Raw genomic sequence first — 72,089 nt, forward strand, 5'->3', positions numbered from 1 at the left:
AATTTGTGATACATTTGATTTTTTCATGTATTCCAAAAATGATCTCAAAAGCAATCAGAAATATTTCCTGTTCTTCTCCAAGGAACTGGAAAGTGTCAAAAACTACTCTTAAAAGGAGTAAAATGGTGCACAAGAATGATGAAGTTTGTGGCAAAATGTTAAAAACAAATTACTGACCAAATATATAGGAGTTTATGTGTTATTTATGCAACTTTTCTGTGAATGTGCTGTCGCTTCAAAAGAAAAAAAATAGAGAAAAGGCTTACTTGGAATACAAGTTCATTAAGAGCCATTGTAAATATCCTAAAGGCTAAGTTCATTGGGTATTTAGCAAAGCCAACACTTAGAAAGCATCTGGAGCCCATGAAAGAGTATGATTAATTTGTAAGTGGAGGCTCGGCCTCGCTCAGTGGCGCCATGAGAGGAAAAGTTTGCAGGAGCGCTGCGGGGCCTCGCGCGACCTGACGCCCGCTCCCTCTGCGGCGCCTGGTCATGCCCAGGCCAGAGCGCCCGGCGGCGTCCTGGCCCCGAGCCTCCTCCTCCGACCCCAAGGGTCGCCTGGGGGAAACACCTTGGGGTTCCTCAGGCGGGTGGAGGAGCAAGGGTCCCAGGAAGACCCACGGTTAGTGCGGAGGGTCGGGGCGCGTGGCGGGGCGCTCCGGAGGGCAGGCCCCGCGTGGCCCTGGCCCCCGCCCCCCGCGCCCTCACCCCCCCCCCCCCGCGCCCTCACCCCCCCTCCGCGCGGCCCTCGCCCCTCCCCCGCCCCCCCCGCCCCCCCCGCGCGGCCCTCGGCCCCCCCCCCGCGGCCCTCGCCCCCCCCCCGCTCCCCCCGCCCCTCCCCCGCGGCCCCCGCCCCCCCCCCCCCCCGCGGGCGCCCCGCTACCCCCATTGCGCAGGCCCGGCCGCCCCAGCGCGCATGCCCTGGGCTCGGGAGCGCTGCTGGCCCCCAGCCGCCCCTGTGATCCTGTTGGCTGCTGTCAGGTCCCAGCCGCCACTGGCTGCACCGCTTGGACCTCTTGCGGCCGGGCGGTGAGTTTCCTGCGTGAGCAGCGGCGGGGGCGTTCTCCCGCGCAGGGGCGGGCGACGTTCCGCGCCCCCACTTTGCTGCGACCTTTGCGGGCTCGCCGGCGGGTGCGGGCGGTAAGCGTCTGCGCGGGGCGGAGGGACGCCGTGCTGCGGGAGGGAGAGCTCCGTGTCAATTTTTTTCTGGCACCAACCGCGGCCGGAGTCTGTGGCGCGTGGGCGGTGAGCGCGGGGACCCCAGCGTGGCAGAGCCATGGATGGACCGGATCGGGGCCTTGGACTCTGCAAAAAGCTGCGGTCACAGTCGCAGCGAGACCGGGAGATGCGCTCCCGGGTCCGTCTGGGGGTTGGCTCGTCGGGCGGTGGGGCCGGCTGGACTCCGGCGCCCTCGCTGGCTTTGTCGTCGGGCTCCTAGGAGGAAGACAATGGGAAGCCCCTGTCCTCCGCCTGGTCCTGCCCAGACCCCCGCGGAGGAAGCGGAGCGAGTCCACCTTGGCCAAAGAGGACATCATCAATGGGTTTGCCAGGACCAGCTTTGTCCCTTTTGAAGGGCTGGAGGTAAGCGCCCCCTCCCCCACGTCTGCCTTTACGCACAAAAATTGGAAAAAAATGGTTTCTGTGTTCCTTCCAGAAACAGCACTGTTACTTGCACTTGGCTTCTGCTCCTAACTTTGCTACTCTGTATGTATTTAACCCTAAGCAAACTTCATAATCTTTTGTACCTCATTTTATTTTATTTTTTTTAAAGAGAGAGTGAGAGAGGGGGACAGAGAGAGAGAGAGAATTTTAACATTTATTTATTTTTTTCTTAGTTCTTGGCGGACACAACATCTTTGTTGGTATGTGGTGCTGCTGAGGATCGAACCCCGGGCCGCACGCATGCTAGGCGAGCGCGCTACCGCTTGAGCCACATCCCCAGCCCCTGTACCTCATTTTAAAGGTGTTGAATGTATAGATTGCTACTACACCTTCCAGCAGTGGAAGTATGTGATTTTACAGATGACTGAATGCTCTGAATAAGATTAAGAAAGCTTTTTTTTTTTTTTTTTTACAGTGTCTACAGGTCAATCCAAAGTGCTGTAAGTGTCCTCAGCTCTTAGGTTGTTTGGTATCATTGAAAACTATAGTATGGAGTTGTTTTTTAAAATAGGCTCAAATTTTCACTTGTCTTAGTGTTTCACTTTGACTTGTAGTGATACCTACTTAGAACTTTAGGGAAGATGGGTTAACTAGTGCAGAGGATGACAAGATGTCTGGAAAAATCATTATTTGAAATACTCTCCAGATAAATAAATAAATATTCTCCCAGTATTAGGGATTGAACTTAAGGGTGCTCTTCACTGAGCTACATCCCCAGCCCTTGTAAGAATTGCTTTATTTTGAGGCATGGTCTTGCTACATTGCCCAAGTTGGCCTTGAATTTGTGATCCTCCTGCCTCAGCCTCCTCCATAGCTAGGATTGCAGGCATGTGCCACCATGCTTGGCACTCTGGTTATATTATTTATTGTGCTGCCATATGAATTTTCCACCTGTTCTTCTAACTAAACTTAATTGTGTGTATGTTTATATATTTATCTATTAGGGGATTCTATCTTAAAATGAAATAGCGGCATAAAAAGGAAAAACCACAAGTATTACAGAAAGTCTTTAAATAGATATTGGTTTTAGTTTTACCATGTATAACCTGTGTATCTTTGTGCAATTTATTCAAATCTCTGATCACCTGGCTCCTTGGATGTGAATTCGAGTGATAACATTGCTTATATTTCTTTATATCTATAGAGTAAATTCTGGCATTACTCAAATAAGAAGGGCTTAGAATTATAACTGTTGATAACTCCTTCAAAAAGATGTTCCAAGAAGTAAAATGGGCCTATGAAAAATTCTTTAAACATAAAGTCCTATCCACCTGTTCATCATTATTAATTGTTACTATTGTTAGGCTTTTCATGTAGAATGCATGCTACTTAATTAATATTTGGATTATCAGATATGAGTTTTAATTTGTGGAATATAGTTTTTCTTTAATGCTATCAAGACATATTGCATTAATATTTATTGGTACTATCTTTCCCTTCCTAGAGAAGTCCCTACATTATCATGATTTATTTAATTTATTGAACATTTATTTTAAATAAACATTTAAGAATGTATATTTGCTATGCTCTGCTTTAGCTATATCAAATTTTGACACACAGTGCTTTGTTTTCAATGTCATTGAAATTACATTGTGATTTGCTATAAAACCCTTGTTTTTTGTAAAAGAATGCTTTTGAAATTTATTCCTGTCCTAATTTTTTTTAATTTGCAATTGGTTTGTTGACAAAACCAGGTCATTTGTTTTATAGTTTGTCTTACTCAAAATTTTGGTAATGTATCCTTGTCACATGTTTCTTTGTCCCCTCTATTTCCTGAAATTTGACTATTAAATCTAGAGCCTTAATCAGGTTTTAGTGACACATCTCTGGCAAGAATATAGTAGCCAGGCATGGTGTAACTTGCCTGTAGTTTCAGCTATGCTGGACGCTGAGGTACGAGGATTGGTTGAGCCCAGGAGTCAGCCTGTACAACACAGGGAGACTCTGCCTCCAAAAAAATAGAGAAAAAAGAAAGAAAACTTCATAGGTATTATTTTTGTGTTACCATTAACTGACAGTAACATGTTATCATCTTTTCTAATGTTAGCCATCAACAATTATTGTCTGCATCTTAAACAGTAATTGATAAAGGACAAGAGTGTATGTAAACATTACTTTTAACTGTTTGTTGAGATATTTCTATAAAACAAACGCACTCATATCAGCAATTTGATTCCCCAGATCAAATTCAGTCAGAAGAGGTCATATGAAAATGGGATAATTTCTTTCTCTTTACTGGATGTTTTTTTTTTTAAATAATGGACTTGTTCTCTAGCATGAACATGATGAAGCGTTCTTTTCTTAGTATCATTATGAAAGCACAGAATGAAACTTATGTGATTGTTTCAATTATGGAATCATGACACCAAATTTGTTCAGATTTTTGCATTAGAAACCATCCTGAGTCCTTCTAACATAAACTCCAATATATTTTCATAGTTTTCTTAATTGTTTCAAGATCATCTTGTGCATTTTTATTACTATTATTATTATCAATATATATTATAAAAGTATTGGGTTTTACTCTGACATTTCCATATATACATGTATCATATTTTGATCATGTCTACCCTCCATTCTACTTTCTCTTGCTCTTTGCCCACCCCCCAGTATCCTTCCCCCTTCCCAATAATTTTTTTTCTACTTCAATTCATCTCCTTCCCACTTTTTACCCTTTGAAAAAACACTAAGGAATGGTCTATTTGGATTTTTTTTTTTTGTGGTGGTGGTGGGGAGGGGGGAACTAGGGATTGAAGCCAGGGGTACTTAGCCATTGACATCCCCTATTTATTTTTACTTTGAGACAGGGTCTCACTCAGTTGATAGGGCCTTGCTTAGTTGCTGAGGCTGGCCTTGAACTTTTGGTGCTCCTACTTCAGCCTCCCAAACTGCTGGGATTACAGGTATGCACCACTATGCCCAGCTCTAGTTGGATTTTATGGTAAATCTATTTTTAGTTTTTTGAAGAATCTGTAAACGGTTTTCCATACCAGCTATACTAATTTACATTTTCATCAACAGTTTATACAGATTCATATTTTTTCCACATTTCAACTAGCATTTGTTATTTTATTTTTTGCTTTTGCTTTGGTTTGTTTATTTATATGACAAGAGCCATTCTGAATAGGGTGACAGGAATCTCCATGTAGTTTTTTGTGATTTATTAAGGCTAAAGATATTATTTTTACATATATTTGTTGTCTTGTATTTGTATTCTTTTGAGAAATGTCTGTTCAGATCATTGGTCCAGTTACTGATTGGAATATTTGTTCTTTCTGAAGATTAATTCTCTGTCAGATGAATAGCTGGCAAAGATTTTTCCCCATTCTATAGATTTTCTCTTCACTCTCTTGGTGGTTTCCTTTGCTGTGCAGCAGAGTTTTGATTTATTGTAATCCTATTTGTCAATTGTTGCTTTTGTTTCCTGAGATATCAAAGTACTATTCAGGAAATCATTGCATGTTCCAGTATTTTGAAGTGTTTCCTATATGTTTTCTTCCAGTAGTTTCAAAGTCTTAAATTAAGATTTTGATCCATTTTGAGTTGATTTTTCTTCAGGGTGATTGAAATCTAGTTTCAGTCATCTGCATGTGGATATCCAGTTGTCTTAGTACCATTTGTTGAAAAGGCTTTTCTCCAGTATATGACTTTTGGAACTTTATTGAGATCAGCTGTCTGAAGATACATGGGTTTATTTCTGGGTCCTCAATTCATTTATATATATATATATATATATATATATATATATATATATATATATATAGAGAGAGAGAGAGAGAGAGAGAGAGAGAGAGATTGTAATGAAAATTGTATTATCTGTAAATAGGGAGATATATCTTATTTATGTTTATATTCTTTTTTTAATATTTATTTTTTTAGTTGTAGTTTTACATAATACCTTTATTTTAATGTGGTAGTGAGGATCAAACCCAGGGCCTCACATTTGTGCTAGGCAAGTACTTTGCTGCTAAGCCATAACTCCAGCCCCTTTATATTCTTTTTTTTTGTATCCATGGATATCTGTTTTTATGTCTATACCAGGTTTTTTTTAATTAAATAGCTCTGTAGTATACTTTATTTATTTGCTTGTTTAGTCATTTGTTTATTTAATTTTAGCATTACAATTCTTAATACACCTTTATACCATAATTTATCATATTTTTGATTGTATATAAGGTATGTTGACACCAAATTCACATCTCATATTTTGTATACTGATGAGGGTCTCTATAGTATATTTTAAAATAAAGGATTACAATGCCTACATCCTTAGTCCTTTTGCTCAGAATGATTTTGATTATTTGTGGTCTTTGTTCATTCCAGATGAATTTTAGGATTTTTTTTCTATTTCTGTGAAGAACTGTGAAAGATGTCATTGGTATTTTGATTGTGATTGCATTGAATCCATAGATCACTTTCAGTACTATGGCTGTCTTAACAATATTAATTCTTCCAATCCATGAACATGGAGGATCTTTACATCTTCTACTCTCTAATCTCTTTCTTCACTACTTTCCAATTTTCACTGTAGTAATCTTTCGACTCCTTGTTCAAGAAACACTGATTTCTTTCTCAGTCCATTCATTACTGATATATAGAAAAGCTATTGATTTTTGTATATTGATATTGTATCCCTACTACTTTGCTGAATTTATTTATCAGTTTTGAGTCCTTTGGTGGAATCTTCAGGATTTTCTCAGAATATAATTGTATTATCTGCAAATAGAGATAATTCAACTTCCTCCTCTCATATTTATGTCACTTTAAATATTTTTCTTACCTAATTGCTCTGGCTAAAATTTCAAGCAATGTACTGAATGAAAAGGTTGAGAATAGATACTCTATTTCCTGATTTTAGAGGAAATGCTTTCAGTTTTTCCCCATTCAGAATGATGATGGATATAGTTTTATCATATATAGCTTTTATCATAATAAGGTATCTTCTTTCTATATCTAATTATTCAGAACTTAATCATGAAGGACTGTTGAATTTTACCAAGGACTTTTTCTGCATCTATTGAGATGATCATGTGATGTTTATTCTTGATTCTATTTATGTGCTGTATGCTGTATTACATTTATTGATTCATATATATTGAGCCATCATTGCATCCTAGGAATGAAACCAACTTGATCATGATATATGCTCTTTTTAATGGGCTGTTGAATTCCATTTGAAAGTATTTTATTGAGGATATATATTATCTATGTTCATCAGGGACATTGGTCTATAGTTTTTTGTTGTTGTTGTTGTATCCTCATCAAGTTTTGGTAACTGGGTGATATATTGCAGAATGAGTTTGAAAGGGTTTCTTTCCATTTTAATTCATGGAATAGTTTGAGGAGCATTGGTGGTCGTTCTTTAAAAATCTGGTAAAAATTCATCAATGAATCTGTCTGGTTCTTAAACTTTTTTGTTGGGAAACTATTTATTACTGCTTCAATCTCATTGCTTATTATTGATCTATTTAGATTTTTTAATGTCCTATTGGTTCGATTATGGTAGGTCATCTGGGCCCAGAAATTTGTTAATTTTTTCTAGAATTTCCAGTGTATTGGTATATAGTTTTACTCAATATTGCTAATGATCCTATGAATTTCAGTGATATGTGTCATATTATCCTTTTTTCATCTCTTTATTTGTTTGGTTTTTTTTTTTTGGTTTTTTAGTAGCTAAGTATTTCTCAATTTTGTTTATCTTTTCAAAGAACCACCTTTTAGTTTAATTGATCCTTTCTATTCTTGTATAAAATAAGTGGTTTTTATTTTGAAATTGCATATAGACACTGTCTTTTTCTTATAAGACTGCAAGTGCTCCTGCAACCCCTCTAATAAATAAGCACCACCCAACTTTTTTGAGGTCCAATGCTATTTCCAAACCACATGTTTCAAACATCCTGCCATCGGATGCACCCAAGAGGAGGTGTGCTCCACTGCCTCCAATGGCAGCATCTCAGAGTGCCCCTCAGGATCTTACAAACATACAGGAGAGGCCAGCTTCTTGTGTGCTGAAATCCACAAGTGTGGAGGAGACTGATAAGGTGGGTAGATTTGTTTTGTTTTACAGGATGAGACAAGGTTACGTAACTTAGACCCCCAAGAAAGTTAGTAACAGTTATTAATAAGTACTTAACTAAAATTGGTACTGGGAAAAGATTATATGTAGTTTGATGCAATGAAGAATAAGTTGCTATTTTAAGGAGCTTTTTTTTTTCAAGCAAATAGCTGGTCTATAAACATTAAGTCTTACTTAATGCATATATTACAGATGAAAATGCTTATTTTCAAATGAAAATGTTTTTAAACAACAGTCTTTGTGCTAATTCATGGGCTTCTAATTTGTATGTCTTCTTTACCTAATTTTGAGATTCTGCAGAGGAAATACTGGTGTGTACCTAAAATCAATACTCTATTTTTTAAAATGAGCCTTTTAATAGAACATATTGTGATTACCTTTATGTGTTCTTATGTTCAAAGCATTGTTCTATGTGTACCTTTTCCTTTAAATTTTATTTTTATTCTTTTTCTTTATTGTCTTATTTTTACTCCCCCAATTATTATTGGTTCCCTTTAATCCTAAATTTGGGAATCTATTAGCAAACAGCTTTTTATGACTAAGCAATCTGAACATTCTTGCTTTATTCATGTGGAAGGTAGATGATTTTTCAAGTAAATGTGATTGAACATAAGATGATGTATTATGTTGCTTGTAATCACACAATGATTTTAATGACTTTGAGAGCAATTTTTATTTTGAAGTATTCAATACAACAGGTGGTCTTCTCATATATGGTTGAAGGATTTTATTTCCTCCTCAGAAATTTAGTAAATTCTAGCCTCAAGAAATGAACTCTTCCCATCACCTAATATGCATTTGGGTACTTTCTTAATTTAAAAAAAAAACCCAGCAACTTGATTATAGTTTTTTTTTTGTAAACTATCATGTGTGTCTTTAGAACATAGCAATTTGAATAGAAACACATCTTTAAAGAAATGCTTAATGAAGTTGTTACTTAGAAAATCAACTCTCTTATTTCTATTAAGACGTCTAATTTAATGTTTGTGGTGTAAAATCTCATAAATCAAGAATTTTTTTCTGTGATGGAGTCATTTTTCTGACAAACTTTTCCAGAGTTACTGCTTGGTAGTTGAGTGAAGCTTTGCAAAAAAGGTGATCATTGAGTTCAGTCTTGAAATGAGTGTGGGAGTCCATCGGTCAGGTGGAGGACCCTGTCCAGAGATTCAGTTCCTGAATACAATAGCTTGCCTGGGTGTGTGCAAGGATCAGATTGAACCAGCAAGGAAATCTAGAACCAAGTTAGGGTCAGAGACTTCATTTTGTGCTTGTAGCTTCTTTGCATTTCTTCATAGCAAAAGCATTTTCAGGGTTTTTTTATACTTGTATTTACCCTAAAATTACATCCTAAGTGTGTAAGTTATTATACTCTCAAGTAGTTACCAAAGCATCTTTTTCTGTATATAGAAATCATCATAGCCCCTGCTTATAAATCTTTCTTCTGGATTTCCTCATTTAATCCATTCCAGTGAAGTTCCTTTGTACTTGGATCCCCAGGAGGTCTAGGTTGTCTCTTAAAATTCTGGACTGTGCTACCAGTGACCTTACTGAAAGCTATTTCTTTTGATTCTCGCCCTCTGCTCTATGACCACTTGGTGCCCTCTGTTAAGTAATCTTTTTTTAGTATGTTGCCTTTGGCAAACTACACATCTTTATACAATTTTTGATTATTTTTTCTTTTGATCTGGACATCTGGATAGTTCTTTGGTGTATTGTTCAGCAGAACCCAGAATTTTATTTGTTTTTCCCTAGAGAAGCTGAAGAACCATTTTTTATTTATTCATTACAAAAGTGCATGTATGCACACACGTGAATTCTTGGTTTGCCTAGGCATCTTAGTGCCTTTTCCTTACATTCCTGGCCATATTTGATGTGAATAGTCACCCTTTGGTCCTGATTTTTTATCTTCTGCTGCATCTCACTGTGTACCTCCGTACCTTGCACAGATCCAGGAGGAGTCAGTTTTTGTTGTTGTTGTTTTTTTTTAGATGGGGATTGAACCAGTGATGCTTTATCACTGAGCAACATCAAAAGGTCTTTTATTTTTAATTTTGAGACAGAGTCTCGCTAAGTTGTTGAGGCTGGCTTTGGACTTGCAGTCTTCCTGCCTGAGTCCCTGGGATTACAGGTGTATACCATGGTACCCTGCTAGGAACCAACTTCTTATACTTTAACCACATCCCATTTTTATTTTCCTTGTTGTCACTCTTTTACCCATTGTCTGAATTGGAGATACCTGAATTCATGATTCACTATGTTCACTCTACTCTTTAAGAGGCAGCACATCTGTTCTTTTGTTAAATCCATGGGCTGATAATTTTCACTATGTGATTTTAATAGTGTCCCCCTAGGTCCAGGTCTTAAATAAATGAAGTCATATTTAAACTAGTGTTTTGTGGATGTACTTATGGGTGTAGAGATGAGAGCATCTTAATTTTAAGTTAGACCCAAATCCACAGGTGAGTATGCCAATGATGAGTCCACAGAGAGGGCACATAAGGTGAAGACAAAGCAAAGGTGATGTCATGCTGCTGCATGCAGCTAAGGAGCACCAGCAGCCAGCAGAAGCCATGGGATCATGGCCTTTCCAACTCCTTGATTTCCTTGATTTCAGATTTCTGGCCTTAGAAACCATGAAAGAAGAACTTTGGGTTGATCTAAGCTACTCAGTCATGGTAATTTGTTATAGCAGTTATAGGAAACCAATATATCAGTAACTCCAATTGTAACTCCAATCCTGGTATTCTTCTGGTTGTACCTTGACCTCACTGTTACTTAGTGACTCATTACACGAATAAATCAACATATTTAAAACCAAAATCATTTTTTCCCTCCTAGACTGAAAAGCTAAAGATCATTTTTTAGTTTTTTCCTTATTCTTTCACATCTACTTAGAAACCAATTCTTCACATAGTCACCCTTCATAATGTCCTCCATTTCCTTTGCTGAAGTAATTCCTAGGAAAATACAGGCAGAGTAAGGTGAGAAATAGTATTGAACTTATCCTCAGGATGCTCTAAATGGAGCAAGCTGCCACATTTCTATTTGTTAATTATCATTTCCCAGTTCAGAAACCTCAGTTTGCTGTGATTGATTTTCTGGGTCTCAAGTTTCTTTACAGACTGATCATAACTTTTAAACTTTTAATCCTCATCATTTTCAGGATGCTTTTAACTCTGACCACAAGATTTGACTTACTATCTCTCATGTGAAATCCTGCTTCCTTTCCTTTCATAATTGAATGGCCCGATTGCAGGTACAAAAGTGCATGTATGCACACACATGAATTCTTGGTTGCCTAGGCATCTCAGTGTCTTTTCCTTACATTCATTCCTACTATCCCATTCAGTGGATCCTGTTTTTTTTTTTTTTTAACTTAATGAAGAATTTTTTTTTCAGATTTTATCATAGAATACTTTTTACTTTCTCTTAACATGTCTCCCTGTGCCTTTTTATTTTTTTATGTATATGTTTAGGTAGCATGTTCATATATTACATAATGCTAAAGATAAAAAGGGGAATACAGTGAGAATCATCATTTTCTGCTTTGTCCTCAACTAAATTCTTCTGCCCAAGGCAACCAATATTGACAGTTCAAGTCCCTTTCAAGAGCTAATGAATGTATGCAAATTCAAGTCAATACTCATACTACCTATTGTTCTTTTCCCTTGGTCATGTGCTACCTATACCATGTTATTCCTCACTTTTGGTACTTAATGATTCATTTTGGATATCCTTATTAGAACATAGAGGGCTTCCCTTGTTTAAAGATTGAATAATATTACATTGATGGATATAACAGGATTTACTTACCCTGTCATCTAAAGATAAATATTAGGGTTAAATTGTTATTGTTTAAAGCGTAAAGCTCTGTTAAATTTTCCTTTTGTCCTCTTCCAGCTATAGGGCAGGAATTGTATTCTCCAGCAAAATCCTAAAACACTGTAGGTATTCAAGAGAATTGGTGGTATAGTACAGAGAATTGACAAACATTAATAAGTAGAGCTTCCACATATCCAAGTATATTATATACAATGAGAATTTGTCATATCACAAAATTTTAGTATTTATTTCAGTTTTGTATTTGTTGAATTTTCTGAAACACTTGGGTAACATAGGTTGCTTATATTTAGTTTTATGGTAACTGGACCACGTGGCTTTTAGAAATGTTTTCTTAGGCTTTTATAGAAAATCCAGAATTTTGACAACCTTATATTTTAAAATCAAGGATGAACACCTAAAACATTATATTATATATTACACTGTGCATATAAATATAATTAACCATTGGATTGACATTACTTATATACAGACATTCAGAAAATTCAGCAAAGCATATCAATTACTTAGTTTACTGATTACTTGCTGAGGCTGGTCTTGAACTTGCAATTCTCCTGCCTCAGCCCCCTGAGTTACTAGGATTACAGATGCCACCACTCCTGGCTGAACTTTGAATTTTAACAAGTCACTATTTTATGTGATTGAAAGTACAGGCATGTTGGGGAAAATGTAACTGGAAGAAAAAATATTTGTACAAATCTGTTCTTAAGTATGCAGAGAATTTTAGATACACTTATGTCCTATGATTTTCATTGTCTGTGATGCAAAATAAGCTACAAGGGTGCACTGTTTAACAGAAGTACAGTGTTGCAATCTTTTCCATTTTTTTTCTTCCAAACTATACTAAAGCAGAAAGCAAATATTGGAAATATTTATGTGATATTAGAAATACAAATGCTTACTTTGTATGAGTAAAGTGACAGAAAATAAGTAAGAGAGATAAATACCAGTAATGTCTGACAGTGATTTATAATTAGCAGTTTTATCCATTTTGAGCTTTGAGTTCATTTTAGTGTTCTTTTAAAGTCACTAATACTATGTTTCCCACAATCAAGGCTTACCAATAAGTTAGTTCAACTGTATCTTGAAAAAAATTGTCAAACATATCTCTTATATATTTTTTTGGCTGCCCGTATTTAATAATTTGCCTAATTCCTCTAAGACATTTCTCAATATCGACAAATTAAGATATTTGGATTGTGTTTTTAGAAATTATACTGAAATTATTCACATTACAGGCTGTTGATTTTCTGAGCTGATTTTGGAAACTGATTGTGCAGTTTCCAAAAAGAATTCATAAAAGTTTAAAATTAGTAAAATAGTCTAAATTTTTCTTGGAATAGGTCTGTACCTAAAATTTTCCCCATTTAAGACTGTATTTTATAGAATATATATTTCACTGTCAATTTCATGTCCTTAAATTTTTCTGTACTTTTTTCCCATTATTTCAGGCTTCATGTCATTTTCCCTATAAAGGTGGAGATATTCCTATCTACAAAAATGTTCATTTGAAAAGAAAAACTTTCCAATTAGAATTTTTCTGGCAGTTTTTAATGGAACTTTTGGGGCATTTTGTGCTTCTAATGATTCAAAATGTCAATTCTGTGACAAAATATAAAATATTTGACTCATTCTCTTATTTATGCAAACCATATCCCATGCATTAGTATAGAAAATATATACAGTTGTATATAGTAAGACCAACATGTGTGAAACAGGAAGTCAGAAATGCAGTGACTTGACTTAAATTGAAAGTGACTTATAATTCTGGAACTAAAACTAAGTTCAGAAATCTAGTTTCTGCACTGTATGTGCAGAAACTAGATTTATTACATTAGAAGAAGAGGTAAAAAAGTTGAATTTGTGGATAATCTTGACTCAGAATTCATAGAACCTTTGGGAGAATTTTTCATTTGACATATTTGGTGTGTCTTTGCGGCTTAGAGCTATGTGTACACAACACCCACCAGCTTTTCCACTGACCACTAACATGATATGCCATTTTCTTGGGATATTGAGTTGTGACTGAAAACACAGTCAGAATAATCTCTAGTGGATATTTCATTTTGTCTCCTTTTGCATTCTGCTACAAACACTCAAAGATTGAGCAATTGAGACTTTTGACATCTAGTATTATGCAAGTGAAATTTAATACCTAGAGTATTCATTTTTAATAAGTAACTTAATTTTTTCAAAATATGTGCTGTCTTCATCTTTTACTCACTTTTATATCAATGGCTTACAAGCAGATGATGTATCTGCTTGTATGAGTAGGTATATATTTGTTTTCATTTTACTTAATTGATTTTAATCCTACTTTTCAACAGAGTAATTAAGGTTGTACTCTTCTATATATAAAGTTTGTATTTGTAGTCTTTAAGAAATATACTGTTTTTTAATCCAGATCATCGGGTAACATTTTATTTTCCCCTCCACTCTCCTCTTATCATATGGAAAGTGGACCACACACATCATTCTACAATTGCCTAGGAACAGTGGTTACCATGGCATTTGCAGTTTGATACATCAAATACAGCTGTCTGTACTTCCAAAAATATGACTGGTTTCAGTAGAGAAATGCACTGGCACAATATATTTAATCTTTCCCAGATATAAAGCATATTTTGTTATTGTGGTTTTCATAAGGTTCATTTCAAGGGTCAGAATAACAAAAGCAATGGTGAATGCTTATATTATTGACTATTAATATTACATATCAAGTTTAAAGAATATTACCCAGTTAATGTCCACAATAACCCTCTGTATCACTACTTTTTAGTTTTCTGCCCAGTTTACTTCTGACCGAAATGTAAAAAAAAAAACTATGCTTATTATAAATTTAAATTTTAGATAAAAATATTATTCAAAGAACAATGGGTTGTGGGATTAATGTGGATTTCTCTTCCTTATCTATTAATATGCAAAAAAGTTGTTTCTCTCTAAAATTGCACAAGATATTCATAAAACCATATTGAAAACCATCAGTGTTAGGAGGCTTTCTTGACCAATCCTTATGGTTCAAAGTTCGCTTAGCCTGTCTGCCATGGGAGAGATTCACCTTTCAGTGGTAATTGGTTTGTGATAACAGAGGCCAGGGCAGAGAGAAGTGGGCATCTTTCCTAGAATGATGGTGATAAGCTTATAGAGGTGGGGCACTGTCTGGAATGAAGCCAGCTATACATCTTTGGTGCATTTTTTGGAATCAACTGAATTGGCCCCAGTTTGTTTACCTGTTGGTGTTGCATATTCCCCTACCCTGTCCCTAGAAAGACTTCTGCTAAAATGATAACAGAAGACTAGAGTTAACACCATTCCCTATCTTTAAGCTTGATCATGGGTTCTGCGCTCTTCTGGTTCATCCTGTCTTTTCCCCACAAGATATACTATTGAGAGAGGCCCTCATCTTTGGTCTTTAACAAAATGTAATAAGCAAAGGTTTCTCAATAACAAGAATTGGTTGTATGCTATCACACAAAATTGTAGGGCTTATGAAATGAAAGTGCATGTTGTTCAAGAGAAGTGTAAAAACATTTTCAGGTCATAACACAAGTTGAAAAATTTGTAATTTATTTCTTCTTTGCATAGAGAAGGGCTGGAAAAAAGAAGTATATTGTGGCAGAACAGGAATTGTCGTGGTTTGGAGTATGGTTACATTCTATTCTTGGGCCTATGATTTTTTTTTTTGTCCTTGTCATTTTCTTTTCCATCATCATCTTCATTGAATTTCTCTGTGGCTTGGTTTTCTTCTCTGTAGAATAAGGTTTTGTAACTGTGTTCATCAAAGTGTCTTCCAGCTCTAGTATTGTAAAATTATTTTGATCCTTTTATTGTCTTTTAAAATTGGATGAAAGGGCTTTGTTGTGGGAAGCTTTGATCAGTGGTAATGAGATGGTGATGCCTACTTCAACTCTGTGAGGATTTATGAAACCTAAACTACAGAAACAACTTAAGACATTGAATAATGGACATCTTTCTCCCTGGACTCCTGAAGGACCACGTGGGTATCACTAAAAAGTGCTCAAAGACTTAGTTTCATGAAGATGTGTTCAAGTTAATGAAGTTGCTTAGATATTCAAGTTAATGAACTTTAATATTTCATACTATCTCATAGTATTTACAAGGAATATATAGCTGGCAAAGAATAATGTTGATCTGTACCTTAAAATATATATATATATAATTTATAATAATTTTACAGGATTTCTTAGGTTCTCTCTATTTACCCCGATCCTCCCCACATGTGAAAATAATATTGTAAACAGATAATAAAAAAACTCCTAATAGATACATTAAATAACATTATTAAAATTAGGCTACTGTTTATATGCCTTAATTGATTTTTTTCTTTTTGTGTTCTTTTCTAGAATGCATTGATTCCAGTGACCCACATCTTATGATTCACCTAATGATTAATAAGTGACCTAGTAACTAGTGCAAAGCTAGTCCTCAGCTAGTCATCAGTCTTTTGAACATTATTTAATTCTGTTTTCAACTTTTATTTAGTTTCATTTGAACCAGTGAATTTTGATTTGGATGAGAATTGTGGGACATTAACGATCTGGCCTGGTTTTCAACCTGACGTTGCCCTTTTTGCTAGAGGATTCTGTTTTTTCCTTGTAGTGTTTCCCTTTTCACAGAGCACACGGTTTGGTGATGTGTGTTTCTATTACAGGTGCAGTGGTCACTAATGGCAGACAGACTTATCAGTAGCTTTAACTAAATTAAATAATTGAATATCTCTAATGATTAACCATAACAGTTTCTCCTGGTAAATAGAAACCTATTTTCTCATATTGTAAACCCTTTAGACTTAAAATAATTAAATTTTAACCACTGTTAAATATATATGTATGTATGTATGTGTGTATATATATATATATATATATATATATATATATATATATATATATATATATACACACACACACATATATAATTTGACCAAAGGAAATGTATCCTGGTTATAAAAGGTAAACATTTATAAATTATTCTTTAATTAATTCTTCATGTAAACTTCACCTGTTAGATTGTTCAGATTTATATACTCTAATGCATATTCACGTACTCATCACCAGCATTTAACAAACTAGTGTTAATTATTTAACTTTTATTAAAGTCCTTCATGGTATGATGAAATAACTTGAGGTGATTAAAGGTGGAGAATTTTAGAACAGCGAATTCGGCTTATGCAGCAGACTAAGCACAGGTTCCTGAATATTGAACACTGTTGGGTTTTAAAGTTGATCATAACTGAGATTGATTCCAATAGGACCCCCAATTTCACTTTCACCAAAGAGAAAGGCAGTCATAAATATTTCCTTTTTTAAATATCCATACTTTTCACTTTAACCTTAATAACTATCATGTTTTTATTTTGTTTACGGAATACATTCACATGTCATGTAATAACAGCTGATAAATATGGAACATGTACTGTGTACTAGGCACCATTTTATATATGCTGAGATCATTTAAGGATCACAGCACCTTTTAACATAGATATGGTTACTTTTTATAGATGAGGAGACTGAAGGTCACAGAGACAGTAAATGACACATTTCTTGGTTCTCCCCCTAGTGTTGACCCCATAGTCCATTTTGGGGATCACCATTATGGTGAGCTATCTTCCAACATAAAAAAAAAAAAAAACTTCTATGAACCTCCCTCTGGTTCACACTAGGTGATTGAATTCTGATCAGTGCAAAAGTACAGTTACTTGGAGACTATTGGAAGCACATCCTGAAGGACACAGGAGAATATATTCTAAATGGAAACTTGTGTATTACTTAAAGAACTGTCGTAATTTAGGAAGTCTACTTTCTTGGCTACAATCTAACCAAGAAGTACTAAAGGGTTTTAATGTAAATACTCCATTTTTCCTGCAGACTTTCACCCAAGAAGAGGATATGTTCAGTAGATACAGACCATCTTTTCCTCAAGACCAAGTACTCCTCCAGGTTTTCTTAGTAGTGATATTTTAGTCAACCTCAAAAAACTTCAAATTTGACTTTTAGTAACTTTGTTTGGCTGTTACCTTGGCTGACTGAAGCTCTTTTCTGAGAGTCTCTTTTTATAAAAACAACTAACCTCTTCTGTATCCCATAGGACGACTGAAAATATAAAGCTATTTTTAAATGCTATTACTGGTGTTACATCTCAAAATTTACATTTCTATTATTAATCTTGTGTTGATTAACTAATCTCACAATTCTTATTAATTCAGAACTCCTGCTTTTGGATCATCTTATACTAATTGTTACATTTATATTTTGTCTCTTTATTTAGCAAGTTTTCACTATTAATTATAAGATGGAATCTAGTTATGACAGGCACAAGTTCTACCTCATATCAATTAGTAAGAATCATGTCTCTCCTAATGTCCTTGTTCTGAGGGTCTGTGGTTCAAACTGCAACTCTAGAAATGTACGCCAATTTATACCAGTGTTTTGTAGAATGACTATAACATATATGCTTCCCAAGGTATCCATAGCTTTGCATTCCCTCAATTGTCTTCATAAATGCTATTTATTTATTCTGACAAGTTTTAAATTCCTTGTTCATAGAAATATACATATTCTGTACAAAAATGCTAGCTTATTTTAGGATCTCTAGACTGATAAATATATGAATATGTGGGTATTCTGTATTTGAGTTATGGATATGTTTACATGAATTTGTGAGTATAAAAATTCCTCTATTTTTAAAATTTCTATGCTGTCTGCTTTACTGTATTATGAAAGTCTTTAGCTCTTAAACACTATTGTCTGTGAAGTTCATATCATGACTGCTTTTAGCATGTAATAGGTGAGATTCATAAGTGACAGTGATTGAGAATATGGCCTAAGGTGGAAGTATTTTTATTATATACCTCATGAAAGCAATCAGTCAAAACATGAGAAAGATGAAACTAAGGAGGAAGATCAAAGATGTCATTCCTTGGTGTGCTTTTACTGCATTGTTACTAATAAACCAGGTCTGCAGTGATAGTGATGCTTGAATAAGGCTAAACTGAAGTCAGTTTCTCAAGAAATAACATCTTTAGATTTTTAGAGAAATATTTTAAAATGTTCTTTTAGCATTTAACCACTCCTTGAGTTTCTCTGAATTTGCTAATACTATGAGAGATCAAGTGAAAGTTTCAGACCACAGAGGCATTATAATCTACTCAAATCAGTATTTACTGCTAATTCCTCACTATGTTCTATATCATCTCTTTATTACTGAGGATCCTTCTCTTGAATTATTTTAGAGGTCTGTTGGGGATCCATCCCATGACCTCCCAGTGGGGGATGATCACGATAGTTAATTAGAATTGACTTTAGTGGTTCAGAATCAAAATATGAGTTTGAGTGGCAGGTTTTCTTTTCTTGCTAGATTATTAGAGGTTTGAGTTCTGAAAGAAGGAACAGCGTAATATGATGGCAAGGGCTAGCTATAACTATATATCAACTGATATGGTAGAAGTTTAATATTTGGGGGGATGATGAGATCACCAGCCACCTTATCTCTCCTTCCTTAAGAGGAATTATGAATGAGGGGTTTGTATAGTATAGAATCTGCCATGTAGGCTTGTGTTTCTGTCTCTGTAGTGATCCATCGTTGTCTTTAGTATCTCACACAGTTGGCAATGATGATAGTTTTTAAATCATTTTTTTTCTTTTGGGGCAGGTTTTTTTCCTCTGGCAGAAGTATTAGAAAGTTATGAAATAGTAAATTCGTCACTTTTTTCTGGATGTGTAGCAAAGCACAAAGACAGGGAACTTCTTATGTATTGGACTATTTTGCTTGGATGTACATACATGGTCCTGTAAGAGTGGAATGACCCAAATTTACACAAACATCTAGTCCACGTTTATCAAGACTTCTTACCCATGAAGAAGAAAATACAGAATTCATTTTCCACTCACTTAAATATTTATTGAGAAACTTCTGTATGCCAAACAATTGTTCCAGAATTACAGCAATGAGCAAAATAGAAAAACAAGTTCCTGCCCTTATAGCCAATTTCAGTGGAAGCAGATAATAAACCAGTAAATAAGCCAAAAGCTGTTAAAGGCTTATAGTAAAAAAGTAAAGCTTGGAAATGGGATAGAAAATTTTGGAGTCAGGGAGGAAGGCATTGAAAGGTGACATGTGAGAAATAACCAGAAGGAAATGAGGGAGAGAAACATTAAGCTATCAGAAGGAAGAATGTTCTAGGTATAGGAACAGCCAGGGTAGCCATCCCAGGAACTCTCCAGGCACCATGAGAGGCAGCAAAAAAGCCATTGTGACTGGAGTGAGCTATTCTGTCCTTGCAGATGGTCAGAGACATATAGGAACCAGGACATCAATTAAAAGGACTTAGATTTTCTGTGCCAATTGGGAAAATACTAGAAGGTTTTGAACAAAACATCCTAAAGTAACTTACACACTTTAACAGGATCTTTTCTTCCTGCTATGTTGAGGAAAGACAGTAGACATTCAGTGTACAAGCAGAGCCCTGTTAGAGTGTTGTCAATGATTCAGACTCTATGGTAGAAGTCAAGCTGATGCTCAGTGTCTTTTAAGGGAGGAGCCAACAGGGTAGATTTGTTATGGATGATGAGAGAGGAAATGACAGCAAATAGAAAAATGACTTGCTCTTTGCTGAGATAAAGACCATGAGAAGTACAGGGTTTGGGTAGAAGGAAGAAAAGGAATGACTGCTAAGATTTCAGGTTTAGACGTGCTAAGTTGAAGTGGCCTTGCCGTGGAGACCAAAACAGGTCATCAGATGGAGTAGACATGAGTTTACAATCATCAGCATGTATATAAAACTTACAGGTAACAAATCATCAAGAAAGTGTGAGTATAGATATTAACAAGAATATGGCCAGAGTTCTGGTGACACCAATGTTGGTCAGAAGATGAAAACTAATGCACCAAAAAAGCAGAGCAACCAGAGTATGGATCTGTTGAGAGTGAGAAATGTGGTGTTCTGGGTAAGAAAAAGCACTGCAGAAGGGAGGTCATGTGTGTTTATTGCTGCTAACAGGTCCAAAAAAAAAGAGTTCTGAGAGAAATGACCACTGATTTATTTGTGGTCAAGGTCATTGGTGATTTTGATAGGAAAAGTGTTAATGGGTCAAGGGTTGGTAAAAATTTAATTGGGAAACTCAAGTGGGAAAAGAGAAATTGCAGAAATAAAGTATGAACAATTCTAAGTTTTGTTATAAGTCAAAGAGCAAAGATGGTGTGGCAGTTGGCCAGGAGGCATCAATCTGCCTGAGGAGGCAGGATAGTCCTAGGTTCTGCAGACATTCACCTGCCAGGAATGTGAGCAGTAGCCACTTGTAGTCTGTGACCTCAAGGACCTTATCTTGGGCAAATATAAATTCTTGAAACATTTTCCACTGATACACTGGTGCTAAAAAGAGATAGATTAACTAAGACAGCTATTAGTGTACCAGTACTCTTCTCCTTTTAAAACCTTACTTTACATTCAATAATTTCTCTGATTCTTCTGTAAAAGTTAGTTTTTAACTGTATTTCTCAAAAGCCTTTTAAATTTCAATTTGTTATTTTCATATTTGTCCCCTGTCCTAGTCTAAGTTAATTGGGGAGGGATATATTTTATTTTTCCTTATATTTTACCTTACTTCTGCACAGATTTTCTTTGTTCCAAAACTATTTTTTTTAATAAATTACTATTGTGCTTCATTTTGGTAGATGATGGATTTGTTTTAAAGATCAGTGTCTTCATAAGGTTTGCAATTAATTTCTATTCATAGGATTGTGTTTGGTGGTTTTGTTTTTTACAGAGGCCCTGTGAAGCAAGCATAGTGAGAACAGGCTCACTGCGGCTCAGTAGCTCCTCCATTGGGGAACTTCATCTTTGAGGAGAACAAAGTGAAAAGCACCTTCCCCACCCTCCAAAGCAGCTCAGCATTCAAGTGATGGAAATGGCCAAGTGACTGGTAATGTTACTTTTCCACATTAACACTTTCATTTGTATTATGTTCTGCTTAATACAAACAGAAATGATATGTTTGTCTTTTTATTAAATAATGATATTTAGGATTTATAAATAGTCCCTGATTATTCTCACTTGACTACTTTCTATGAATCTGCAACACAAAATAAAATGACAAAATTATATGGCTTCATTATCCGAAAATGAGCAGATTGTAATTTGTAAACTTATTTAGAAAACATTGCCACTCCAGGATTGACTTATATAGTGAGAGAAATGAATCTAAGTGGAATTTTGTCATTTCACAGTTGGGTAGTAAAATGACTTTTAGCAAGGTCAAGGCTCAATTCTTTCTGGATTATATATAAAAAAGCTACAGTGAAGCTGTAAAGGTGCTTTATGTATGAGGCTTGTTTATAAATTGTGTTGTTCCTTTCAGCCCTGCAGTTAGTAGATGGGATTCCTCCAGACAGTGCTTTGGAAACAAGCTCTCCTGAGGGGCCATCCAGCCCAGGTATGACACCTTGACTCCACTCTGTGTCAGTACTGAAAAAGAATTTCCATGACAGTTGAGGAATAGATTTAATTAGAATGCTCTATGAAAGAGATCAGATTCTTTGACCTCATTTCCCAAATTTATTTCATGAAATGAATTCTCCTTCCCTTACTCCCCCCAGGAGTAGGGATTAGAGTCTAAAACTGGCACAAAATCAACATTTCAGTTCTGGAATTATACCTGGAGGACTTTCCCTGTTTGGTCTCTTGTTTTTCCTTATTCAATGTCAGGTTGACATTTGTTAACCTCCTTCCCAAGAGTACTGACACATCATAGTTAGAAACGTTTAGTATGTTTTGGGAAAAAAATTTACATTAAAATATAAGCATAGTTTTTTAAGCAATGCTTCTAGGTATAGATTCAATGACCAGGTATCCTACTGTCATGGTAAAAATTTGTTACCCTGAAAATACTTTCTATTATATAACTTGCATTATCAGTTCTCCTCAAATAAGTAACTGAACTAAATTTTATTAAAAGCATGTGCACTATGATAAAATTTTATGTGCATTTTGACTTATATGTTCAATTATCAATATTAAATTTGCATATATACTGGTATATATTGTTTATAGGATATATTCTTCATCCCCATGTTTACCAAATTTGTAATCACATGACTCACATTTTACTTATGCCTGTATCAACATGTGGTTTTATATATGCTTTCATACATAATTTCACAGTATATTCTTATGAATATTGATATTTCCCAATTCACATATTCATTCTTACACTAAAACCCTAACACAATCCAAAATTTTATATTGACCTTTATGTTACTTCTATAAGAAAGGCAAATTTTACTTCAATCCTTGTACACCAATAAGAATTTTAAAGTGTATTTTGACTTTTATTTTCAATGATCAATATTAAATTCACATACATATCACTGTATATAATTTATAGGGTATATCCTTGAAACTCCCTATTTACAAAATGTCTCATCATATGATTCATATAACAGTCTCCCTAATGTCATACCATGCATGTTTTTTATGTATTTTTAACATATTTTCACACATTCATCTTATGAATACAGATATTTCCCAGTATACATGTCCATTCTTTAACCCTAATCCTAACTCAAACCAAATTTTTTATTATCTTTACATTACCTTTCTATCTAAATCCAGTTTGACTTGAATCCATGTTTTCCAATAAATTTTAAATTGTATTTTGACTTCTATTTTAATTGTTTAATGATAAATATGCATCTATACTAATATATGTAATTTATAGGTTATATCCTCACCTCCACTTATATACAACATGTATAATCACATTACTCATATTGTATTCTTCTCTGTGTTATAACATGTATATTTATATATGTTTCAGTACATTTTTAATGTAAATACTTAGGACTGTTCATATTTTCACATACACATGTTAATCTTTAACCCTACCACTAACTCAAACCAAAATTTCATATTAACCCTAACCTTACCTCTACATATTAACCAATTTTACATAAATCCATGTGATCAGGTGTATATGTACCTGTGAGTGCTAGCTGTGCTTACTGGTTCAGATATGTACGTGTGTGTATGTATATATACATATATATATCTGACAGGAGACCTCAGCAGTCTTGTGCAGCCAAGCAATTGCATCATCACTACCAGGTCCCTGGATTGGCACCGGCAGGTTTCCATGTTTGGCCAGAGTTATTTAGTGCTGAGCACCGCATTGGCCAGAACTCCAGTCCTCCCAGAAGTTGAAGCCAGGAGGGCTGTGAGAACTACCTTGGCTCCAAACAGCAAAAGTTGTGCATGGACCCCAACCTCAAGCGCTACTGCAGGGGAGCGGGGGTACGACACAACATTCCTGCACTGCCTCCTATACTGTGGCCCAGACAAGGAACCGGCACCCTACGCCACCTCCTGGGCAAGTTCTGCAGCGCCCCCTCCTGCAACACAAGCCATCCTCCCCATCTTCCCGGGAACTCTACTTCCCGCTCGCCCTCCCTGCACATCATGTGGCCCCACCCCTATATTGTTGGGCACAGCCCTGCCCTCAACTCATAAGTGAATGCATGATGCGCACACGAACGAATGCAAGACGCGGTCATGCTCCACGCGCACATGCATGCACACACACACGCACGCACGCATGCACAGACGCACTGCTAACTACTTCTGTGCAGTGGGTTTCCTGCGGCCTAGAAGTTTCAGGCAGATGGTGGAGAAGCGCGTGTCTTCAAGTAGCTGAGGACCTACCTTTGCAAGGCTGCCTGGCCTGCTCTGCTCCTGGCCAAGAAGCTTTGTCGCCCTCTGGGATGAAGTCCCTTCTAGCTTTCAACTTTGCGGTTCCTGGTGAGGATGTGAGGCTTCCCACAAAGGCAGCCTGGCACTCACCACTGTGCTCCTGTTGGACATTGTGCATCCCAGTGGAGAGCCTCAGGTAGAGAGGGCACCAGTGTGTCCAGCAGTTTGTGGGGTGCAGCACTGGCTGGAGCGGCGTCATGGGACCAGAGCTGGGTAAGTAATGCATGAGGAGGAGGCAGAGTGTGTCTCTCTCCCTGTAAGGTGGTTCATGGATGCGCGGACCCTGCTGAGTCCTATATGGGATAGGAACCTTGCTGGATAGTTCTTAGGGAACCAGAAGCAGGGTGGGGTACGAGGTGGGAGGGGTAGAGGTGGGTGAGGTAGGAGCTCCGTGGGGTAGGAGCTGGGTGGGATAGTGCAGGGGAGGGTGTGCTCTGTGCTATCCATGGGAGGCAGTGACTGAAGGGGTGACCATGCTGAGGCTTGTGGGGGAAGGGTCCTGGCTGGAGATCTTAGGGGACCCGAGCTGGGTGGGGTAGTGTCTGGGGAGAAGGCGCACTGTGCCTGTTGTTGCTAGACATTACCTTGTAACATTCCTGGGCAAAGTCCCACCCTCAACACACAGGCGAGTGCGTGAGGCACACAAGCTTGGGCGGGCATATTGCAAGCTGTTTCTGTGCTCTGAGTTTCCAGGCATCCAGAAGTGGCCAGTAGACAGTGGAGAAGCATGTTCCTCAAGTACCTGAGATCCTTCCTGCTGAAACTGGGAGCAGAGCCAAGGTAGGGAGACCTCCAGTGTCCTCAGCAATGTGTTGTGTATGGCCCTGGCTGGAGAGGTGTTGGGGGACCAGACTGGATGGGGTAGGTGCTAGGTGTGGTAGTGTGTGACGAGGGGGCACACTGTTTCTGTAAAGTGTTGCCTGGAGAGGAAGCTCATGCTGAGGCCTTTGGGGGCACCGCCCTGGCTGAAGAGGCTTCAGGGGAACGGAGCTGGGTGAGGTAGTTGGTGGGGAGGGGCACACTGTGTTTGTATCTGTGAGGAGATGCCTGGAGGGGGCGCTCTTGCTGAGGCCTGTGGGTACAAGGCCCTCACTGGGGAGGTGTTAGGGCACCAGGAACTGGATGGGGTAGTACATGGGGAGGGTACTTGCTGAGCCTGTCACTGCAATGCAATGCCTACAGTGGGTGCTTGTGCTGAGGCTTGTGGGGGTGCAGTCCTGGCTGGAGAGTTATTGGGAGACCAGAGTGAATGGGGTGGAGCTTGGTGGGGTAGGAACTTTTGTGGGGAGAGGTGCACTGTGCCTGTTCTTGCTAGGGGTTAGCTGGAGGGGGCAGTTTTCCTGAGGTTTGTAGGGGCACAACCCTGGCTGGAGAGGTCTTAGGGGACCAGAGCTGGGTGAGGTAGTACCTTGGGAGGGCTGAACTGTTTTTATAACTGTGAGGTAGGGCCTGGGAACATCCCAGCACATATTCCCGCCATTGACACACATGTGCATGCAGTTTGCACACATTCACTGATTCATGCAGGAACTTATTCCAAACTGCATCTGCACAGTGGATTTCTGGGCAGCCTAAAAGTATACTGCAGATTGTGGAGAAGCTAGGGCCTTCAAATCACAGAGATCCTTTCTACTGATGGCTGCCTGGGCTGCTCCAGTCTTGCCCCTAGACTATGTCACCCTCTGGGAAGGTGTCCTTGCCGTCCTTTCTCATTTATGGTTCCTGGTGAGGATGTTGGGCCTCCCACAGGGGCAGCATGGCCCTCACCACCACCTCCTGTTGGTCCTTGTGGACTTATGAGGACAGTCTCAGGTAGTGAGGACTCCAGTGTCCCCAGTGGTATGTGGCATATGGCCCTGGGTGGAGAGGTTTTAGGGGACCGGAGCTGGGTGGTGAAGGAGTTTGGTGGGTAATGTGTGGTGATGGGGCACACTGTGCCTGTCTCTGCGAGGCAGTTACTTGAGGGGGCGCTCATGCTGAGGTCTGGAGGGGGCGCACAGCCCTGGCTGGAGAGGCATTGGGGATTGGAGCTAGATGAGTTAGAGCTGGGTGGGGTAGTGTGTGTGGAGGGGGCATGCTGTGCTGGCCCCTTGAGAGGGGCCTCTTTCTGAGGCCTGTGGGGGTTGGACCCTTGCAGGAGAGGTGTCCTGGGACCAGAGGCTAGGTGGGTTAGTGTGTGGGGAGGGGGCACTCAGTGCCTGTGGCTGCAAGGTGATGACTGGAGCAGACACAGGTGGTGAGGCCTCTGGGGGCGCCACCCTGGCTGGAGAGGTGCAGAGGGACTGGCAGCTATGTGGGGTAGTGGCTGCCTGCTCTGAGTGAGTGCCTGGAGGGGGCATTAGTGCTAAGGCCTGTTGAGGTGGGGAAGTGTGGCATAGGAGTTAGTGTGCTGTTCCTGGGTGCTCTTGACATGAGCTGAGTGGGTGTGGCAGAGGTTGCAGGGCAGTGGGGCAGAGGCACTTGGGTGCTGTTCCTGGGTGCTCCTGGAGGCAGCTGAGTTTGTGTGGTAGAGGTTTTAGGGCTGGTACCTGGCTTCAATAGTGGGGCCTTGTTGGGGGAGTAAGTGTGAAGGGAAACTTTGGTTGGGGGCTAACCTGAATGGGGGGATGTTGAAGGGAGAAAGAGGAACACCTGGTTTAAATGGGAGTATGCATGTATCATTTTTAAAGTTGTGCATATGGTGTATCATTTTAAAAGCTGTGTTCTAAACTTTATCTGCCAGTGTTTTCTTTTGTTTGTCCCCCCAAAAGAGTAAATTACAAGTTTTCAGTGTAAGTCTATTCTCTACATTCTGTACATATAATTTATGTGTTTTTCTTGTACCTTTTATTTTATTACAATTAGGTGATTTGTAATGATTCATTGTTTATATATCAATGACTTTCATATTTTAAATCAATCATTTTTATGGAAACCATTTTTGTAAGTCCTCATTTACTTTGCTTTTTAGTTCACTATTTCCCAGTAAGTACAATTACTCATCCATTGGCATTTCCCTTTTTGCTGTGCAAAGTATTTCATTCTGAAATACTTTGATGTGTATTTTGTCCAGTGTGTCTTACTCAAGCTTCATGGAAATTTAATTATCAGTTGTTTTTGTCTGATATTCTTAACTTCCACTCATTTACTGGCATATGTCATCACTTTGTTCTTCTTTAAAACTGAGTAATATTCCATTGTGCATATTGACCACATTTTCTTTATCTGTTCGTCTGTTGAAGGACACCTAGGTTGGTTCCATAGTAAAACTCTTTTGTGAGTTGAGCTACTTTATAGCATTGATGTGGCTGCATCACTGTAGTTTGCTGATTTTAAGTCTATTGGAAATAGACTGAGAAGTGGGATAGCTGGGTCAACTGATGGTTTCATTCCAAGTTTTCTGAGGAATCTCCATACTGCTTTCCATGATGATTACATCAATTTGCAGTCCAACCAGCAATCTATGAGTGTGTCTTTTCCCCCACATCCTCACCAACATTTATTTTTGCATATGCAGTAAGTTAGGAGAAACCAGAATGACAACACTTTACCTTCTCAATCAAACAGCATCATGCTGAATGATCAAAGTTCAACATTAACTGTACTTGACAACAGATGTTAAGTTTCCCACCCCCTACTCCATGAAATAAGTATCATCTGTCCAATTCTTGTAGAAATGTTTTGCCTAAAACAGATCATGAGGAGGCAATCAGAAACATTCAAATTCTGCAGAACAACTGTTCAGGACACTTCCACAATGTCAGTGCTGTATAAAAAATGTCAGAAAACCATTATAGATTACAGGATTCTAAAGAAAAATGACAACAAAATGCAACATGTGATCCTTGATCATATCCTGTATATTTAAAAAATCCAGCTATAATGGATTTAGGAAAATTTGAATATGGAATATATACCTTGATAGTAGTTTCATATCAATATCAAATTTCCTCAAAGTGATATTAGTATGGTGGTACAAGAAAATTTTCCTATACATACCAAAATATTAAAATTGATGAATTTAGCTGAATACATATTGGTGTCATGCTAATCTTCATTTTTGCTTAACCTCATTTACATATAGAAAAGTATACAGATTATGGTGCACATTATTTTACTGTTCTTGAAACTTTCCTATAGGATTAAACATTTTAAAATAGCATTTTAATGGGAAAAAAAAACAGTGTTAGACAAAGTTCTACATAGTCTGAGTTAGTTGCACCTACCTAAGCACACATTCTAAAACTAACTTTGCTTCTACCAGATGGCTCTTCTACTTGGGGCAGTGCTCTGAGGTCAAGGTAAATTGCTTTGCCTCTTACTAGCCCTTGCCTCAAGCCTCAAAAATCTTTGGGAAGTAAAACAGTGAAACATCACAGGTCCACTATGTCTTGTGGAAGCTTTGTACCACAGACAGAATTCTCCATAGCCAAGGAGAAGAGTTACACCTAGGATTGTTTACCACATGGAGATTTTCTTAGCCAGGTGTGTGTCCCTCCTGCACCCCACTGCCCTACCTGAGGGACAGGGCTGGCAAATTTGCAGAAGTCAGGGAGGTCAAAAGCAATCCTGATTTCTTCCTTTTGAAAATTCACATGTTGGAAGTTCTCTGGTGGGCTGAGATGACCAAGTGTGGGGTCAGCTGGCAGGAAAGCACTCCAAGTAGCTCCTTCCACCTCCCTACAAGCTCCCATGGAGAGGCCAGGAGAAGCAGCATATGCAGTCAGAAAACAAAAGGACCCCATTCTTCCCCAAGTGTGGGCTCCCTGCACTGGTTGGTGTGAAAGACTGAGGGGAAGCAGGGAGTCTCCTCAGGCAGGACCCTATGGGTTTCTTCCTTCCCCTCTTTTGCCAGCACCAAGCTCCTAAAGGCAAAGAGAGCTGGAGAGAATTCTTGGGCAAACCCAGTGGGAAGTCCTGAAGGAAACAACATTTCCTGTGAACTTGCTTGTGGGGTGGCACAGTGATTAGTTAGAACTTTACAAACAGATGCGGGCATATTTGTCTTCCAAGCTGGTAAAGCAAGTTTTAGTGTAGCAGGGCTCAAAGTCATTTTCAAAGTCAAATGTTATCAGTCTATTCCCCATTTGCCAATCATACACCCATGCACTCCACTCAGAGCAAGCACATATGTTCAAATGCTCAGTTGCCTGTCTCCCCCCTCTGCCATCTCTCCATGCTTTGCCTTCCTCCCAGGTGCACAGGCTGTGGAAGTACTGACTGTGCCCAGTGAAAGACAGGAAGACGAGTCTCAAAGAACCTGGAGCTTGCTCTAATAACTTGGCTTCTCCTTCAAAGAGCCTTCTAAACTCCCTCCACTCCTTTCCTCCCACTCAATGAAGAATAGTAAAGCTCAGATTTTGCATAAAATTCTTGTTCTATTAAAAAAATCTGTCCTCTCTTATTCGTAAAGCAATCCAAGAGAAGGATTATGCATTTGATTGAATTGGTTGGTTTTGTATCAGGTCTCTGAGACAGGACAAACATTTTAAGTGAAATCACACATTCAAATTTTGTTTGTATAGTCCAGTTTCACCTGGAAAAGTCAGTATGTTACTAAGAATATTTTCTTCCATCTTCAAAGTGGTGAAGTATTTGGAGGCCAGTACCCAGGGTTGTGAATTCTTCCCTCAATTTTATTATTTCATTGTTTTCATTTGAGCTTCTTTATAGCAATGTAAATATATATATTTCAACAGTCCATCCCAGACAACATCAAATTGTATAATTTTACTCTTGACAACATCTCTGTGGCACTGACTAGAAAGGGTTTATTTACCCTGGGAAGAATATCAATTAAAAATCAAATGTTCTCAAAACTCTTTACACTTATGTTGGAGCTAAATAGCACAAGAGCTACCAGAGTTCTTCCTGCTACTAATATCATGGTTTCATGGTAAGACCAGGCACAGTATGAAGAAATAAATTTCAGTAGCAAAGGTAGGTCCCTCTCTAACAATATATATATATATATATATATATATATATATATATATATATATATATATATATTATCAACATAGAAGATAATCCTAGAAGAAGATAATGCCTGCATTCCAGCTATGGTGCTGCCCTGAGCGGCAGAGTGATAGAAGGGGATCTTGTCATTGCCCAAAACTTTTCCCATGCCAGGCTCCATCAAACAGAACCCTGAGGGCATCATATGTGGCCTGGATGTATCGAAGGACCTTTCAAATGCCCTGGCGCCCACATTGCTCCTCCCACTGCCTACCCAAGACCTTCCACTGTCCCTGTTGTAACATCTTTGTGGACATAGTGTTCCACCTCCCTGTCCGCTCACCAACCCATCCCTGGACACCTGGTCAGGACCAGGAAACTCACAGCATAAGTGGGCCACAGGTGGGTATGAGACCATCTTCCCAGTCTGCTAAAAGTGGCTCCCTGCTACTCTTGCTCACTTCCATCTGTTATTGCCTCCAGTTCTGCACCTGTCCTGGGAGGCTGGCCTTGCTTGCACAGGTGCTGACATGCAAAGGGCATCCCCTCTGTGCTGAGCCTGGTGGAGTCAGGGGGAGGAAAGGCAGTGACTGTGCCCTCCCCTGGCTTGCTGATACTAGATTCCCAGCCTTTTTTGCTGACTGCTGCCTGGTCCTGGGGATCATTGCATGCCTTGGTCTGGGTGTCCTAGTTGTAGGGTTTCCTGGTTCTGAGTGTGTTTGTCTGATGTGCCCACCCTACTCTGGTTCACAAGTGCAGACGGCTGGTTGGGCAAGGGTGTTTTTTCATCCTCATCCAGTATCTGAGAAAACAGAGGCCCAGAGTTTTTATGTCCTGCTCCAAGTGACACCAGGCGGATCTTGTCTCTAAAAATCTCGCTCAGAACAGGTGACCTGATGTGCTATGGGGCTAACTGTGCCCTAACCATGGAAATGCCAGGTTGTCCTTGAGATGAAAACCTGTGTGTAGGGCCAAGAGCAGGAAGCCTAGGGGGCTGAGTTGGGGAAGACCTGAGCATTTGGGGGTGATGGAAGTCAGGTCAGATAGACCCTTGAGGTCTGCCTCCTCTCCCCTAGGAGTTGGACCACCACTGTGGGCAGGTGAGCAACAGCTTGAGGTATCTGAACATCTGGCATTTCCTGCTGCTACTTGTGTCCCTTTGCCTGTACCTGGGTGCCCTTCTGGTGATGTGCATCGTCTTCCTTGTGGCCACCACAGTGATGTCATTATCCTTGGACAAAGTGCTAGCCACACAGTCCCAAGGGCCCACACTGGGAATAGCATTCCTATAGAGTATTTATACATTCACCAATTGAAGGATTGTTCATTGTATCTAGTTTTTCCACAGTGTTTTAGTTTTCTTTTGTTTGTACCAGGGATTGAACCCAGGGGTGCTTAACCACTGAGCTGCATCTCTGATCCATCTGCCCCCTTTATTTTTCTTAAAGTTTTTTTTTTCTTTTGAGTCAGGGTCTCATTGAATTGCTTAGAACCTTGCTAATTTGCTGAGGCTGGCTTTGAACTTGCAATCCTTCAGTCTTAGCCTCCCAAGTGGCTAGAACTTAGGCACACGCCACTGTGCCTAGCTAGTTTTTCACAGCTATAAAGAAAGCTGCTACAAACATTGGTGTACAGGCATGCGAACCTAAGTTTTCATTTCTGTTGGGTCAATTCTTAAGGGTGGTATTGCTGAGTCATAAGGTAACTGTAGGTGGAACTCTGTAGAAAATGGCCATTTTTCTTTCAAAATCACTGTACCATTCCTAATTTCTACCAGCAAAGTATGAAAATTCCAGTTGCTCCACATCCTTACCAACATTTCACACTGTCATTTGTTCTTGTTTTGTTTTCTCTTTTTATTGAAGCCTTTCTAATAAATGAGTAGTGGCATCTCATTTAAGCTCCAGGTTATGTTTTCCTAATGAGCAATGATGTTGAGCTTATTTTTATGTCTTCTTGTCCATTGGTAGGTCTTTGGCAAAGTGTTGGCTCCAATCTACTTCTCTTTTAAAAAATATTGTTTTCTTTCCTTACTAAGTTATAAGGGTTGTGTACACTGGGTTGAGATCTATGTTTTCCAAATTTTTCTTGCAATCTGTGGCTTTTCATTCAGTTTTCTTCATAGCATCTTTCGAAGAACAGAAGTTCTTAGTGGTGTTGTTTTTCCAGTTCTGGAGTTTGAATCGAGGTGCTCTGCCACTGAGTGTTGTTATTTATTCTACTTGGAAAATCATGTCCTCTGTGAGGAACAGTTTTATTTTCTTCTTTCCAACATGTGTGTTTTTATTTTTTTTTCTTCTTAGTGTTGACTAGGAATGATAGGAGTGGGCATCTCTGCCATGAGATTCCTTTAGTATGGCAATCGCTTGATTAAAGGCTCTTTCAGGAAGACTGGTGGGTAGCATCAGTGGGGGGAGGTGAAGCTGCAGACTCTGAGACAACTGAAAAGACAGAGGATCCTGTCTGCTCATCACCTCCCATCCTTTTATTCAGCACCCCACCACTGCCATATGTGGTTCCCTCCCACCTGTGACTCTTGAGCTTGGCCCTTTTTCCTCAGCCCTGTGGTCTGCCTGTCTTCTCCTCTGTCCAGCTTCACTCCATCATTGAGTTTGCCTGGCAGCCTTTTCCCTTCCTCCATCCTGTGGTTCTTCCAGCCCCAGGTCAGGCCATAGGCCCTTCCTCCTCTGCTCAGAATGAGGCCCTCCATGTCCAGGATCACTATTCTCAAGGGACCTAAATGTGGTCTGCCCTCTGGGATTCCCCAGTCAGGGTTCCTTTCTATTATTGGAAGCACCCATCTCAGGCATTGATCCCATGCTCCAACTTCACTCCCTTTCTACTCTGCCCCCTGACTGCAACTCCTCCTGGAGTCCCTTGCTTGGTGGTTGGTGGCAAGGTCTCTCGAGCCAGACCTCATAAGTCCAAATCACAGCTCTAGAACTAACCAGCAGGGAGACCTTAGGTAACTACTTAGCCCCTGGTCAGTCAACTTCCCTATCTGTAAAACAGAGATTGTGGTATAATTCATGTAAACCACATAGAACAGTGGCTGTACCAGAAAGTGCCCTGTGTGTTGAATACAGACCACAATAAATGTTGGTGGATGAGGATGTGGGGGGAAAGGTACACTCATACACTGCTGGTGGGACTGCAAATTGGTGTAACCAATCTGGAAAGCAGTATGGAGATTCCTTAGAAAACTTTAAATGGAACCACCATTTGACCCAACTATCTCTCTCCTAGGTCTATTTCCAAATGACTTAAAATCAGCATATTACAGAGACACAGCCACATCCATGTTTATAGAAGCTCAGTACACAATAACTAAACTGTGGAAACAGCCTGGATGCCTGTGAATAGATGAATGGATAGAGAAACTGTGGTATATATATACCTAATGGAATATTACTACTCAGCATTAAAAGAAAATAAAATTATGTGCAGGTAAATGAATGGAGTTAGAGAATATCATGCTAATTGAAGTAAGCCAATCCTCAAAAACCAAAGGCTGAATGTTCTCTCTGATAAGAAAAAAATGGAGGAAGTTTGATGAGGCAAAGGGGAGGCAGAGGTGAGGATGGGGCATGGGGATAGGAAAGTTGGTGGAATGAGATGGACATCATTACCCTAAGTACATGTATGAATGCACATATGGTGTGATGCTACATCAGGTACAAGCATAGAAATGTAAAGTTGCGCTACAGTTGTGTACAATGAAATAAAATGCATTGTGCTGTTATATATAACTAATTTAAAAAACCAAAAAACAAACAAAAAAAGAAAACCTAAGGCTAGCATGGTCTGCTACAAAGCTCAATAGACCTGGTATTTATGATTCTAGAACCACTCCTGACCTTTTTCCATGACCCAATGCATGTCATCCCTTCTTGTGCTAAAACAGAAATCGACATAAAATTTGAAGGTAGACTGTGACTCAAACATCATTGCATTCTCAGTAGAAACACAATTGACCAAGAGAAAGCTGAAAAAAATGTTCAACATTACTAATCCTTAGAGAAATGCAAGTTAGAATCATAATGAGATACCCTCCCACACCTATTAGAATGACTATTATCAAAAAGACCAAAGAACCAGCGGCACATGCCTTAATACCAGTAACTCAAGAGGCTGAGGTGGGAGGATTATAAATTCAAGGTAAACCTCAGCAACTTAGTGAGACCTGATCTCAGAATAAAACTTAAAAAGGTCTGCAGTTGTGTATCTGGGTAATGTACCCCTGGGTTCAACTTGAGTATAAATAAAAGAAAAAGAAAGACAAAAGATATTAAGTACTGGTCTGGATAGGGAGAAACTAGAATTCTTGTAGAATGTTTGGTGGAATTTAAATTAGTCTAGTCATTAGGAAAATCAATATGGGAAGTTTCTTTAAAAATCGAAAATAGAGCTCAGTTGGTAGAGTGCTTGCCATGCATGGACAAGGCCCTGGGTTCAATCCCCAGCACCAAAAAAAAAAAAAAAAAAAAAAAAATTACCCTACAGTCCAGACATCCAACTACTTGGTATATATCCAAAGGAAATGGCATCAGTGTATTAATAGATATCTGCACCCCATGTTCATTGCAGTAATATTCTCAGAACCTAGAAATGGGAAAAGCTGTGTCTATCAGTGGGTGAGTTGATATAAAAAATGTGGTTTAGTAATATAAGGGGACACTATTTAGTCTTTAAATAAAATTAGGAAGTCCTGTCACTTGTGGCATTGAATGAGGGAGGCCAAAGGACATTTTACTGGGGGAAATAAGCCAGGCATAGGACAACTATCACATGATCTCACCTACATGTGGAATCTATAAAAGTTGAACTCATAGAAACAGAGAGCAGAATGGTGACTGCCAGGGGCCCAGGAGTGGCTGGGCTGTGGATGGGGGAGATGCTGGTCCCAGGAAGCCAAATTGCACTTAGATGAGGGGGATGAGTTTAAGGGATCTATTGTACAATAAGATGACTACAGTTAATAATAACATATAACAGAATGAGTACAGTTGATAATGTTATATATACTGGAAAATGACTCAGAGAATAGATTTCAAGGGTTCTCAACACAAAAAAGAATATGAAATAATGTATATGTATACATGTTTCAAAATATGTTTTATGCCATAAATATGTACAAATTATTATCATTATGTTATCATCATCATCATCATCAGGGATTGTACGGAGGGTTGCTTAACCATTGAGTCACGTCCCCAGCCCATTTTATGTTTTATGTTGAGACAGAAGTATGTCATAAAACCCACCCTGGAAGTGAAGGAAACTGGGAAGATATTTAGTTGGTAGCTTGCTACCTCCTCCCCAAAATGGAGCTTTGTTACAACAGAAAGGAAGAAGTGGCACTAGGATAAGCGAGGAGCACTTATGCCTACTTCCATTAGCACTGGGCCTGAAAGGGGGATAACTAACCATCACCAAACTTCTCCCCATAAACCATATGACATGGTCTCTGTATTAGATGCTTTCTGTTGCTCTAACAAAATACCCAAGAATGGGTACTTTATAAAGAGATGAGGTTTATTTAGCACAGAATGCAACATTTGGTAGCCCCTGAGACTGATCTTTGGTGAGAGTGATTACAACATGGTGAATGGCATCATGGTGGGAAGACATGCAAGGGGTCGAGACTGAATGGCCAGAAACTGGGGAGGATGAGTCTTGTTCATTTTATAACACCCCCTCTCACAGGAACTAACAGGGACCCATGAGAAGTTCATTACTCCCTTCCAAGGGCCTCATCCCCAGTGGCCAAATTACCTCCCACTAGGCCTTACCTCTTGCAGGTTCTACCCCCTCAACACTGCCACACCGAGGACCTAGCCTCCAGCCTAAGAACCTTTGGGGGATAAACTACATCCATCCTCACAAGCTCCAACAAAGCCACATTGTAAGAGCAGGATGTCCCCGTCCAGAAGTGTGTATCTGAGGCCAGGGGAAGGTTGATATCAGTGGGCACAGGAAGCAGCCAGAGCCCCCATTCCGGAACCTCTCTGATGTCACATTTGTAGTCATGGTACTCTGGGTGCCAAGCCAGGAGAAGGAGCAGTTGGCTCTCATTTGTTTGAGAGCAGGCATCGCAGCATGACTGTATCAAACGATTTATTGTCCCCACCCCGACCCCCAGCCAGATCCTGGCTATTCTCAAGCCTCTGGGCTTGTTTCACTGTGGCAGCCCTGGTGTATCTAAGTGCTGTGTTCTTTATATTTCCGTGAGTCTCCGGGCCAGCTGTGGGTTCTCAAAAAGAGACAGAAGGGAAATAGACAGTGAGAGTGCAGAGGCAGGGAGGTGGAGGGAGGCCAAGAGGGGAAGGAGGATATTTAGTGGGAAGCACAGAGATGTGGGGAGCCTGAGGATTTGGGGGGACTGTTGGAGGCTGGTAATGCTGGTGACATTTGGTGGAGGGAATGGGGTCTGTCTCTAGCCTGGATATTCAGATCTGTCCTTAAGGTGTGTGGGTCTGACCTCAGGTGAGCCGGGCCTCATGGGGGCTCTGGGTTGCCCCCGACTAGAACGGAGTCTGGCTCTGATTTCAGAGGCCGAGCACTGGCGCAAAATGGAGAGTGGGCCTACCCAGTGGTCTCCGGACTTTTCTGCCTCCTGAGTTTGTATAGCCTCATTGGCATGAATTTTTCAGACCCAGGAATCTTGAACAGAGGTAAGGCCTCGGACTCCTGGGAGAGGGAGGTGGCACCCCAAGGCTGGTGCCTACAGGGGTCATTTGTAAAGGGCTGACCCCACCTGTGGCCTCAGGATCCCTTCTTACCCTGTCACTATTACTTGGGCCCTGGCACTTCATTTCCCAAGCCACTGAAGTGTGAAAAACAGAATCCTGGAGGTTTTCCAGTTGCTTTAGAAGGGAGGACGGGCCAAGAGAGGCAGCAGGCTCTTCCAACCACGCAGTTCCCCCTTCCTCCTTCCCATTTCACATCCAACTCCAAGCACTGATCACTATTCCACAGGGGGAGCTCCATGTAGAGCTCCTGTGCTGGACAGCCCTTCTCTCTGACTGCCACCCATCTGAGTGGTCAGCTTGCTCAACAGGCACTGGGGTTCCCCTGCCCTCCTCCTCCCCACCTTCTTGATGCCCAGTGATGCTATGGGGCTGCCCTGAGCATCAGAGTAATACAAGGGCCTCCTCCATTCCCACACCTCTCTCCCTGCCAGGCGCCTTCAAGCAGGACCCTGAGACTGTATACATGGCACGAGTGAATGGCAGGTTGTACCACATGCCGTGGTGTCCCACGTGTTATTTTCACCGCCTGCCCCGAACCTTCCACTGCAAAAGGTGTGACATCTGTGTGGAGGTGAGTGCTCCTCCTCCCTGTCCACTCACCAACCTATCTCCTTGCACCTGGCCAGGACCAGGAACCTCACATCATGAGTGGGCCAGGTGGGGGTATCAGACCATATTCCCAGAGTGCTTCATGTGGCACTCTGGGAACATGGTTCACAAGAGCAGACAGCCGGTAGTGGAAGGGCATTTTTTTCATCCTTTTCCAGTACTTGAGGAAATGGAGGCCCAGAGTTTTCATGTCCTGGTCCACGTGACACCAGGCAGGTCTTGTCTCTAAAGACCTCACTCAGGACAGGTGACTTGATGAGCCATGGGGTCCTAACTGTGCTCTCACTGAGATGGGAACCCTTATGTAAGGTCAACAGCAGGCGGCCTAGAGGGCTGCGTTAGGGGAGGCCCCAGGATTAGGGAGTGATGGAAGCCATTCCAGAAGGACCCTCAGACCTGTCTCCTCTCCCCTAGGAGTTCGACCACCATTGCAGGTGGGTGAATAACTGCGTGGGGCGCCGAAACATCCGGCTCTACCTGCTACTCCTCGTGTCCCTGTGCCTCTATCTGGGTACCGTGCTGGCCACCTGCGTGGTTTTCATCATATGCAGGAGGAACGTGGCGTTTTTGGACAAAATCATGACGTATCCACACACTCCCAAGGGCGCACACTGGGAAGTGCTGATGTGGTGGGGAGGGAGGGGCAAACAGCCCAGTAGGGTCAGGGTGACAGGGGAGGGGCTGATGTGGGCGGGGCTAGAGGGAGAAGTCACTTGGCAGGACCTGTGAAGGACATTTGGAAGGCCAGTGGAGTCAGGAACATGGACGAGATAGGATGCCTGTGGAGTTAAGAATCTAGGGGCCCTCAGAGTAGGGTAATGAAAGTTGAAAAGGGACAGGTGGGAGGACAGTGTGGTGGAGGGAGGTTTCCCTTGGTTGTACTGGACTAACTGTCCAGTCCATGGAGGGAGAGCCATGGGCAGTGCTACCTGGAGTGGGAGGTAAGGAGGGAGCAGTGGGGTCGAAAGCGGACCAGGGAGGAGCTCTTCCATGGCTTCCATTCTTAGCCTGTGCACAGCATCCTAGTGGCTGTACCCACTGGGGCCCTCCTGGTCCCGCTCATCCTGCAATTGTTCATCAAGGCAGTGGCGGTGGGCACCGCAAGGCGACCCTATGAGGAGAAGGTAAGTGGTGAGTGTGTGTGCCCTTGGCTGTGTGAGGCATCTTGCACCTCTTCAATTAGACACTTTGTGCACTTTCTCCACTGCCCTTGGCCTTGATGATGCCTCATGAGTCCTTCCAGACCCACCTCTGAAGATGCAGCTCAGATATTTCTATACCCTGGAGCTTGGGGCCATTTTGCCTCCTGGGTGCATTGCATTGAAAGCCTACTGTGTGGGCTGGGGATGTGGCTTAAGTGGTAGTGCGCTCGCCTAGCATGCGTGCGGCCAGGGTTCAATCCTCAGCACCACATACAAACAAAGATGTTGTGTCTGCCAAGAACTAAAAAGTAAATATTAAAAAATTCTTAAAAAAAAGAAAGCCTACTGTGTGCTGGGTGTTCTAGGTGGTAGTTATTTGAGGGATGGGTGTAGGGGTGAGTAAGTACATCATGCCCTTGTGTTGATAAGCAACCTGCCATCAGAATAACACTGGGAGACACCAGGAACACTCTGAGCAAGGGGTCAGTCCTGAGTGGTGTAGCCAACTGGAAGAGACTGGGAGTTTGGCGAAGCCCAGGCTGTAGAGGAGAACATGCCACTCTTTGTGTCCTAGGTGTGCTTTTGGAGAGGCAGACAGGAGGGCATTGACTGTGAGAGGTACAATTTTGTAGAAAGGCACAGAAATCTGAAAGTAGGGTGTTAACAGAATGATGAAGAAATGGATCCTAGTTCAAGGACAAGGTGACATGGGCAATGAGGTTGACCCTATGGGGGTCAAGATTAGAAAGGCCCAGAAAGCCAAGCTTGGAATTTTGTTTGGAAGAACTGGAAACCTGGGAGCCATGAAAAATTTTGTGAAAATGTCATTCATTGAGGGGTAATTAGAAACAGTAAATTCACCCTTTTTCATCTATAGTTAGGGATTTTGACAAATGACATTGTGTACTCTCCATCAAGATCAAGGTTAACCAGTTTCACTACCCCAGAAAATCCTTTCATCTCTTGTTGTCATTTTCTCTCCCTGAGTCCTTGTGGTTTTTCTCTTTCCAGAATCATGCATCAATGGTGTTTTGGGCTTTCTAGTCTGGCTTCATTCACTGAGCACGATGCATTTGAGATTCATCTATGTAGTTGCTCATATCAGTAGTTTATTTTCTTTTGTTTCTTGTAGTATGTATTTCCCTACAGACTATTTGTACATTCACCAATTGAAGTATTTTTTCTTTGCATCTAGGTTTTGGCAGAATTTTTGTTTTGTTTTTGTACCAGGGATTGAACCCAGAGGTGCTTAACCACTGAGCAACAATCCCAGCCTCACCCACCCCACAACCAGCACCCTTATGTTTTCTTTTTGAAAAATTTTTAAAATTTTGAGAAAGGGTCTTACTAAGTTGCTTAAAGCCTTCCTAAGTTACTGAGGCTTTGAACTTGTCACCCACTTGCCTTAGCCTCCCAAGCCATTAAAGTCATGGGGAACTGTGCCCAGCCAGTTTCAGGCAGTTATAAATAAAGCTGATACAACAACCATTGATGCATAGACATGTGGACATAAGTTTTCATTTCTGTTGGGTAAATTGTTAAGGGTGGCATTGCTGAGTCATGAGATAAACTTATGGGACATTTTAGAAAACAACTCTAATGTTTCTATTTTGTACCAGCAATGAATGAGAATTCCAGTTGCTCCACATCCTCACTAGCATTTGATACTGTCATTGGTCACTATTCTTTTTTGTTTTCAAATTGTAGCCTGTCTAATAAATGAGTAGTGGTATATCACTAGGGCTCCACTCTGTATTTTCCTAATGACTAATGGTGTTGAGCATATTTTTGTGTCTTATAAGCCATGGGTATATTGATGGTGAAGTGTTTGCTCCAAACTTTGCCCATTTTTAAAAAAACTGTGTTGTTTTCTTATTGAGTTTCAGGAGTTCTCTATACTGGATTCAGATGTATGTGTTGCAAATCTTTTCTTGCAATTCATGGCTTGACATTTTATTTTCTTCATCGCATCTTCCAAAGAGCAGGAGTCCTTAGTGTTGATGTTTTTCCAGCACTGAGGATCTTACCAGGGGTGCTCGATCACTGAGCTTCTTCCCCAGCATTCGTTGTTGTTCACTCTAAAAGGAACCTCATGTCCTGTGGAGCAGTTTCTTTGCTTTCTTCCCCATCTGTGTCTTTATTGCTTTTTCTTTGAGCATCCACTAGGAATGATATAGTGGGCATCTTTGCCCTGGGATTCCTTTAGTATGGCAATCTCTTAACTAAAGGCTCTTTCAGGAAGACTGGTGGGCGGCATCAGTGGGGGAGGGGAAGCTTCAGACCCTGAGATAGCTGAACAGACAGAGGAGCCTGTCTGCTCATCACCTCCCATCCACCACTGCCATATGTGGTTCCCTCCCAGCTGTGACTCCTGTGCTTGGCCCTTATTCCTCAGCCCTGTGGTCTGCCTGTCTTCTCCTCTCTCCAGCTTCTAGTATCATCATTGACTTTTCCTGGCAGCCTGTTCCATTCCTCCATCCTGTGGTTTTTCCTGCCCTAGGTCAGGCCTTAGTCCATTGCTCTTCCTCCTCTGCTCAGAGTGAGGCCTTCCATGTCCAGGATCCCCAAGTCTCAAGGGACCTAAATGTGGTCTGCCCTCTAAGATTCACTAGACAGGGCTCCTTTCTATTAATGGCAGCACTAATTTCAGGCACTGATTTCATGCTCCAGCTTTCACTCCCAGCATACTCCATTCCCTGACTGCAACTCCTCCTAGACTCACTTGCTTGGTGGTTGGTGGCAAAGACTCTGGTGAAGACCACATAAGTTCAAATCGGAGCTCTAGAACTGAGCAGCAGGGAGACCTGGGGTATGCTACTCAGCTCCTGGTCACTCAATTTCCCTATCTGTAAAACAGGGAATTGTGGGTTAATTCATGTAAACCTCATAGAAGAGTGGATGGCACCAGAGAGTGCCCTGTGTGCTGCTGTTACATCACTACCATTCCTTCCCATGGTCATCTACACATGTTTGTGCTCATCTTAAAAGTCATACAAGTCCCAGCCTTAACATCCCAGGCCTCCACTCCACCTGTTGTACCTTCTGGGCCTTATTTCCTGAAAGAGTTGATCTTGTTCACTAGCTCCCCCTTCACTTTCTGGCCCAGCTCAGCCCAGCCCTTGCTGTCAGGATGATGCTCTCATTAATGGCCAAATTCAGCAGACATCTTCAGACTACTCTTTCTGGTCTAGACACAGCCTCTGAAACCAGAAGTCGCTGTCTCAGCACTTAACTCTCTGGGCTTCTCCTCTGCATGTACCTGGGTGGTGTGAGCTGGGTTGCCTACATGGTTCCCATGATACTCTCTCTATGCTCTACCCTTTCCACTCCCCTTGGTGCACAGGGCCTCAGGTTGCAGCTGCCCTCACCCACTGAAAGTAGCCTGGCCATGCTGTTTGCGGTGTGCTTTCCATCCCCAGTGCAGTGACGGGGCTTTGTTTTTTTGCTACTCGGTATTAAACCCAGGGGCACTTTACCACTGAGCTACATTCCCAGTCCCTGCTACTTTTTATTATGAATCAGGGTCTCACTAAGTTGCTGAGGCTGGTCTCAAACCTGCCTTAGTTTCCCAAATCACTGGGATTACAGGTGTGTGCCACCCTTCCTGGTTGGACCCAAGCATTTTTGATGCCCTGAAATATTTCTGATGGGGGTGCATCTCCGTGGTAGAGTGTGTGCTTAGCATGTGCAAGGCCCTGAATTCTTCAGTCCCCAGCACACAGAGAAAAGACATCTGAATCAATGAGTGAACCATCAAACAGAAGAACCAACATTTGGGGATAGAAGGAAAGAGGAAAGGAACAGAGAGAAGAATTGTGTCCTGACCCCCCAGGATAAGGAGAAGAAGGAGAGACAACAGGAAGTTGGGCAGAAGATGGGGCAAGAAGAAGATGCTGCTGAATTTTGGTCCTGTGGAGTGTGAGGGTGTTTGAGACACAGAATTGGAACAGGAGCCCCAAGAGTGGAGCCAGTGAGAGAGGCTTGTCTGGGTGCCTCAGAGCTGTTGGATTCCAGTTGTGTGTGATAGGGTCCCATGTGGGGGGAGGACGGTATTCACATTTACTACTCAGTTCTTACAAATTTACTATCATTCCTTAAACATTTTCTATACTTTATGTACAATCAATATTTTCTACACATGATATATATCTAATCAAATATTCTTTCTCAAAGTTTAAAGATTCTGTAATTTTTTAATGCTCTGCTATTAGTTTATTTCTTCTGGTACTAGGGATTGAACCCACAGGTGCTTTACCACCAAAGCTGCATCCCTAATCCTTGCTCTATTTTGTTTTGAGATAGGGTGTCACTAAATTGTTGAGGGCCTTGCTAAGTTGTTGAGGCTGGCCTTGAACTTGTGATCCTCCAGCCTCAAAATCCCAATTCCCTGGGGTTACAGGTGTGTGCCACTGTACCTGGTGGTATACTCATTTCTTATGTGCTGTGAACACCTTAAAGGAAGCAGAACCTCATAGAGGACATTGATTCGAGTTGCTTTTTTGGACATATTCCAGAGCTGTTCTGATGTGGAATCATCTTTCCTTTGGCAGAGGAGAGTGTTGAAGATGAAAGTCTTCATGTGTAGGCCATTGGAGACTTGGGGTGGATAGAGGTGCTGCTGGACCACTTTCTACTATAACAGAGTATTTTCTACCTAAAGCTCATGAAGTTGGGGTGAAACTCAACCTGTTCTGAAAGGAGGAGTGGTCGAGGCTGATGGATGGACTCAGGGGAAAGAGAAAGTAGAATAAGGGAGAGGAGAAGCCAGTCAGAGTCCTGGGAAGGACATGATCTTTGAGCTTGGCCTTTCCTGCTTTGTGTACTGAAGGTCTTCAGCTCAGATTTTCTTGGAAAATCTGATTTTTGACTAGGGAAATATGTCTGGGCATCCCCTGCTGCCACTGGTCTCCCAGATAGTGAAACTCAATGAAGGTAGATTTTTAGAAAAATCGAGTGGTAAGACAGTCAAGTGGGAGTGGGGTGGTGACATGATCTTTGGATCAGTTGAGCAGAACACCAGGAGACAGACCTTAAAAGGTACCTGGAAGGATGAGGTGAGAGGACAGGTGAGGCCAATGGAGACAGAGCAAGGATCCTGCAAAGGGAAGCACTAGGGGTTGAGAGCCCTGAGAAGGCAGGAGAGGTGGGTGCTCGGTCAGCACTGTCTGGGGACAGCTGCTCACAAGTGGGTCAAGGGAGGTCACGCTTCCTGGGAGCTTGGGAAGACAGGAGGCCCTGGGTCACTCTAGGGCACTCCTGTACCTAGAGCCTGGCCACAGGCCCAGGTTGAGCCCTGGATTGACTGACCAACTTAGCAAGTGTCCCTGGGAGATGGCCGTACCCAGTCCTGCTGATTCTGAGCTCCTCTTCCCTTCCTCATCTCCCTCCAGTATGACAAGGCATTCAATGTGGGCTGCCCAACAAACTGTTACATCGCACTCTGTGCACCCTTGGGACCTAAGTTGGTAAACCAAGGGCTCAAGTGGTGGACCCTGGGGCTGGTGGGGGGAGTGAAGCTTGGTCTAGTTCCCTGGTCCCTGTCCTCAGCTCCCAGCCTTAACACTCCTGTTCCTTTCCTTTGGGGTTTTCTCCAGGGCACTCTGGGAGTTTCTGGGAATTTCACTCTTCCTTGGTGTTGTAGGTTCTTGCCCCAAGAAATGTGCTTGAGGGGAATGGCAGCCTGGATAAGGCTCCTGGGCTCTGTGCTTTCCCAGCTGAGGGTGAGAGTGGTCAGGGAGTCCAGGCCAAGGTGGGTAGTGACTCCTTGCATTTGGCCTGTTGCTTCCCAGGTACATGTCCGAGGCGGTCTGCATTCAGGTGGACCAGGGGACCAACTGGGGGCCAAAAGAACACCTTAAAGACCTCCTTTGGCCCAGGTGCACCACTCAGGCCCCCCCAAGGAGTGACAAGGCTGCACCTGTACAGAAGGAAAGGAGTATCGGGTGTGCTTTGAATCATGAGGATCTGTGGTTGCACATGTGTTGGGGGAAGCCCCGGATGTAGGGCTGGCCCTGAAGCTGAAGCACTTGGAGCATAAGGAGTGGGATTATGGACCTGGAGGGTGCAGGGTCCAGGTCACAGGGCTTCAGAGCACACCCAGGTGTCCCTGGATAGAGAAAGAGAAAAGACTGAAACACACTTTATGGTTGGCTTGGTGCCAGTCCTTACTTTTTTGGTCCCCAGTTTCCTCATCTATTAATGAGGACTGAGACTAATCTAGTAGTTTATGTTTTAAAGAAAATTCTGTTTCTTTTATATGTGTTTGTGTATGTGTGGTGTATGTGTGCATGTGTGTATGTATGTACATGTATAAATATCAGTTGTAGATGGACACATATATTTATTTTATTTGTTTATTTTTATGTGATGCCATGGATTGAACCTAGTTCCTCATGCATGCGAGGCAAGCACTCTACCCCAGAGCCACAACCCCAGCACTCCAGATTCTTTATTTATGGAAATTTTTGACATACAATGTGAAACATTTGTGTGGAGCATTAGGTGTACAGTGGGGTGGGTAACCCACAGTGTCCCCCATGGTCTCTTGCAGTAATGTGGTGCCAGCCCTCTCCCTTGTCTTGACTCTTGGCACCAAGGGACTTGACTGTGAGTTGTGGGGTGGAGGGTAGGGAGATCCCCCATGTACTGACTCTGTGTTTACCTTCTGATCAGCCCAGTGGTGCATTGGGAGGCTTCCAAGGGAGGCTTGGCCTCCTATTCTCCCTTCACACCCAGCAATGCCAGGACAAGCACCAGAAGTTCATCTCCTGAGCCCCATGTGGGGGTCTCTTGTTCCTGAGCCCTCACTCCCCTGTTGAGAGTGCCAAGAACCCCATGTCTGTTATATACACATGTTTGGTGCTGCTTCCTATGGCAGCTGTGCCTATGTGTCCTAGGTTCAGGGAAGTGTGGGTGGAGGCTCTGAGGGGCTGGGACAGAGCCCTCCTGGAAGGGAAGATCCTTGCTCTCTGGAGACTCAAGCTCATGAACCAACACTGCCTGACTCTTGGCCGGAAAGGATTCCATATAATAGGAAGGGAACTTGTTTATTATGAGTCCTAATAGGCTATTAGATTAGTCAGAAATTACAAAGTTTCAGTTAAACATGAGTAAGTTTTGGAGATATAATGGTCAATAAGGTTGTTCCAGTTAATTTACTGCACACTTGAAAAGTGATAATACAGTTGGGCACAGGAGTGCCCATCTATAAGCTCAGCTACTCAAGAAACTGAGGCAGGAGGATCACAAGTCAAGGATCAGTAACTTAAAGAGAATTGTGTTCTTTATCAAAAAAAAAGTTTTGGGGATGTAGGTCAATGGTAACACACCCCTGAATTCAATCCTCAGATGTGGAAAAGGAAAGAAAAATTGACCATCAGTTTTGTGGGTTTTCTGTTTGTTTGAGGTGAAGTTCCCAGTATGTTGGCCAGGCCAGTCTTGAACTTCTGAGTTCAAGCAAACCTCCTATGTAAGTGTGCTGAGTCCTGGAAGGCAGGTGTGTACCACTGGACTGGCTAGAAAAGGGATTGTAAACTGGGTTTGGTGGCACATGACTAATTCCAGCAACTCAGGAACTCAGGCAGCTTTAGGCCAGCCTCTGCAATTAGCAAGACTGTATCTCAAAATAAGAACAGCTAGGGATAAAGCCAAGTGGTAGGATGTCCTTAGGCTCAACCCCCCAGTGCTGGGGGAAAGTGTACAAACACATACACACACGCGCGCGCGCGCGCGCGCACACACACACACACACATATATATATATATATATATATATATATATATATATATATATATTTCATTATATAGGAGGATTAGGAGATTTTAGATTTCTGCTTTGGGGCTAGTATGAATAAGCATGAAAACTCATGTCCTTGAGCATGCTAGGCAAGAGCTCTACCATTGAGCCACACCAGAGACCTTACATTTAAATTTGGGTTATTTTCTCACTGTTAGTTATTAGAGTACCCCACTTTTATCTCTTTTTTTTTTTTCCATTTTTTTGTGGTATGAGGTGGGGCTTCCTCTGATGCTCAGACTGGTCTCAAATTTGTAGGATGCAGTGACTCTCCTGCTCCTGATTTCTGAGCAGGGGGGATTACAGGTGCATGCCACCACACTTGGCTGTACAATCTCATATTGATAAGACATTTTACATGGGATAGGAATCCCAGAATAAAAAAGAGCAATTTAAGATGACTGGGCATAGTGATGTCTGCCCATCATCCCAGTAGCTCAGGAGGCTTAGGGAGAAGGATCATAAGTTAGAGACCAGCCTGGGCAGTTTTAGCAAGACCCTATCTCAAAGTAAAAAGGGCTGGGAATGTAGCTCAGTGGTATAATGCTCCTGGCTTCAATACCTAGTACTTCCAAAAGCAAATTAAAGAATAAAAACATTATGGCTGGGGATGTGGCTCACTGTTACAGTGCTTGCCCAGCAGGCATGAAGCCCTGGGTTAGAGCATTAGTACTACATAAAAATAAATAAAATAAAGGTATTGTGTCCATCTACAACTAATATTTTTATTAAAAATAAACATGAAAGCTTGGCTTTTTGGCACATGCCTGTATTTCCAGCTACTCTGCAGACTGATACAAAAAGATAACTTGAGTCCATGAGTTTGAGATAAGCCTGGGGAAAATGGTGAGACCGTAAATCCCGAATAATAATAGTAATAATAATCATCATAATAATAACTTGTGTAGCCAAGCACGTTGGTTGGTTCACCCTTGTAATCCCAGAGGCTCCAGGTAGTGGTAGGATGATCACAGGTTTGATGCAGGTGTCTTAACAAGACTCTTGTCCCAAATTTGCAAAAGGGTAGAGGGACTGGGGATGAAGCTCAGTGTTAAAACACCCCTGGATGCAGTCCCCAGTCCAGCAGATGGGGGAGGAAAAAAGCCAATTTGACTCCATAACATTAAGAACTTGGGACTACAGGTAATTTGTGGTAATGTTTAGCAGGTGCTTACCAGCTTGATGCCCTGGGTTTAATCCCAAATACCAAACAGCAAAAAAAAAAAAAAAAAAATTAAAAATCCTTTATGTGTATATCCCAAATCACAAATGAATATCGTACTTTTTCACATACATACATTTTGACTCAGAAATGGAATGTTTAGCATGTGTGTCTCTGGGGAACCAGAGAACAGCACATATTATGGTTTTGTCCCATTATTTAGCTAGCAAAATGTATTCAAAATCAACTCAAATATCATTAGTAGTAAATTGGTTAAAAATATGGCATGACCATGTAATGTACTACAAGATTATTTGAAATGAATTTAGGGGAAAAATTTTGTAATGTTTTCCTGGGTTCAGTAGGGCATGATTGTAATCCCAGCAGCTTGTGAGACTGATTTAGGAGGTTTGCAAGTTCAAAGCCAGACTCAGCAACTAAGCGAGGAACTAAGCAATTTACTGAGACCCTGTCTCAAAAAATAAAAAGGCTGAAGGTATGGCTGAGTGGTTGAGTGCCCCTGAATTCAATCCCTGGTACTCCTCCTCCTCCCCACCAAAAAAGATCTGAAACAGTAATCACTGTATAAAGTGGGTTCTTGGTTTCAAATCCCTACATTTGTATTCCCTGAATTGCTGAGGTTGGAATGGACATGCCGTCCTAGGTTCTCTGTTTAAGCCTAGGGAAGAACCAGATATAAGAAAGGATCCTTCTTTCTGTCTGCTGTCTCCTGACTTTTGCTCATGGCTTAAGCCTTTTCAATTAGGAGCTACTCTGGTGCGTGATGAACAAGGGGAAATACAGGTTTGACAGTTCTGTCCCTCTCCCCAAACAAACCCAGCACTCCATTCCCATTCCTCTGTTTGGACCTTTCCTGTTGATTTGCAAAATAAGTATGGAAAAGTAGAGTTTTAGAAAAGGAGACCATTTAGAATTTAGTCAAATCTAAAATTATGTGTATGGGTTTGTTTTATGTATGTTGATATTTGTGTCTGAAAATTGATGGTATTAGAGCAATTCAAACCACAACTCATGTCTGAATTTCCCTTTGTTAGGGCATGCCAGAGCAGGGGGCTCAGTTGCCACAAACCTTCAGGGTCCTCAAAGGAAAGCCAACGGAGCATCCTCTAGCTGTGCGGGGTGTCAACAAGTATTATAACGCCAGCACCTTGAAGAAGAAAAATCTCAGATTTCCGTCTACTGGTGAGACCTCAGACAGTGGTAAAAGACTGAATCCCATGGAAACTTGTGAAGCACTGATAGATAAAAAGATCATTTCTGGAAAAATAAAAGGTAAACTGTATTGTTCCTACTTTCTCCTACATAGATACTGCTTTTTGTCAACTCTCGGGAAGGCTCTTGAACATCATCTGGAGATTGAGGATTTCATTGATCTCATAATTTTGTTACAAATGGAATTGGATCTGTTACATTTTTCTCCATATTTCTTATACATTATAATTCAACATGATAGTGGGATTCACAATTGTTCCATGTTGTTACATTTACTTGGGGTTTTCTTTTCCTCCTCATGGGTTTAAATGATTTTTAGTTGAGAAAGAAAAATTGTGGATTTCTAGACATGTTTATGGTTTATGCTAGAGATATGTTTTTTGTCATTGGCCTAGAAGGAATTCTTGTTTATAAATGCATAGACCTTGAAATAAAATCATTTTCTATTCAAAAATTACATTCAAATACATAAAAATAAATACCTTACCTCAAAGAAGTATTTATTCCTCAGAAATAGAATCTAAGTGGGTAAGAGTTGAAGTATACTGGATTTTTAAAAACAGTTTGTGTAAGGCAGCATTGGAATGAAGTCCACATGGTGCAGTTGGTTGACTGATCCCTGGTATGTCTTTGGAGATTTATTTAGACTCTCCTTCCCCATGCTGGTTCTCCTGCTTTCACTTCTTTGCACTATACATTAAAAGATGCAAAATCATTTCTCCAATTTCTCTCTGGGTAGATTTTGCCCATAACAACCCCAAGATTCATAATTTTTATTTAATATGTTTTCCATCTCTAAAGTCATATATATATTTTTAAAAAATAATCTAAGTATGCAAAAATCATATGTGGTTGGATTAATTATGTTTAATGTGTTTACATCATCACAGAGATAAAGGCTATGTTTAAAAAAGAAGTAGACTTCTTTTCAAGTAATACTGATCTTGACTTTTTCTATAAAAAACTTACCTGGTATCCTTAGGAAAACATCTTACTTTTACCTGGAACTTCTGTGTCAACTAGTAAGTTGCATTTTACAAAGAAACAAACCATGTCAAATATAATTCTTTTCCCAGTTGCCATGTTTGGTGGCTTTATATCCCCTTGCTCCTTCGTACTCAAGAATATTTATCATATCACGTTTACTGCTTAAGAAAGTATCTTAAACAAGAAATGTTTTATTTTAATACAACTTGGGTGGGTATGGTTTTCATTACACTTTGGTGGGGGCAGGGTACCGGGGATTGAACCCAGGGGCACTCAATCCCTGAACCACATCCCCAGCTCTATTTTGTATCTTATGTAGAGGCAGGGTCACATTGAGTTTCTAAGCACCTAGCTAAATTGCTGAGGCTGGCTTGGAACACAAGATCCTCCTGTCTCTGCCTCTTGAGCCCCTTGGATTATAGACTTGGAATTACCAGGCCAGGACTCATTACATTTTAATAACTTGATTGAAGTATAATTTACATACCATGAAATCCAGTTATTTGAATGATCAACTCAGGTTTTTCAAAATGTGTTTTTAAGGTTTCATTAAGATTAAAGAGTTAGTAGCTGAGTCTTATATAAATTTTATTTTTAAGTTACTATTACTATCATATTTCTAGATAAGTAATTCTGCTTAAAATGAAATTGGTTTTAACACATTTCACATGCTCCTTTTTTATATTATTTTTCTTTTTGTCATAGAAATGGTTTCTGTGGTAAATTGTTAACATTCCTTTCTCTTTCATTTTCAGAGAAGGATTGCTTCCCTTCTGGAACACCTGCAGTAAGTTGATGATGTATTTCTTATAGTTCTTGCTCTGATTAAGGTTACCAAAAGAAATCTGTTTTTCATTTTTTTAAATTTCTAAAATAAAAGGTAGGGCTGGGGTTGTGGCTTAGTAGTGTGCTTGCCTGGCATGCATGAGGCACTGGGTTCGATTCTCAGCACCACATACAAATAAATAAAATAAAGGTTCATCAACAACTTTATAAAAATGTTTAAAAAAATAAAATGAAGTAAAGAAATATTTAATGTTTCTAAATAGCACTCAAGAATATTTATCATATATGCTTATTTACTTTTCCATATTTCAGAAAATCATCTTTATTTTTTAATTGAAAATATTGTAACCAGTGAGGTTTAGTCATTTAAAAATTAGCTATGGAAAAAATAACTTCTTAAAGTTTGTTTAATAAAAGGAGACCTGGTCACATGTTAATCTTTGTCTTTTCCTGGCTTGTCTTCCTTTGCTCCTGAACACAGCTGAACACCAAGGTGCCAGATACATTAACAATAATAATGGAGGAAAATGATGGTGATGGAGAGGTGCGGCCTTTCACTGCCCCAGGACATGGCCACACAAGACCAGTGAGTGACTAATGACCTAGTGTGCACATCTGTGTTCGAAAAACAGCTGTTTGCATTTGACTTTCAGGGATAATTTCAAAAAGCTTCAAGTTTAAAATATTTTACTCTGAGAAGATTAATTTAATATTAAAGTTTTTGCCTAAAGAATAATCATCAAAAACCATTTTTTTGAAAAATAAAAATCGATGGCTTCTTTAAAAGTTAGAATACTTAACTCACTGCTTTTTTCTTTCCATGTTTTGTCCCGTTTTCCAGAGAGATCATCTGTTGCTCTGTTTTTTCTGTGTTTCATATTGTGGGTAACTCTTCTACCTAAAACGTAGATCTTTCGTCTTCCCCAGATTATGTACTCTATTTCTCATTTTGACATTTCTCTCAAAGCCTTGATGGCATTTTAAAGACAGTTGAGAGTTAAATTCCTCACCTGATGAGGGAGAATTTCAGTAATAATGAGCTCAGATGGAGCCAGGGAGAGAAATAGTAAGAGGGCTGGACTGTGATGTGGTGGCTCTGAGGACTGCCATTGGATTCCCATCTCATGACAGAAGGCTGTGTTTTCTATATTCCTTACAACTGGCTCTTTGAAGTGAAAGGGAAGGTAGGCAATATATTTGTATAAAATGTTTTGAGACTGGATTAATGATAGATTATTGTAGTGGAAACTACCACAGTGAAACATAAAGATACAATTGAAAACAACTTTTAAATGCAATAGCATCAGTGAGCTGTGAGACAGTTTCAAGGGTTTTCATGATGTGTAATGAAGTTCTGATAGAAAAAAACAACCCAAAAGTCTATCTCCCAAAAGCTATTAACAGCTTCGTCAAATAAAGTAAAGTCAAAAGCACCTCTACCAACCTGAATAAGTAAATGTCTTGTCTCTTATAAAAGTATCTTTAAAAGATAAAACCATTTAACTAAAAATAATAACAGTGAAGGCAGGAGATATGCTTGTAAAATGACAATTAGAGCTTCCAGGCCAAGAACAACAACCCTAAGATTATTGTCCTGTGTGACATGGGGTGTCACATGATGGTGGAGTGTGATCATTCAAAGATGCAAACATTCAAAAATAAGAGGGAGCGTTACCTAATCACTAAGCACCTTAAGGCCTTGGTTTAATCCCAACCACCAAACAACAAAAAAGAAAAAATAAAAAAAATGTGTTTAAAAATCCTTTCATGTGGGGGCTGGGGATGTGGCTCAAGCAGTAGCGTGCTCGCCTGGCATGCGTGAGGCCCGGGTTCGATCCTCAGCACCACATACCAACAAAGATGTTGTGTCCGCCGAGAACTAAAAAATAAATATTTAAAATTCTCTCTCTCTCTCTCTCTCTCTCTCTCTCTCTCTCTCTCTTTCTCTCTCTTTCTCTCTCTCTCTCTCCTCTCTCTCTCTCCTCTCTCACTCTCACTTTAAAAAAAAATCCCTTCATGTATCTATTGCAAATCACAAATGAATATGTTACTTTCACCTACATACCTTTTGACCTAGAAATGTAATTTTTAGCATGTGTGTCCTAGGGAAACCATGGAACAGCATAGACTATGGTTTGTGTCCCATTATTTTGATAGCAAAATGTAGCAAAAAGTCAACTCAAATATCATTAGTAGTAAATTAATTAAAAATATGGCATGACCATTTAATGTACTACTAGATTATTTCAAATGAATTTAAGGGAAACAAAAAAGATGTAATGTATTGCTGGGTTCAGTGGAGCATGACTGTAATCGCAGAAGCTAGTGAGGCTGATTTAGGAGGTTTGCAAGTTCAAAGCCAGACTCAGCAACTAAGCCAGGAACTAAGCAATTTAGTGGGACCCTGTCTCAAAAAATAAAAAGGCTGAGGGTATGGCTGAGTGGTTGAGTGCCCCTGAATTCAATCCCTGGTACTCCTCCTCCTCCCACCTAAAAAGATCTGAAACACTAAAAACTGTATAAAGTGGGTTCTTGGTTTCAAATCCCTACATTTGTATTCCCTGAATTGCTGAAGTTGGAATGGGCTGCCTCCCTGTGTTCTCTATCTGTGTAAAGCTAGAGCAGAACCAGACATAACCAAGCATCCTTCTTCCTGTTTTCTGTCCCCTGACTTGTACTCTTGGCTTAAGGCTTTTCAATTAGGAGCTACTCTGGTGGGTGATGAACAGGGGAAATACAGGTTTGACAGTTCTGTCCCTCTCCCCAAACAAACCCAGCACTCCATTCCCATTCCTCTGTTTGGACCTTTCCTGTTGATTTGCAAAATAAATATGGAAAAGTAGAGTTTTAGAAAAGGAAACCATTTAGAATTTAGTCAAATCTAAAATTATGTGTATGGGTTTGTTTTATGTATGTTGATATTTATGTCTGAAAATTGATGGTATTAGAGCAATTCAAACCACAACTCATGTCTCAATTTCTCTTTGTTAGGGCATGCCAGAGCAGGGGGCTCAGTTGCCACAAACCTTCAGGGTCCTCAAAGGAAAGCCAACGGAGCATCCTCTAGCTGTGCGGGGTGTCAACAAGTATTATAACGCCAGCACCTTGAAGAAGAAAAATCTCAGATTTCCGTCTACTGGTGAGACCTCAGACAGTGGTAAAAGACTGAATCCCATGGAAACTTGTGAAGCACTGATAGATAAAAAGATCATTTCTGGAAAAATAAAAGGTAAACTGTATTGTTCCTACTTTCTCCTACATAGATACTGCTTTTTGTCAACTCTCGGAAAGGCTCTTGAACATCATCTGGAAATTGAGGATTTCATTGATCTCATAATTTTGTTACAAATGGAATTGGATCTGTTACATTTTTCTCCATATTTCTTATACATTATAATTCAACATGATAGTGGGATTCACAATTGTTCCATGTTGTTACATTTACTTGGGGTTTTCTTTTCCTCCTCATGGGTTTAAATGATTTTTAGTTGAGAAAGAAAAATTGTGGATTTCTAGACATGTTTATGGTTTATGCTAGAGATATGTTTTTTGTCATTGGCCTAGAAGGAATTCTTGTTTATAAATGCATAGACCTTGAAATAAAATCATTTTCTATTCAAAAATTACATTCAAATACATAAAATAAATACCTTACCTCAAAGAAATACTTATTCCTCAGAAATAGAATCTAAGTGGGTAAGAGTTGAAGTATACTGGATTTTTAAAAACAGTTTGTGTAAGGCCGCATCAGAATGAAGTCTACGTGGTGCAGTTGGTTGACTGATCCCTGGAATATCTTTGGAGATTTATTTAGACTCTCCTTCTCCACGCTGGTTCTCCTGCTTTCACTTCTTTGTACTATACATTAAAAGATGCAAAATCATTTCTCCAATTTCTCTCTGGGTAGATTTTGCCCATAACAACCCCAAGATTCATAATTTTTATTTAATATGTTTTCCGCCTCTAAAGTCATATATATATAGTTTTAAAAATTAATCTTAAGTATGCAAAAATCAAATGTGGTTGGATTAATTGTATTTAATATGTTTACATCATCACAGAGATAAAGGCTATGTTTAAAAAAGAAGTAGACTTCTTTTCAAGTAATACTGATCTTGACTTTTTCTATTAAAAACTTACCTGGTATCCTTAGGAAAACATCTTACTTTTACCTGGAACTTCTGTGTCAACTAGTAAGTTGCATTTTACAAAGAAACAAACCATGTCAAATATAATTCTTTTCCCAGTTGCCATGTTTGGTGGCTTTATATCCCTTGCTCCTTCGTACTCAAGAATATTTATCAAATCACGTTTACTGCTTAAGAAAGTATCTTAAACAAGAAATGTTTTATTTTAATACAACTTGGGTGGGTATGGTTTTCATTACACTTTGGTGGGGGCAGGGTACCAGGGATTGAACCCAGGGGCACTCAATCCCTGAACCACATCCCCAGCTCTATTTTGTATCTTATGTAGAGTCAGGGTCGCATTGAGTTTCTAAGCACCTAGCTAAATTGCTGAGGCTGGCTTGGAACACAAGATCCTCCTGTCTCTGCCTCTTGAGCCCCTTGGATTATAGGCATGGAATTACCAGGCCAGGACTCCATTACATTTTAATAACTTGATTGAAGTATAATTTACATTCCATGAAATCCAGTCATTTGAATGATCAATTCAGGTTTTTCAAAATGTGTTTTTAAGGTTTCATTAAGATTAAAGAGTTAGTAGCTGAGTCTTATATAAATTTTATTTTTAAGTTACTATTACTATCATATTTCTAGAGAAGTAATTCTGCTTAAAATGAAATCGGTTTTAACACATTTCACTTGCTCCTCTTTTATATTATTTTTCTTTTTGTCATAGAAACGTTTTCTGTGGTAAGTTGTTAACATTCCTTTCTCTTTCATTTTCAGAGAAGGATTGCTTCCCTTCTGGAACACCTGCAGTAAGTTGATGATGTATTTCTTATAGTTCTTGCTTTAATTAAGGTTACCAAAAGAAACCTGTTTTTAATTTTTTTAAAATTTCTAAAATAAGAGGTTGGACTGAGGTTGTGGCTTAGTCGTAGTGTGCTTGCCTGGCATGCATGAGGCACTGGGTTCGATTCTCAGCACCACATACAAATAAATAAAATAAAGGTTCATCAACAACTTTAAAAAAATATTTAAAAAAATAAAATGAAGTAAAGAAATATTTAATGTTTCTAAATAGCACTCAAGAATATTTATCATATATGCTTATTTACTTTTCCATATTTCAGAAAATCATCTTTATTTTTTAATTGAATATATTGTAACCAGTGAGGTTTAGTCATTTAAAAATTAGCTATGGAAAAAAAACTTCTTAAAGTTTGTTTAATAAAAGGAGACCTGGTCACATGTTAATCTTTGTCTTTTCCTGGCTTGTCTTCCTTTGCTCCTGAACACAGCTGAACACCAAGGTGCCGGAAACATTAGCAATAGTAATGGAGGAAGATGATGGTGATGGAGAGGTGCAGCCTTTCACTGTCCCATGACATGGCCATACAAGACAAGTGAGTGACTAATGACCCTGGTGTGCACATCTGTGCATGTGTGTTGAAAAAACTGCTGTTTGCATTTGACTTTCAGAGATAATTTCAAAAAGCTTCAAGTTTGAAATATTTTACTCTGAGAAGATTAATTTAAGATTAAATTAAAGTTTTCACCTAAAGAGTACTCATCAAAAACCACTTTTTTGAAAAATAAAAATCGATGGCTTCTTTAAAAGTTAGAATACTTAATCACTGCTTTTTTCTTTTTATGTTTTGTCCTCTTTTCCAGAGAGGTCATCTATTGCTCTGTTTTTTCTCTGTTTCATAATGTGGGTAACTCTTCTACCTAAAACGTAGATCTTTCCTCTTCCCCAGATTATGTACTCTATTTCTCATTTTGACATTTCTCTCAAAGCCTTGATGGCATTTGAAAGACATTTGAGAGTGAAATTCCTCCCCAGCTGAGGAGAATTTCAACAGTAATGAGCTCAGGTGGAGCCAGGGAGAGAAGTAGTAAGGGGGCTGGACTGTGATGTGGTGGCTCTGAGGACTGCCATTGGATTCCCATCTCATGACAGAAGGCTGTGTTTTCTATATTCCTTACAACTGGCTTTTTGAAGTGAAAGGGAGGGGTAGGCATTATATTTGTTAAAATATTTTGAGACTTGATTAATGATAGATTATTTTAGTGGAAACTACCACAGTGAAACATAAAGATAGAAATGAAAACTTTTAAATGCAATAGCATCAGTAAGCTGTGAGACAGTTTCAAGGGTTTTCATCATGTGTATTGAATTTCTGATAGAAAAAACTAGCCCAGAAATGTATGTCCCAAAAGCTAAATAATAGCTTCCTCAAATAAAGTAAAGTCAAAAGTACTTCTACCTACCTGAACAAATAATTGTCTGTCTGTTATAAAAGTATCTTTAAAAGATAAAACCATTTAAATAAAAATAGTAACAGTGGAGGCAGGAGGTATGCATAAGTAAAATGACAATAAGAGCATCTGGGCCAAGAACAACCACCCTAAGATTCTTGTTCTGTGTGACATGGTGTGTCATGTGATAGTCGAGTGTGATCATTGAAAGATGCAAACATTCAATAATAAGATGGAGTCTTAGCTAATCACTAAGGAAAGAAAGAATAAAAAAGTGAAAAATGAGAGATGGAGCAACAGGAATGCTCCTGCATTGCTAATGGGAGGCTCCACTCCAGAAGAGGGTTTTTTCAGTTTCCCACAAAATGAAACATGACCTTACCACATAACCCAGCAATGTATTTCTAGGTATTTACCCCCATGCATTGAGATGTGTCCACACATAAACCTGTGAAAAATTTTTATAGCATCTTTATTCATATTTGCTAAATCTGGAACAAGATGTGTTTCAAAAAGTGAATGTGAGGAGTGTGTGCAGTTCAGTGGTAGAGCACATGGCTAGCCTGCTGAGGCCCTGGATTCCATCCTCAGCACCACAATATAAACAAAAGAAATCCAATGTATGTGCTACATCCATACAGTAGAATAGTATTCATGGATTAAAACTGAGATATCATAACACCAAAAGGCATGAAAGAATTTTATCTTATCTCTTTATTTATAACAGGGAAATAACTTGGATAATTGACTACATGCCTATGGTGTGGGCATATTATTCTCTGAAAGATCTTTAAGAGCATAGTGCTTAGTGTTGCCCTTCCATCTAAAGGGGCTAGATGCTCTCCAATTCCAAGTGTAGCGTGTGGGCTAGAAGTGTTCAATCCATGGTAGGGTACTTGCCTAGCATGTAATTTAGGACATCTCAAGTATGAGGAGTTTTAAAAAATCATTGATTGCAGGGATTCAGGGGTGTGAAGAGGATGAGTAGTAGGTTTTTAGGGCAGTGAATTTATTTAGTATGATGTTATAATGGTAGATACACAGGACGATATTCATTTTTCAAATCCCATTGAATTATATAACCCAATAGAAAGAGTGAACTCTAATGTCAAGTGTTAGCTTTGGATTAATAGACGTAAGTTCGTATTTGTTCATTTGTGGTAGAGTGCTTGCCCGACATATACGAGTCCCCATGGTTCAAGCCCCAGCACCTCCAAAAATCAACAAAATTGTATTAATATATAGATATGTATCCACAATAGGTATCATTGTAGTAAGTATACTGCACTGTAATGCAAGATATCAATAAGAAAATGAGGGGCCAACATGGGAAAATTTCAGGATCCACATTTTAAGACCCAGTATGCATTTGGAAAAAGCATTTGCAAGGCTATCTAGTTGTCTTTTCAGTTTTGGAGAAGGTCAGCGGGATCCCTTAAGTGTCCTTCCTGTGTCAGAGGCAACTTAGCGAGGGTCCCTATTGTCTGCTCACTTTTAAACCTAAAATTTATACTAAGAAATCCATTAATTAGAAATAATTTCACTTCTAGAAACTTAAAGGTAATAATCAAAAATTAAAGAATACAAAGATTTTATAAAGGGGATTGGTTATTAACACCCATATTAAGGCACTATTCAATTTAGCCATTAGAATCATTTTATGGTCAGTTCTTAGGAATGATGTAACTGGCATATAGCTTTTGAAGGAAGAGAGTGTCAGTATATCCAAATCATTTTGAAATGTGACTTTTAAAAAGCTTGTGAAGTTTTAACAGGATAGTCCATGTTGATAGAAGGATTGTCATCATTTTTCTTAATACTTTTATGCATCCCAGGTTGATTTTGTTTTCTTTAAGCAAATGTATTGTATTTATACTTAACCCAGAAAAGATGAAGCTGCCAGGCCTTGGGGGCACACACCTGTAATCTCATCTTCTGGAGAGGCTCAGGCAGGAGGATCTCAAATTGGAGCCTGCCTGGGCCACTTAGAGATACCCTGTCTCCAAATAAAGTGAAAAGAGGGCTGGTGTATAGCTCAGTGGGAGAGCACTTATTTGCCTAGCATAATCCTGGGTTCAGTTCCTGCACCACCTCCTACAAAGAAAGGGCAGTGGTGGGGGGAGTTGGTGAAGAAAGAATTGAGGGAGGAAAGGAGGGAAGTTGAAGAAGGAGGAGAAGGAGGAGGAAGAAGAGGAGGAGGAGGAGAAGGAAGAGGAGGAGGAGAAACAATAAAGGAAGGGGAAGGCGGGAGGATACAAAATTCAAGCAGGAAGAGAGAATGATAATCTCATTTTACTCACTGTAGTATTTATAGTGATTTTCTTTGTAGAATGCAGAGGGGCTAGAGATGTTGTTCAGTGGTAGAGTGCTTTGCCAGCATGCACAAGGCCCTGAGTTTGGTTCTAACACCACACACACACACACACACATACACACACACACACACACACTCAAAATAGTTCCAGTAACTTGATAAATTATATTATAACTTGTTTAGCTACCTTATAAATGTCATAAATGCTATACTCAATGGTTGTACACCTGTGATCCCAGTGACTGGGGAGCCTAAAGAAGGAGGATCACAAGTTTAAGTCCAGCCTTAAGAAGTGGGGTAGACCCTATCTGAAAAATTTAAAAGAAGGTTTAGGGATGTAGTTCACTGGTAAAGCCACCATGGGTTCGATCAAATATCGTGTCCTTTTGATACTGACATAAGTGTATTAATGGTCTGTTTAACTGTTGACTTTCAGAATTTAGAACAATTAAAAACAACTGTTTTCCAAACAGCTTATAAAAGTTATGGTTGTGACTAAGAGAGGTTTGGGGCAGGTATTAAAATATGGGTTGTTTAAGTCAACTGTATTCATAAGTAGTCTTCAGGCCTTAGTTGAAAGTACATAAAATGTTTTGCTTCTAAATTATGCACTTTTTATTTTCTCTTTGCAGTACCCACTCCTGAACATGGTGAAATGGCTCACAAGTTAATGCCTCACATCTTGGGAGCCAAGGAGGTTCTCAAGAAAAAAACTATGAATGGCATCCTACTCTTTTAATTTTCTGGAAAGGAAAATGTTAAAAATTTTAATAATTAAAGGGTTCATTGTTTTAAAGGACTGGTAGCATTAAATTTGCCATTTTAGCCCTATTAAGTGGACAACTCAGAGGCATTAATTACACTCACAATATTGTACAACCTTCTGTTTCCAGCACACTTTTGTCCCTCCAAACAGAAGTTCTACCACCATGTAAGTAAGAACTCCCATTCCTCCTCCTCCACCCCTGGCTGCCATTATTCTTTTTTCTTTTCTTTTATTTGTTCTAATTAGTTATACATGGCAGTAGAAGGCACTTTCACACATCATACACAAATGGAGTATAGTTTCTCATGTTTCTGGTTGTACGTGATGTAGAATCACATCAGTCATGTGGTCACACATGCACCTAGGGCAATAATGTCTACTCTTCTTCCCACCCCATACCTGGCTCCCCTCCTTTCCCTCTCCTCTGCCTAATCCAAAGTAACTTCATTCTTCCATAGCCACACTCCTTATTGTGAATTAGTGTCAAATATCAGAGAAAACATTTAAACTGTGGTTTTTGGAATTGGCCTATTTTGCTTACTATGATATTCTTAACTTCCACTCATTTACTGGCAGATGCCATCACTTTGTTCTTCTTTAAAACTGAATAATATTCCATTGTGCATATTGACCACATTTTCTTTATCTGTTCCTGTGTTGAAGGACACTCAGGTTGGTTCCATAGTAAAACTCTTGTGAGTTGAGCTACTTTATAGCATTGATGTGGCTGCATCACTGTAGTATGCTGATTTTAAGTCTATTGGAAATAGACTGAGAAGTGGGATAACTGGGTCAATTGGTGGTTTCATTCCAAGTTTTCTGAGGAATCTCCATACTGCTTTCCATGATGATTACATCAATTTGCAGTTCTACCAGCAATCTATGAGTGGGTCTTTTCCCCTACATCCTCACCAACATTTATTTTTGCTTGTCTTCTTGATAATTGCCATTCTGACTGAAGTGAAATGAAATCTGAGAGTAGTTTTGATTTGTATTTCTTGAATTGCTAGAGATGTTGAAAATTTTTTCACATATTTGTTGATGAACATACATCTTCTGAGAATTGTCTGCTCAGTTCCTTAGACCATTTATTGATTGGGTTATTTGGTTCGGGGATGTTAAGATTTTTGAAATCTTTATATATCCTGGAAGTTAGTGCTCTATCTGATATGTGTGTAGTAAAGATGTTCTGCTACTCTGTGGGCTCTCTCTTCACATTGTTGATCATTCCCTTTGCTGAGAAGAAGCTTCTGAGTTTGAATCCATCCCATTCATTGGTAAGGAATATCATTTTATGGCCCAGAATATGATCTGTTTCAATTAATTTATGAAGTGCCCTTAAAGGGAACGGGAGTTCTGTAGTTGTTGGGTGTTGTATTATATAACATCAGTTAGGCTGAGGTAGTTGATACTGTTCCTCCATCCTTCTATTTACCCATTTAATGTATTTACTGAGAGGCACGTATCAAAATCTCCCTCAATGGTTGGTAACTGTTTCTCTCTTTCATTCTGTTGATTTTTGTTTTATATATTTTGAAGCTCTGTTACTTAGTGCAAGAGCATTAATTTTTGTCATATCTTTCTTCAGGATTTCTATTTATGCTAATACTTTTGCAGTTTATTTTATCTTATATTAATACAGCAGTTCCAACTTTTCGTTCTTTATTTTTGCATTATTATTTTCCTGACTTTTTAACTTTCAGTCTATCTGTATCTTTAGATTTTAAGCACATCTCTTGTAGCCATGATTAAGTCTTGATTTTTTAACCCATTCTGATAATCTCTGCCTTTTAACTAGGTGTTTAATTCATTCTGTCCAATGTACTACTGATATATTTGGACTTAGGCCTCATATTTTGCTCTTTGTTTCCTGTTTGTACCATCTGACCTCTGCTCTTCTGTTCTTACTTTTCTGCAGTCTTAAATTTTAACCATCAACTTAGAATTAATGTCTTTATTTAAAATGTAAAAACCTTCTAAGTCCATACACTATTACTTTATATTATTTTTTTGGTACCAGGGGCGTACCTAGGGGCACTTAATCACTGAGCCACATCTCCAGCCCCCTTTTTTTAAATTTTTAGAGACTGGGTCTCAGTACAGTTTTTATGGCCTTGCTAAGTTGCTGAAGCTAGCTTTGATACTCCTGCCTCAGCCTGAGTCATTGGGATTGCAGACATGTGCCACCACACTCGCCCAGTCCATACTAATTTTAACCTCCTATTATATGCCACAGTTCTGAGAAAAATTCCAGTTCCATACCTGATAAATCCCACCATACAATGCTGTCATTTTTCTTTAAACTGTAGGATATTTTTTAAATGAATTAAGAGAAAATGTGATAGTTTGAAACTATACTCCTGCATAATTTACATAGTTACCATTTCTGGCACTCATATCTTTCTGAGGATCTGATCATCTACTGGTACCACTTTACTTTCATCCAGAGACCTTCATTTAGTGTTTCTTGGAGTACAGGTCTGCTGGTGATGGGTTCTGCCAGCTTTTCTTTATCAGAATTGTCTCCATTTTCTCTTAATACTTTATATATTGATTTCAATATACAAAGTGTATACATATATAAAGTATATACATATATACACACATTATGTGTATTCATGTTTATGAAGTTATTTGGTTTTTTTGGCTTGATATAGAATTTTAGTTTGACAATTTTTCCTTTCAGCTCTTGTTTAAAAAATTAAACTATTCCTAGAATAGTTTTTTATTTAAAGAAAAATTGCATGGAAATAAAGACATAGTTCTCCTATGCTCTACACCCAGCTGTCCTTATTATTATACCTTTTGTTAATATGGCACACTTATTAGAATTGATGAACCAGTATATTCTGGAGAGATGATGGAGAAATAGTACACCACTGAGGTCATTTAGTTTTTCAAATTTTTCATAGAATTCACCAGCAAAGCCAAAGAAACCTGATGTTTTCTCTTTTAGAAGGTTGTGGGCTTTTTATTTATTTTCCTTAATAGAAACAGACCTATTCAGATTGTCTATTTCTCCCTGTGTGAGTGTGAGTAGTTTAGTTTGTCAAGGAACCCATCTATTTTAGCTGAGATATCAAATTTGTGGACATAAAGTGGTTTGTAGTAACTTTCTATAGTTTTTAATTTTATTGATTTTTCTTTTTGCTTGCTTTAGGCTTAAATTGCTCTTTTGGCTTTGGCTTTTAAAAGCTAGATTACTGAGTTTAGCCCACTCTTCTTCTCTCATCTGTGTCTTCAGTGCTATAAATTCCACTAAGTGTACTAAATGCTTACAGAGTTCATTGGATAAATTGTTAATTTTGATAAATTGTAATTTCTTTTGTTGAATTCAAAAATATTTAAAAATTTCCCTTGGGACTATTTTTACTCATTTGTTATTTACAAATGTATTATTGAATTCCCAAATATTTGTGGATTTTTCAGTTCTTTTTCTATTGGTGATTTTCAGCTTAATTTCGTTGTGATATAAGAATATATTTGATTTTCAATCTCTTCAATTTATTGACGACTATTTTATGATACAGGACACAGTGTGCCTTTCTGAATTTTATGTAAACTTGAAAAGAATGTGTACTCTATTCTTTTGGGGGAGAGTATTTCAGAATTCCAATAAGATCAGGTTGATTGACAGTGCCATTCTGGTCAACTATATCCTTATTGATTTTCTGCCTGCTTCATCTATCAAGCCCTGACAGAAGTTTTTGGAAGTTTCCAACTATATAGTAGTAAATTTTGTCAATTTCTTTTTTAGTTATATCAGTTTTGGTGTCACATATTTAGATTTCTGTTGCTAAATTCTTACATATTTAGAATTGCTATGTCTTCTTGGAGTTTGTCCTTCTTTATTGCTGATAATTTTCCATATTCTGAAATGTACTTTATTTAAAATCAATATAGCTATTGCAGATGCCCACTGATTAGTTGGTATAGTGCATCTCTGTCCATCATTTGGCTCTAATTGTAACTGGGTCTTCCTAATCAAAGTGGCTTTTTTTACAGACAATATATGGTAGAGTCTTGTTTCTTATTCCGTTTGACACTTTGTTCTTTTAATTGGCATATTTAGAGTAGTCACATTTAGAGTGATTATTGGTAGAGTTGGAGTAGTATTTATTGTATTTATAACTTCTTTCTCTATATTGCCTTTGTTCTTTACGCATTTTCCCATTTCTCTGGTTATATGAGCATTTTATATGATTTCATTTATTCCCTCTCTTAGAATATCAACTATCCTCCTTTATCAGATGTTTAGTAGTTGCCCCAGAGCAATGTACATCATAAGAATATAAGAACATCCTCAAATAATACTCCACCCTTTCACGTGTAGGGCAGGTACTCTATGATATTGCTCTCATTAATTTCACTTTTTCCTATGCTATAATCACCCAATATATGGTTACTGTTACCGCTCTAAACACATGGTTATATTTTATATCAGGAATAAGACAAAGAAAGATGGCATTTCACATTTATTTCTTCGCCAGTGCTCTCATTTTCTTTATGTAGATCCAGGTTACATCATTTTTCTTCTCCTTGAAGAACTTGTTTGAACGTTGGCTCAGAGCAGGTTGCTGGTGATAAATACCCTTTGTTTTTGTTTATGTGAGAAACTCTATTTCTGCTTCACTTTTGAAGAATAATTTCACTGTTTTAGTCAGCTTTTGCATCACTGTGACCAAAATACCCAACAAGAAACAATTTAGAGGAGGAAAAATTTATTTTAGCTCACATTTATAGAGGTTCAGTCCATGGTCAGCTGATTCCATAGTGCTGGGCTCAAGCTGAGTCAGAACATGAGGGCAGAAGGTGGCAGAAGAAAGAAGCTCAGAACATGACAGCCAGGAAAAAGAGAGAGAGAGAGAGAGAGAGAGAGAGAGAGAGAAGCACTTCAGTTCACCAGGAACAAAAATACAAGCCCCAAGGCATGCCCCTAGTTGACCCATCTCTCTACAGATATCACTGGGTTAATTCATATCAGTGGATTCATCTACTTGAGTAGGCTACAACTCTCACAATCCAACTTTCCACATGGAGGCCTCTGGGTCCTGAGTCCTCACCCACTCCCTCATGATGTTTTCACCTTCATAAATAATATATATTATTTAACCCTGGCCTGCCTGTCTATTCTACATTCAGAGAAACCTGTTTCCTGAGGGTATGGGGAGGCTCTGAGGGGCTGGGACAGAGCCCTCCTGGAAGGGGAGATCCTAGCTCTCTGGAGACCCAAGCTCAGGAACCAACACTGTCTGGCTCTTTGACCTTGGGCAAGACACTTAACATTTCTCTCATCCTTAAAATATGGCGACAGTAATAATCACAGTGACTGACATGGCTTGCTTCCTGGCAAGGGCTGGAGATGAGAGGAGAGAAAACAAATCATCCAGGATAATACCAAATGTACCTCAAACACAGAAATAAAACTTATTATTAGTTTTAATTGTGTGTATTCTTTAGGAGTGTGTGTGTGTGTGTGTGTGTGTGTGTGAGAGAGAGAGAGAGAGAGAGAGAGAGAGAGAGAAGAGTCATTATGTGTGGTACTGGAGATCAAATCCAACCCAGGGTCTTTTGCATGGTAGGCATGCACTGTACCACTGAGCTACAGCAGTCCCAGCTCTTTTTTATTTTCAGACATGGTCTCACTAAATTGACCAGGCTGGCCTTCAACTTGTGGTCCTCTTTTCTTAGCCTCCCACACAGCCTCCCAAGACTTTGCAGGAATTCAGTGTCATAACTGGCTTAGGATTTGCTATATGTAAGATCTTGCTATCTGCCAATAGATAATTTTTCTCCTTTTTTTTCCAATCAGGTATTTAATTTTTTTCTTGCCTAATTTCTTTGGCTGTAACTTTTAATAAATATGTTAGTTTTTCATAAATGCCCTTCATCATGTTGAAGAAGTTTTCTTTTGTTTTTGTTTTGTGTGTGTATTTGAAGTATGGAAAGATATTAGATTTTTTCAAATGTTTTTCTGCATCAAATGATTATGTTGAGTTTTTCCTTCACTATTAATGTATAGTGTACTAGATAATTGGCTTTATTCCAAATTAGTGTTTAATAATAATTAAGACCAGGGTCAAGACTTTAAGATACTATATTCAAGAAACTGGGGGGAAAATCACTCCATAAACTCACTACATGGTATGTCATAAGAATGCACCTTATAATATAAAATCTTTCTACACATAGTAGTTAGCTGCAAGAAACCATTCTTAGTTTAGGAAAATAGTGTTCCAAATTTCAGGGTAAACTACTAGCAACCTTCAACTCTTCTGTGTGGCAATATCCGATTTTTGTTTCCAAACTCTTCCACCCTAGCCTAAATTATGGAGTCTGGAGTGCTTTTCTCCAACCGTGTGATTACCAATATTGTCAATTTTTGCAATGATCTGATGAGATGTAGTCTGACGTGTATCTTGCATTCATTTCCTGAGCATGTGCTCAATAAGGTGAGATCCTGCATGATGTTGGGGTCAGTCTTGGTCATCTCCCCAAATAATGCATCAGACTATCACCTATATGACATTTTTTGGGGAGGAGGTTGTGTGCTAGGGGTTTAACCTAGGGATGCTTTACCACTGAGTTTCATCCCCAGGTCTTTTTACTTTTTATTAGAGACAGGGTCTCATTAAGTTGCAGAGGACCTAAGTTACTGAGGTTGGCTTTGAACTTGTGATTCTCCTTTCTCAGCCTCCAGAGTCACTGGATTTATAGGCATGCCCCACCATGGCCAGCTACACTCCAATCTTCTTTGTACCAGGGTATTTTTGGTAAAGGAGACTGAACCCAGGGGTGCTTATCACTGAGGTACTCCTAAAGCCCTTTTTATTTTTTATTATGAGAGTTGCTGAGGCTGACTTTGAAATTTCCATCCTTCTGTCTCAGTCTCTCAGTCACTGGGATTACAGTTTGTGCCAGCATGTCCCAGGTGATAAGATTATGTTTTAAATGCTAAATTTTAAAGCTTTTGATATTTTCATTTTTCATAATTATTATTGTCCTTTAATCATTTTATAGGCCCATCTTTGTCTCTTTTAATAGATTTTTACTTTTAAAAGTCTGTTTATCTAATATAAGTATAGCTATTTCTACCCCCTAAATTTCTGTTTGCATGAAATAGCTTCCTTCATCCCTCAATTCACAAGTTTTTACTGCACAGTTAAAAACACATGAACTGTAGCAGCATAACAGTACATTTTGTTTTATTATTCATTCTGCCAGTCTTAATCTTCTAATTGGGTAGTTTTATTTACATTCAACTTTTGTATAGTTAAGAACATATTGCTATTAAATCATTAATTTTTTCCTGGTTGCTTTCATTTTATTTCATTTGTTTCTTACTTTCTTATTTATCCTTGATTTGGTGATTTCTGTATGGATAAGGTGATTCTTTTTCTCTTTTGTATATCTGCTGTCCTAGTGAGTTTTGTAGTTTTACATGTTTTAATGACAAAGCCTTTACATCTGGAAATAGGACTCTGATAAGAATTTATTTATTTATTATAATTAGGTACATATGACAGCAGAATGCATTTTGATTCATTGTACACAATTTCAGCACAACTTTTCATTTATCTTGTTGTACACAATGTAGCATTGTACCATATGTGTAATCATACATGTACCTAGGGTAATGATGTCTATCTCATTTCACTGTCTTTCTTGATCCCATGTCCCCTCCCCACCACTTCCTCCCTTTTGCCTAAATTTCTTTCATTTTCCCCATGCCCACCCCTCTCCCATTATGGATCAGCATTCACTTATCAGAAATAATAGTTGGCCTTTGGTATTTTGGGATTGGCTGACTTCGCTTAGCAAGATATTCTTTAACTTCATCCATTTACCTGCAAATGCCATAATTTTACTCTCTTTTAATGCTGAGTAATCAATATTCCATTGTGTATATATGCCACAGTTTCTTTATCTATTCATCTATTAAAGGGCATCTAGACTGCTTCCACAATTTAGCTATTGTGAGTTGAGCTGCTATAAATAAACATTGCTGTGGCTGTGTCACTAAAGTATGCTGATTTTAAGTCCTTTGGGTATAGACCAAGGAGTGGAATAGCTGAGTCAAATGGTGGTTTCATTCCAAGTTTTCAAAGGAATCTCCACATTGTGGTAAGCATTTCTTTTAAGGCTGGTCTGGTGGCAAGTTTTCTCAATTTTTGCTTATCTTGGAAAAGATTTTTCTTTTAATTCTAAATGTTAGTATGCCTGCCTGCCTGCCTTCTTCCCTTCCTTATGTTTTGACTTTAAATACCTTATCCCAATCTTTCCTTATCTTTACAGTTTCTTCTGAGAAATCACCTTTTCATTTATATATGTCCTGATGCTTTTCTCTTTCTGCTTTTAAAATTCTCTCTTAGACTTCTAACACTTTGACTATATTATGCCTCAAAGAAGACTTTTATTTTGGAAAATCTGTTTGGGTTTTTTTGGACTCCATGGGCTTAGATTTTCACATTTTTCTTAACATTTTGATGATTTCAGTTATTATTATGTTAAGTAGGCTTTCTATAACTATTTCTTCTCCTCTTTGTCTGGAACATAATAATGCAGGTATTTGCTTAGTATTATCCCATAAGTGTCATAGTCTTTCCTTATTCCTTTTTACTTTTTTTTAACTTGTTCATCTGAATAAAAAAGATATTTCAAAAGATATTTGAAGACATTTCAAAGAAGTGTCTTGAAGCTGAGAATTTTTTTGTTGTTATTCTGCTTGATCTAGTCTATTGTTGAGGCATTCGACTACATTTTTTAATGCAATTTGTTGACTGCTTTAGTTCTGAGATTTCTGTTTGGATCTGATCTCTGCTGAATTTTCTTACTGAAAGCATGAGCTGATTTTCTAGTTAAGATGTCTAGGGCTGGGGATGTGGCTCAAGTGGTAGCGCACTCGTCTGGCATGCGTGTGGCCCGGGTTCGAGCCTCAGCACCACATACAAAGAAAGATGTTGTGTCAGCCAAAAACTAAAAAATAAATATTAAAAATTTAAAAAAAGAGATGTCTAGTTTGTGTTGATTCTCATTGAGTTTCCTTTAAATCACCATTTCAAATTATTTTTCAGGTAATTTATTAATTTCCCTTTCCCTGAGATCTGTCATTAGAATTATTTTGTCCTTTAGAAGCATAACATTGTGTTGGTTTTTCATATTTTTTTGTCACTTTAATTCTAGGTGGGCACAGCAGTTTGGTCTCTATGTAGTGTTTCCAGCTAGAATCAGGCTAGTGATGCTTGTGGATGTCTGGGTGGTTTACAGAATTGCTTTGTGATCTGGGATTCAGCTTTCTTATGAAGGGCAGGTTTTCTGGTGGCTCTGGACACAGTATCTGCAGCCGTAGGTGAAAGGTACTTGGAGTTTCTGTAGGTCATGTAGGAATGGGGCAACTCTGGTAGGCCTAGGCATGTGCCATGTGGCTGGTGTGACAACAGAAGCAAGAAATTGTCGATTACTAATAAACCCATGGGTTGAGGGGCTGTTCTGGAAGGCCCAGGTGGGTTTGGCACTGTGTGTATGGTAGTAGGGGATGGGTACCCACTGATGTCTGAGGACTGAATGGAGCCAGATCACTCTCATGGCCCTGGGTAGCATGAAACAGTGCCCCCAACAGTGGGGATGGTGTATTTGTCTTTGTCAGAGGACAGCGTAGGGACCCAACCTCACCAGTGTGCTCAGAAGGAGCCTGTCAGTGTCAGAGGACTGTGTTGATTGCCTTTGTTTGTGCTGATTGCCTTTGGTTATGCCACTCACAGGTCTCTTGGTTATTCCTTCAGTTGTGAGTAGGTAATTCAGGCTGTTTTCTAGTTTTTCAGGGCCTCTGTGGGCTGTGATACTCAAAGAAAGCCCCCTCAGTACATTTTAGGTCCATGTATAGGGGGGCAGGTTGGCCTGCTTCTTGGGACCATGGGTTGGTAGAATTCCAAAATGGTTCATGTAGCAGGAACTTAGTGGGAGAGGATACAGCATAGGTTGACCCCTTTCTCTTGGGTAATGTAGCAGCTTGAATTCCTTAGAAGCACCCCAACTTTTAACGCAGGAGCTGTGAGGACTTTAGGTCTCTCTAGCGGCAAATATGTCAGTTGCTCATTATGTTAGTGAAGGCTGCTGAGGACCTCCTGATTACGGATTCCTGTATTAAATCTCTTGTATTTGGGGGTTTATCTCAACTAGGCAGTTAAGATGGTAGATGTTCTGGGTTTATTCCCTTCTTTACAAGGCTGTCCTGGGACTCTGTTCTCCATAGCATTTCTGTCACATTCCTAGTGTACTCTGGCACTCTCCTTCAAATGCTTCAGTGGAATATGTGTTATTTTTATTTGTGTGTTTTTCTTCTGCTTTGGAGGGAAGTGCACCAGACATCTCTAATCAGTAGTCTTGCTGATGTCACCCCTCCATATGGTTGCTCTTTTTAGTTTTGAGGAAAAGCACACCAAACCAGATTCTAGGGCTACCTTCTTTTTGTACAGTCCCCAGGGTTTCCTTCTGGATAATTTGTCCTTACATTCTCAAAGATATTAGGCTTCCAAAGAACTTGTGCATCTTGAGAATATCTTTAGAGCAGTTTCAACCTTCAGCTTGCAGATAGGAAACACAAAATGGCTATTAATCATTCTCATGGGGAAAACAGCTTATAACTAGAGAATTCCAAGGCCTATTTAGTCTCTATTCATGGGAACCAAAGACTGAAAAAAAATATGATTGTCATTTTTCCTTGTTCAGACATAAGACAGACAGTTAGATAGATAGATAGATAAATGGAGTTCTTACATCATGTAACATTATGTTGCTAACATGAATTAAAGCCTTACAAAATTTTACAAATAGAACTAAAAAATTAAGTTTTTGTCATTGTAGATAAAATAGCATGGTCAGAGGTTTTCTGAGTATGAAATAATACATAGACTTGAAATTTTTATAGAAACAATTGACAGAAATGTTAAGCATGACTTAGGAGGGACAAAATGAAGACGGTTATTTTTCAAAAAGGGTTTGTGAATGAAAATGCAGAGAGCAGAGTTAGGGATAATTGGAACTATTTTTCTGAGTGACTGAAAGAATATTTGTGCTATTAACTGCACTAAGAAAAATGTTGTACACACTGGGCCTATTCAGAAAGTGGACTCTGGCCTTTGGGCTGTCAATCCTGTATGTTTCTACCACTCTAAATTTGGCATGCAGATGGTACTCATCATTACAATTGTTGTTTAACATTTATTGAATATTGACAGTGTGCTAAGCCTGGTGTGGAATATTGGAAAGGCATTCATTTCTGCACATTCCCCCTCCCACCTCCATCTGGTTCCTTCATTTTAGTATTGTCATGTTTCTTGGCACTTTGAAGTTGGTCATTGGCTTGTTATTCACTTAATAATTACCAACGACATGACACATGATGAAAAGATTTGAAGCATTTTAAAAGCTCATTCATTTATCAAGCAACCATTTGTGGGAGATGGGTGCATGACATTAGTTTAAACTTTGATCGAATAAGGGTTGTAATGTTTTTAGTATGCATGCAATTTTATGAAGAGTTTTACCTTTATTAGGTTACCTTGATCTTAACAAAAATGGAAAATATTGTTTTAGTTCAAAATCTTTAAAATCACAGGGAAATGCACAGGATTATATAAGATTCTAATTTATAATGCAAACATAAATTTATAATATAAATATAATTATAATTATAATCTATAATTGTACAATTTATAAAATTATCATCAGTGCTCCCCACATATGCATAATATGGATTTTTAAAGTAAAATTAAAGATTATGGAAAAGTCAGAATCCTTTCTGTTTTTACCACAGCACAATTTACCTCTTCCCTACTCTTCCAGAAGTAAACATCATCATAACTTGGCAAATTTTTCAT

The 72,089-nt window shown here is 39.4% G+C and overlaps 1 protein-coding gene across 7 annotated transcripts; it reads left to right on the top strand.

Annotated features, from left to right (window-relative positions):
- The first annotated feature begins 902 nt into the window (after window positions 1-902).
- LOC144374736 (uncharacterized) lies at window positions 903-60,240 on the top strand. Of its 7 annotated transcripts, XM_078037480.1 has the most exons (17): window positions 903-1,029; window positions 1,439-1,581; window positions 21,361-21,516; window positions 21,952-22,026; window positions 23,648-24,551; window positions 25,025-25,118; window positions 36,828-36,949; window positions 37,459-37,598; window positions 38,051-38,220; window positions 38,655-38,760; window positions 48,791-49,028; window positions 50,711-50,742; window positions 51,223-51,327; window positions 53,733-53,970; window positions 55,655-55,686; window positions 56,170-56,274; window positions 60,077-60,240. In XM_078037480.1, the coding sequence occupies exons 5-16, from the start codon at window positions 24,536-24,538 to the stop codon at window positions 56,254-56,256; spliced, it is 1,380 nt and encodes a 459-aa protein (XP_077893606.1). In that variant the 5' UTR covers window positions 903-1,029; window positions 1,439-1,581; window positions 21,361-21,516; window positions 21,952-22,026; window positions 23,648-24,535; the 3' UTR covers window positions 56,257-56,274; window positions 60,077-60,240. The 7 variants fall into 7 exon arrangements, with proteins under 7 accessions (XP_077893606.1, XP_077893604.1, XP_077893607.1 ...); XM_078037478.1 differs by having other exon boundaries at window positions 927-1,581; XM_078037481.1 differs by having other exon boundaries at window positions 927-1,581; window positions 23,697-24,551.
- The last annotated feature ends 11,849 nt before the right edge of the window (window positions 60,241-72,089 follow it).

The sequence above is a fragment of the Ictidomys tridecemlineatus genome, unplaced genomic scaffold (genome assembly GCF_052094955.1).
Source record: "Ictidomys tridecemlineatus isolate mIctTri1 unplaced genomic scaffold, mIctTri1.hap1 Scaffold_85, whole genome shotgun sequence".
Taxonomy (NCBI): domain Eukaryota; kingdom Metazoa; phylum Chordata; class Mammalia; order Rodentia; family Sciuridae; genus Ictidomys; species Ictidomys tridecemlineatus.

What these genes read in the sequence shown, in the direction of transcription:
- LOC144374736 (XM_078037480.1), top strand. An exon ending in TTTTTGGACAAAATCATGAC is followed by an intron (nt 38,221 to 38,654) that starts GTATCCACACAC and finishes GCCTGTGCACAG; the next exon opens with CATCCTAGTGGCTGTACCCA. An exon ending in GGCGACCCTATGAGGAGAAG is followed by an intron (nt 38,761 to 48,790) that starts GTAAGTGGTGAG and finishes TCCCTTTGTTAG; the next exon opens with GGCATGCCAGAGCAGGGGGC.